Source organism: Adiantum capillus-veneris, chromosome 27 (assembly GCF_014529385.1).
Source record: "Adiantum capillus-veneris isolate H3 chromosome 27, ASM1452938v2, whole genome shotgun sequence".
Lineage (NCBI taxonomy): Eukaryota > Viridiplantae > Streptophyta > Polypodiopsida > Polypodiales > Pteridaceae > Adiantum > Adiantum capillus-veneris.
Genome location: NC_140957.1, coordinates 118,946,917 through 119,019,005, shown reverse-complemented (window position 1 = coordinate 119,019,005; position 72,089 = coordinate 118,946,917). Strand labels below are relative to the sequence as shown.

The 72,089-nt window shown below is 41.0% G+C and overlaps 3 pseudogenes; 2 read left to right on the top strand and 1 right to left on the bottom strand.

The window, feature by feature from the left end:
• Positions 1 to 43,166: 43,166 nt before the first annotated feature.
• On the bottom strand, positions 43,167 to 49,244 carry LOC147422646 (uncharacterized; annotated as a pseudogene).
• A 4,427-nt stretch (positions 49,245 to 53,671) lies between these two features.
• Positions 53,672 to 55,527, top strand: LOC147422645 (uncharacterized; annotated as a pseudogene).
• Positions 55,528 to 56,201: 674 nt separating this feature from the next.
• LOC147422644 (uncharacterized) lies at positions 56,202 to 57,026 on the top strand (annotated as a pseudogene).
• The last annotated feature ends 15,063 nt before the right edge of the window (positions 57,027 to 72,089 follow it).

Sequence of the window (72,089 nt, the reverse complement as noted above, 5' to 3'; positions counted from 1 at the left end):
CTAAGTTACAATAAATTATAGAGTTTATCTTAGGCACGCCGAAGATGATCCTCTAGGTTAGAAGCATTTTTTGCACACATTTTCACATTGGCATGATCCCCTTACCCATCACAAAGCCTATATCACACTGGTGCACTTCTTTTATGCATAAATACTTTCAAATGCACTTTACGTACCAACGAGACTAAAAGTGGCCATAATTGACTTTTAGCCTGTCAAGTGAGACCAAACTTTATCAGACACCAAGAATCAACACTCCACATCCAATCAAGTTGCCAGAAGCACAAATTTGCCCAAAATCATTCATATATAGGGAGGACCTCACTTGACATTTAGGGACACATAAATGTTTATAAAGGTAAATTGAAGCACCTTGACAAGTTTCATCAAGTTTGGCACAACATAACTCCATCATTCACTAGCACATCGTCTTGTGAATCTTGAAAATCTTCGTTGCTCTCTTCACTTAGATCTCTAATGGAAACCTCACCAACTATGCATTTGCACTCAAACATTTCCTAAGCTTTTGAATCATTGGTCTCCGACCCTGTTTGATAGGATTGGGTGTTGTTATTCTACATGCGCTATAGAGAGCCTGCATGTGTATGTTGCTAGGTGTTTTTCTCCTTTCCCACCTTTCACTGTGTCCATAAGTGTCAATAATGAATTTGGATCATTGGTCAACCCATAGGGAAGCACAAGGAACTAAAAATCTTCAAACCATGTCAAAAAACATATTTTAGGAATATTTCTATTGTTAATTTATAATAAATGATATCCTAAGCATAAATCAATCTTCATAAAGTATATGGCCCGATTGAGTTGATCAAAAATCTTATTAACCTTGGGCATAGGATAATTAATCTTTATTCTAACTTTGTTGAGACCATAATAATCTATGCACTGTCGGGGGGTTTTATGTTCGAAAGGTGAGCCGAGAAGGAGTGGGGCCTCTGGCTATGAGAGACGTGAGAGAGAGAACAACATACACAAATATCTTCAACAATCACCAAGATCATAGATAGACCTCAAGCAAATCTTTCTCAATAATCAAAGCGGGCCATTAATGGACTATAATTGGGATTACATTAGGGTTAAGGAGTTTAAGATCCTCACAATGGGTTAATTCGATTTATTATTGTGATTAATAAGAAAAAAACCTTTGATGCTGATGGTGTTGATGATGATGTATCTCTCCTGTATTTCAATTTCCAAGATATCTCTCCTCCTCTATTCAATTCTCCTCCCGAGCCTCTTCTTATTTCCCTGCTTACAGTCCTTCTTTATGCCTCCCTTCTGCCAAGAGACAACACGGCCAAGATTATGCACTATGCCACCTTCTGTCTTCCTTTATTCCCTCCTTGATGTTATTAGTGCTCTTAAGCCCCTCCTTAATGCTACCCAATGCAAAGGGTCTAAATTATGCGGCTTGAATATGGCGGTTTAGGCCTACAAAGGTGCATGTGAGTGAGAATATGCTTTAGGCATTTGATGATAATGATGATGAGAGATAAACAGAGAGCTATTGAGATCGATTATAAATCTTGGGATTATTAAGCTTTTCAAGATAGGACTGTGCAAGCTTCTTCAGGATTGCAAAAGGAGAGAAAGATTTCAAGTAATGGATGGAGCATTAGGAATGAGCTATGGAAGGATAAGTTAACTATGGTGAATTGGCTATGGGGTTTCGATTCCACAGAGTAATATGAAAAGCTTATGGATCCAAAATTTGAGAGAGAAAAAAAATGAGTTATTCCCGTTTTTACAAGCTTTATCTCAACCCCCTTGCATGCAAACTAGAACTTCTAATTTTAGTCAAAATTATCCTCCTTCCTACCACTAGGGCTAGCGCTAGTGGTCTGTGCAAGAAAGGCTCTTGATGATGTGGCAGGTTGTATGTTGGACATCACAAAAGCTGGCAAGACTAGTGCCAAAAAAGGTCACCATGAGCTGTTGAGGCAGTTACATTTCATGGGTGATGGCATTCGGGCCCTAAAACGGGTGCTATGAGCTCCTTCTTCTTCTTCCTGCACCTCTGTTTGCTGCTGCAATGTCATTTTCTTCTTTATATTTCCCCATCCACACACATTAAGCCTTAAACCCCTCCATTGGGTGGCCATTTCCATGGCCTTGGGCAGCCTATGCTTGGCCCCTTATATTACACCATATTTGGCATGCACAGTTGGCCAAGGCATTGCTTAGCACTACATCGAGACACAAATCTCATCAAGAAATCAATGTGCTTTTGTAAAGTGCACCACATTTGGTTCACATGTCATCCAAGGCATCACATTTAGTGTGTATATTGGCAAAGGCATTGTTGGCTAAACATTCGAGACTCAAGCTCGTCAAGAACTTAATGTGCTTTTGTTAAGGCACCACATTTGGTGCATACATCAATCAAGGCATTACTCACCACGACATTTGGCATGCATACCAACCAAAGCATTTTCGGTCCACCTTCCCACTGCCATGTTAGGCATTCCCCGTAATCAATGCTCTCCAAAAGATGATATTTTACAATGAAACCTCATCAAGAACTTCATGTGCATTTGTAAGAGCACGATACTTGACATACATAGTAACGAAGGCAATGCTAAGCATGCCAATAGCTGACATCAAGGTTCTACAAAGCCTTTATTGGCATACATACTCGACCACACAGTAGTGCCGAGCACAAGTCCACCATCATATCCCATTGTCAATGCACTACAAGAGATGAAATTCTAGACTAGGTTCTCCTCGAGCACTTATTGGACTATTAAGTGCACCATATTTGGCATACATAGCATTGAAATTTCTTGTTATTGAGACTCATTGCTCTATAAACATGTGAAGCTCAATTAGACTCCATCTGCATCTTTTTATCCTTTTTCCCATCATGGAAGCAGAACCGCACGACAATGCATGCACATAGAACCATCTTTCTTTCATACCAAAAATAGTGGAGATGGCCATGGAGAATAATTGGTTCTAATGAAGCCTTTATTGAGATACTGAGCTAGTAAACATTCCAAATCTTTAGCCTCACTTTGGCTAATCCTATAGGGAGGTTTGACTATAGGTATAATGTTTGGTTGTATGTCTATACTAGGTTGTATTTCCCTCTTCGGAGGTAAACCCAAAGGAAAATCTTTTGGAAAAACATCTTGATATAGAAAGAGTGGACAAGCGGTAGCACAAGATCCCATCTTCCCCATGTCAAGGGACTGAAGCCCAAAAAGTGCCATTAAATATTGCCAAATTGATGGATTTCATGGCTTCAGAAGTTAGAACCACCATCATGTCCAAACTATATGGAGATCCCAAGCTATCAATAGCTCTTTGAGCTTTCCTCAATGGAGAAATGAAAGTCGGGCTACCACAATTTGCACAGGTGGATGGTTTTAGGGAGGTGCCAATAGAGGAGGAACACTTAGATCCACAACCCAACCTAGATGAGAAATATATTGTTGAAATACCTGTTAACAAGTTAGGACAATACTTTGAAGGTGATGAATCCAATGCGACCATACCAATCACTGCCAAGGGATTAACAAGTTAGGACAATACTTTGAAGGCGATGAATGTAATACAATCATACCAATCACTGCCAAGGGATTAACTATGAAGGGAATCCTTGATGGTGGCACTCAGGTTAGCATTTGTAACTAAGAATTGCTGGGAATCTATGGGAAGACCTCACCTTGGGACTACAAACATAGTGGTAGAGATGGCCAATGGAACTATTGTTAAACCTATCGGGATGCTATAAGATCTCAAGATCAAGGTCTTTGGACACAAAATAAGTCATACCATCATTGTTATGGATTTCTCCAAGCACACTATGTCATCTGAGATGATATTAGGATGTTCTTTCATGAGGGAAGCAAAAATGGTGCATGACTGGTCTAAAAACCATGTCTACTTGCAGTTCCACAACTCTGTCATTCGAGTTGATCTTGTAACTAGTCGAGCACACCCTCTAGGAAACAGATTTATAATTGATCATAGATTTGACACCACAATTCACTCGGCCCCATTGTAGTATCGTTACATGTGTAAAAAGGACACTGATGTTGGAAAAGATGCCCCTTATATGGATGTTCTACTTGGGATGACTAAGTCTGACAATGTGGATTGGGTCCACCTAGCAGCAACCATAAACACTTGGGGAAATAGGGGGACAACCTAGGTAACACCTGAAGGGGATGAAATTCCACAAGTTGTACCTTTAAATATGATAGAAGCAATGCATATAGCTACTAATGACCTACCAGATGAAGGCTTGGCCGACATTAGAACCAGTAGCATCTCAAAAGACTATAGCCCACACGATTCGGAGTCAGGATCATCAATTGAGATTGACTTTGAGGACGAAGAATCTGAGTTAAATCTTGGTGCAAATGTGGAGACAAAACATTTAGGGCCCAATGGTACCCTATATGACAATCTATCCAGGAGAGGAGAAGGCACGCGTAGCGATTCATCTAGTGACAACTAGATGACACGGCCATAATAAAAATTAGACAAGAAAAGCAAGAGATATAAGAGGCAATAATATCGAGCCAATGTACGTGCTAGGATAAGTGAAAAGAAATCTACCACATGATAGCTTAATTATATAGGGACATGTGATGCTCATTGGAAGTTGGTAGATAATTGGGGAGAATACCTTCAAAGTGTCATGTGGTTCAGTCCACAACCCATTGACATTGCACAGTTAAAGGCTACAAAGAAGCCAAAGTTGAGCCATATCGTAAGGAGACGACAAAATCAAGAGTTAGCTTAACAACAAAACAAAGCTAAAGAGAAATCATAGTCCACAAAACAACAAGACCCCACAAATTTACATCCTGCACCTGAGCATTTCAAATCCTACACCATGGAGGAGCGTAAGGCTGTATATACAAAGGTGCAGAGAACACCTATCGATGGAAGTAATGGAGTCTATGATGGTCCAATGATAGTTAAGGAAATAGAGTTAGCAGACCCAGATGAGGAGTCCAAACCTATTTTCATTGCCCAAGATCAGACAGAGACTGAGGAATATGTACTTAAGGAGCTTCTGAAGGAGTTCAAGGATATCGATGGAAGTAATGGAGTCTATGATGGTCCAATGATAGTTAAGGAAATAGAGTTAGCAGACCCAGATGAGGAGTCCAAACCTATTTTCATTGCCCAAGATCCGACAGAGACTGAGGAATATGTACTTAAGGAGCTTCTGAAGGAGTTCAAGGATATACTTGCTTGGACATATCATGATATGAAAGGTGTTTCACCTTCTATGGTGCAACACACAATTCCCATGAATAGCATGGCTAAACTGGTCCAGCAAGAACCCTACCCAATGAATCCTAAGTATGCAAAGATTGTTCAAGAAGAGAATGAAAAGCTTGTTAAAATGCAGATTCATATACCCTATTGAGCACTCAGAATGGGTGTCTCCAATAGTTATTGTGCCAAAAAAGAATGGGAAACTCAAAGTGTGCATGGATCTCAAGAAGGTCAATGCCGCCACTAGGAGGGACCATAATTACCCCTTGCCATATTCAGAACATGTGCTTGAAAGAGTTGCAGGGAAGGAAGCTTATAGCTTTCTAGATGGGTACTCTGGATACAATCAAATCACAATTGCACTAGTGGACCAAGCTAAAACTGCTTTTATAACCGAATTTTGAGTGTTTGCATTTTGTGTTATGGCTTTTGGCTTAACCAATGCCCCTGCTACCTTCCAAAGATTGATAAACATTGCTTTTAGGGAATATTTGAGGGAGTTTTGTGAAGCTTTTTTAGATGACCTTTGTGTTTATTCCTCTTGGAAAGAACATCTATGGTGTTTACAAAAAGTGTTAGAAAAGTGCACATTGTATCGCATCTTATTAAACCCTTTCAAATTCCAATTTTGGGTTAAACATGGAGTCATTTTAGGGCATATAGTGTCCAAAAATGGGATTTCCCCATATGAGAACAAAATTAAGGCCATTTCCAATTTGCCACCACCTACAAACTATAAGGAGTTCAAAGGTTCATGGGCCATGTTGGTTATTACAGGCGGTTTATTTTAAAGTTTGCCGAGATAACTCACCCATTGTACAAGATTCTTATTGAGCTCCACTGGACCGCAGATTGTAACCATGCTTATAAGTTATTAGAAAAGGCCTTGACAAGTGCTTTCATTCTACGGGTGTCCGAGTGGAATGTAATTTTCCATGTGCATATTGATGCATCAAACTTTGCTATTGGGTGTGTTCTAGCTCAACCAAGAGAATATAAATTGGACTACCCCGTTAGATTTGCAAGTTGTCAATTAAATGATGCTGAGAGGAACTACACCACTACAGAGCGGGAAGGTTTGGCTATAATTTATGCAGTAAAGAAATTTTTATACTACCTTCTTGCCACAACAAGTTTGTTTTCTATGTGGATCACCAAGCGTTGTTGTATCTAGTGAATAAACCATGTTCCACGGGAAGAATTACACGATGGTTGTTGATTCTTCTTGATTTTTATTTTATCATTGTGGTGAGACTCGGTAAAAGACATACCATGTCGATCATTTGTCTCGCATACCCAATGGTGAAGCCCACACTAGAATCGATGATGAATTGCTCGATACTTCCTTGTTCCTGGTCAAGACCATGCTTGAATGGAGTGACAATATTGTGAACTTTTTAGTTAATGATTTTTCACCCAAAGAGCTTCGTAAGGATATAGCTCAAAAACTTTTAAAGGAATGTGAACCTCATTCTCTAATTGTAGGAACTCTCTACAAGCTAGGGAAGGATGATATTCTTAGACGTTGTGTTCATGAGGTTGAGATATTTATACATACTGCAAGAAGCCCACATGCCAGTATAGCCGGAGAACATTTTTCAGAGGAACTAACTACTAGGAAGGTGTTGCAATCAAGCTATTGGTGGCCTACCGTATTCAAGGATGCACCACTTTTTGCAAAAGGGTGTGATGAATGCCAATGTTACAAGATCACACAATGAAAGGATAAGATGCCCTTACATCCTATTAAAGTGACTCAACCATTTGAAATATGGGGTTTAGACTTTGTAGGCCCAATTAGTATGGCAGCTCGTAACACTCAATCTCGACATATTATTGTTGCCACTGACTATGTGACAAAACGGGTGGAAGCCCAAGTGACACACAAGGATGATGCAAGGTCAACTACTAATTTTCTCTTTGAGAACATTATTACAAGATTTGGTTGTCCCTTTGAGATTGTGAGTGACAATGGTACTCATTTTAAAAAATGGAGTGATAAAGGAACTCACGACAAAATTCATGATAGCCCACCATAAGTCTACACCTTATTATCCACAAGAAAATGGCCAAAAGCTGAGAGCACTAACAAGAATTTGATTTCTATCTTGACCAAAACAGTGGAAGCTCATTGCACAGATTGGGATTTGAAGCTGACATTAGCTCTATGGGCTTATCGTACTGCTTACAAAGTGGCTATTAAATGTACACCATTCAAAAGGATATATGGCCAAGAAGCAGTTATGCCATGGGAGTTTGTAATTCCTAGTCTACAGGTAGCTTCACAAGAAGGTTGGGATGCTAACCCTTTAGTTGAGCATTTATATATCCTTGAGAGATTGGATGAAGAAAGACAATTGGTTGTGCAAATTGCACTTGTGGAGAAAGATAAGAGAAAGAAATGGTTTGACCATCATTTAAAGAACAAGGATATTAAGGTTGGGGATAAATCCCTTATGTATGGAGTGTGTACAAAAAGAAAAACTTGAAATATGCGGTAAAGGACCATATAGGATATGCAAAATCACCCCACAAGGTACCATTTGTGTGGAAACTCTTGATGGAGTTGAAACCATTGGATTCCTCAATGGGAGTAAATTTAAAAGATACTATGATCCTTTAATTAAGCCAAGAGGAGCTACATGCCATCCATAAATAAAGGCAACCAAGACACAAGTAGAATTGAAAAAGATACAAGCTCAAGCTGGAGCGATAGCAACGTATTAGACGCCAACAAGAGGCCAACCTTGGAGTTACACATGAATTTCAAGTTGAAATAGAGGATGATTGGTTGGACTCTGACACACCTCTATGATACCCTATTGAGTTAAATAGTATCTATGAGAAAGTGCTATATAACGCCTTATTGGACACAAGTGCTAAATATAATCTGCTATCATATGGAGTGTGGTGTCAATTAGGAAAGCCATCTCTATATGAGAGTACCATCCAAGTCAAGGGTTTTCAACAAGAAAAAAAATACGATTTTTGAAACATGGCACACTTCTATCAGTTATGACAATGGGGTCGTAGCTCAAGACTTTTTGGTCATGCCTATTGGAACTATGGAAGGCAATAAAAACCTAGGACGCATGTGGATGATAGCAACCAAATGCACTATTGATTGGGGGACTGGGAGTGTTACAACACACAAAACAACTCTTAGCCCTGCCACTCAAGTGAAAGTCCCTGAGATATCACCTCCTGAGGAAATACAACCCAAAACATTGTATGTCTAAGAGGTTGAACCATCTGTACCTATAGCCCAACTCTCTAGAGCTTCAACTTATGTAGCTGAAACAAAGCTTGAGACACACAAGACCCATCGTAGTATAACACGGAAAACATAAAAATGGGTCCCTAAAGCTTCTTTATCGACCATTTTTGACATTCAAAAAAAGAAGTCTTGTAAGAGACACCCCACTCGCTTAAAGAAATGTAAGGAAATGTTGCATTGGATTCCTCTATTGAAAGCCCAAGGCTACTGTGAAGGGAATGATCAAATCTAGGTGCCTAAACGTAGATTGTGTTCTTACCTATCACCTATAGACCCGTGTAAGTCAAATCCTGTAATAATAAAGTTGATTGAAGATCGTGGGAAGGGAAAGATCACAAAACACTATACACCTAATCCGGAGCTAGTTTGGGTACCCAAGCAAGAATGACTTGTTTCGCTCGGCTCAATTATAGAGAAAAAAAATGAAGCTTCTTGCTCTTCATGTAGTTCTTCAACAAAAGCACAAGCTTCTTTACAACTTCCACCTACCACCAAAATTGTACCAAAAAACAAAGAAAGAATAGCACCTCCCATTGTAAATATCCATACAAACAAGAAATAATGTGCACCTCCCGTTGTAAGTTCACCACCTGCAACAACGTTGCGAGTAAAATCATGGGAGAGTACTCTACCACCCTTGCAACTAGATGAAACGCCTAGGGCGGTCAAAAACTGTTGGTCAAAGTCTTCACCCATAACAACTTGGACCAATTGGTTTCAAAAGATGACGACGTCATTTTAAAATGTATGATCTACTAAGGAAGGGGGGAGTGTTTACTAACATCCATCATTCACTTTCTCCCCTCTTAACCTTCCTCACTAACCTCTCAATCTCTCAATCATAGGGAATGTATATAAATAGCACTATACTAAAAAGAACAAAAAGTAAAAGGACAAAAGCCACCAAACAAAAATCTAGAAACCTACAAGTTCTAGTACAGGACCCAAAAATCATAATAACACATTATGCACAAGGACACAATATTTTGACATGACCCTTATAATATTTGGACACTAATGAGCATCTATCTGTGTGTACAAATATGGCTAGTACGCTAGAGTCATCCACTCCTACCTTGGGTGAGAGGTACCCTCTTTACTTTTCGCAAGTGTTTCGTATAGTCTACCCGGTGCTTGCCCATGGATGTGATTTGCTAGATACGCTAGCGCGTGAGAAGAATTTTGAGGAATTAGAATGGCTAATACGTCTCTTGACCACCACTGATCCCTATTTAGTAGAGAACGTCTCTCGAATTGCACAAGCTTACGCTTTGACCAAGGTGATTGTAGAGGCCTAGTGACATTCTTAGTGAACATGAGTGTATCTAATGATGATGAAGATTTACATGATTACATGGATGGCACGTATGTTCTCATGGATGATGACTTTAGTTTTCTTGAGGATGACAAGGATAGGGGTCTAGACTTAGGGGTACCCACCCATCTATTCAATATCATGTTCCCTTGACCCTCTAGGGGGTGCAAATGATTATGTTAGGGTTCTTTATGTTGTTTTAATTGTACTCAATAAAGTTTGGTGCCTCTTCCCATTGATGCGCCTCATAGAGTTATTCTTTATGTTTTCTAGTGTGTACAGGAATGCGTTGTAGTAGTTGGGATTTTGGACTTCATGCAATCTTTCTCTAGTTTACTCTTTGAATCGAGCGTGACCATCAACACAAATAGGTGTTTCCTGTCCATTATCAGTACCCCTTGTCTTCTTAGCATCCATATTTGTTTGCTTTAAACAACATATTTGCTTAGTATTAAACATTAGATTCAATATAATTTTATGTCATAGTCCCTTGTCTAGGCTTATGAATCAAGCAGTCTAATTAAGCTAGGTTGGCGTGAAAGCATGTTAACTTGTCATGCTTTTTCATGTCCCGGACAATGCTAACTAGCACAATTCTAACATATGCTAACTAGACGTACAATAACTTGAGCTACATCTCCAAGATCTATGACATATAATATATCAATAGAAAGCACTTGAAACAAGGAATCCAAATGTACAACCTCCGACAAATTTTGATATCATTTGTAAAAAATTTACCGGATGCCCAACTTTTCGAAGATGTGCTAACTTGAAACTGCTAACTAGCACAAAAAGCGCGACAGGTTAACTGACCAAGATAGGCATTAGAGATCTTCCCTTAATACCATGGGAAATGCCTTCCTAATTATCAATGGTTACTTTAGGTTCTTAATCCAATTTAGGCAGCATTGGGTGCAATGTACTAGTGCTTCTAGTGGGCTTGATCCCTCTTGACCTTTAGTTTAAGTACTATAAAGGGAGTTTAATATGTGATGAGCCTGGGGAGGGTAACAATGTCAATATGACCCCCCAAAGTTACAAAATTGAAATGCAGTAAAAAAAAAACAAAAGTGCCAAGAATGTAAAATCTTAATTTGGTACTTCACTCACATGTATTACCTATGGTACTAGAGCCCTAGAGGTTCCCAGTGTGGGCGCTTTTCCTTGAAAACCAAAAATCCCAAGGCATACAAAATAAGCACACACATCAAAAATTGAATTAATGTGAAAAAACTTTGGAGGGTCAAACAATGGGAATAATTCAAGCGATGCTTTCATAAGCAATTTCTTTTATCATAGCTTAACTAGAAGGTCTTCTAGGTATAGCCTCTACTCAGCATCGGACATGAAATACTTTGCTCTCGCGATTAAACAACTTAATGGACCAGAGAGAATTGAGATGCTTGTCCATGGTATTAATAGTTGACCTCTAGTGCCTCTTGACCGTTAAATTAACGATCCTAGACTTGTTTATTTCTTGACCTTTACAATTGTTTATGCATTTGATTATATTACATTTTAATGTTTACTGCTGACAAATTGTTTAATAGTTTGTTACCAATCAATCTGTGTGCCACTTTTGGTTGATTTTGTAGTGTTTGAACTTAGATGCTCTTTCACCTCAACGAACGGGCTTCATCTCACTAGCTTTTGAGGATGGAATATACATCAAGAAGGGGGGCATGCTAACCCTTACGGACACCCTATCACCTTTGATAGACGCCTTATCACTTATTTGAGTCATGGGCCGGGCTTGTTGATCCTATAGTTGTGTAAGTGATCGTCGATGAGAGGCGCACCACTTATCTTATTTCTACAGTTTTTTTGCAACGATCGGCCCACTGTGGACGTCCATGTGTGAATGGGTCAGATTCTTATAAAAGGTCCATTTTGACCTAAAATCCTCATTCTTTGAGGTGCATGCTAAAGAAGTGCTCTTTCTCTACCTCTACCTTCTTCTCCTTTGTGTACTTATGAGGATGTGTGTGTGTGCGCGTGCGTGTGCACGTGCGCTTGAGAGAGAGAGAGAGAGAGAGAGAGAGAGAGAGAGAGAGAGAGAGAGAGAGAGAGAGAGAGAGAGAGAGAGAGCATTGCGGCGGCATCAATGGTGGCGAGGCGGTTGAGTGCGGCGACAATGGCTCCTTCTTCTTCACGGCATAGGATCCTTCCCCAAAAAAAGCACTGAGCGGTGAGTGAAACACCATTGCCCCTTTCAGATTGCTAGGACAGTCTAGTTGTGTGTTTGCGTTCAATCATGGCTCGCACACAGTGTTTGGCAATTTCACAACCTTCAACACGTGTGACAAAATGCACACCTAGCTATAGCTGAAGCCATCATTTTGGGACCACCCTTTTTTTTGCCCTCAAGATGTGCTCTCTTTGCCTTGCGTGCCCACTCAGGAATTTTTTTTTCAATACCTCTTGGGGGGTTTTGCAATCTGTTACATTTCCAGGATGTGCTCTCTTTGCCCTGAGCGCCCACTCAGAAAATTTTTCTTCAATATCTCTTGGGGGGTTTTGCAACCTGTCACGTTTCCAGGAATTTTGAACACATGTTCTTTTATCATGTGAGTATTTTTGCTAAAATTATTACCAGAGGTCTTACACCTCAACTTTGATGTAGTTTTTCCACTGACCAATTCATCTACATAGTTCCACTTATATCCTTTCACCATCTTCTTAAGGCCTACAAATTCAAACAACATTACTTACTAAATACATACTTAAAATTAAACTCTCATACCATTTGCATTACTTTATTCGCCAAAAACATAAATATTCAGCCTCTTTAAATTCTAAATACCAAAAATAAACTTTTTTCAAGTGTGAGCTTTCACTTTAAACCTGAATCATGATAAATAAATCGCTTAATCTATCTCACTAACTTCCAAGTGTGAGTAAACTCTACACAAAGCAAGATATCTTTAAAAATCCTCCCTAAGTTACCTCAAAGTGTGAGTGTGAGTGTAACTCCACACATGGCAAGCAATCAAAATTCACTACTTATCTAGATCTCTTCTAGGTGTGAGAATACCTCTACACAAAGCAAGGGATTATTATTTAATCTACCTTTTGTCTATAGTGTGAGTTTTACTCTACACATGACAAATAATCATTAAATAAATCCAACCTAAGTTAGTTCCAGGTGTGAACATAGTTCAATACACAACAAGTAACTCGTAACTTTAACTATCTAACTTAATTTCCTTTTAAGTGTGAACATAGTTCAACACAAAGCAAATAATTGCTAACTTTAACTATCTTAACTACCTCCCAAGTGTGAGTTTCTTCTACCCAAGGCAAGTAATCCACTAACCACTTTACTTAATATACCTCCCGGTGTAAGAAATACTTCACATAGAGCATATAGATTTTAAACTCAAAACTCCATAGCCTTAAAAAAACTACATTAAACTAATTTTTATTCTACACTCTAACATTTTTATAAAAAGAATATATGACTAAATTTAAAATGGTTTTTTTATATTCTTTTTGATGTTGTAAAGCTCACCTATAGATGAGATCAAGGGAAAGAGAGATCAATAGAATGAGGAAAACAGTCTGTTTTCATAAATGACTATATTTTAATCAAAATACGTATTTCAATCAAAATAAATATTTAGATCAAAATTCTAAGAAATTATACGATACGATGTTTTTGCTGATGTGGCACCATATAATACGATCGAATAAAAATAGGTGTTGTATAATACACCCATTTAAAGCATATTATATGTACACCATATAACGTACAATGCAACTTAGATTGCTGGTGTAGGGTCTCTACTTTTTAAGCTTAGAGAAGGAGATAATTTTTTTGCAACACAATGCATGTGTGTGTAAGTGAGGGCTCGTGATCTAAGAGAGAGAGAGAGAGAGAGAGAGAGAGAGAGAGAGAGAGAGAGAGAGAGAGAGAGACCGACCTAGCCTCTTACTCTAGCTTAAAGCTCATTGGCTCAAGCCTGGTGCTAGCCAATGAGAGGTCTGGTTCATTTCCAGAAAGGGGTGTAGCATCAGTGACAAGTGTCCTTCTTTCCCCCTTTGAGGGAGAGCTTAATTCATTAAAAAATTGAAGCTAAATTCTTATTGGCTCTCAAGGTCAATTGGCCAATAGGAATAAAGCTTGCACATGGTCTGCTCAATTCTCATCGGACCCTTGGTAGACTTTCCAGTAGGAATAAATGAGATCCTAATTCTTATTGATTCTTTTTGTGGTCTATCCAATAAGGTTTAAACTTGTTTTTACTAAGCTTAATTCTCATTGGTCCTTCATGTTGGCCATCCAATATGATTCAGGCTTGGTTGGGGGTAACATAGCTAGGAGCTTGACATGTGTCCTTTATGCCTTATGTGTAAAGGTAACTCTTGGTGAGTGAGTGTGCGTGTGTTCTCTCTCATCTCTCAAGAAGGGATTCGCCCCATGCAAGTGGGAGATCCACTTGGCCACTTGCACCCTCTAGGTGACCTTTGTCCACATACTCAAAGATTTAAAATACCTAGCATTGGCAATAGTTTAGCCCATTGCTCCTAGCCCTAGAACTTTTAACACTTACCTTTGGAGGCTTTAATAAAGCTTAACTTAAGGTCTTTTAAAGATCCATTAAGTGTACATTGCTCTTTGGTAGACCTCTCACCATTTGGACCCTTATTGAGATAAGCTTATCTCTCCTCTTGGTCTTGTTGAGAATAGATCTAGTAGCACGTATCAATATTCTAACTCTTGTTCTCTTTTAACTTCCCATATTAAATGATCACTTTAGTATGAGAAAATAATTTGGGATAGGTAGATATTAGATTTTATGACAACCTATTGTTGGCAATTTCTCCTACGATTCGCTAGAGGTTATGTCTCTTTTACACCATTATAAACAAATGTGCAAAATGTTGTGAAAGGTCCTTGCACTAGAATCTTCTAATAAATTATCAATAACACTATTGCTTGCATTTGGTTTTAACAACATATGAATACTCATAGGAAATAAATGTTGCTATTAATGATGACAACATCAGAGGGGTGTAGAGAGATGGATATGAGTGAATTTCTTGAATATTTTCTTTCTTAACTTGATAAGCCTACATTTATAGTGTAAAAGAAGTGTGCCTCCTTGCAAATGTTCCTTGCTAATCTATACTATATATGAAGAGGAAAGTGATTCAATCCCCCCAGACACATGGTAGGAGCTCCTTGCTCTGGCTAGTGTACACACAAGTCAGGAGACACACACACACATACACACACACAAAGAGAGAGAGAGAGAGAGAGAGAGAGAGAGAGAGAGGTGCCGCCACTACCAACTAGTATAAAATAAAGTTATTGGAGGTTGGAATCATGAATGACGAAGCCATAGGAATGAGAAGTACGATCCATAGTAATGGCGGTTGAGACGAAAAGTAGTGTACTGTGCTATGGACTCTCTGCTAAGTCTTGCAATGGCAAGCTCTCTAAACATCCATCCCCTTTATGAGCATCTCCACAACGGTAATTACATGAAGCATGAGGATCTACAAGCTGGGCGATATTTTCTCTCTAGCATTAGCAATTGTAGCTTGGAAGAAGAGGTCGATGTCAGAATGCATGAAGGCCCACCACACCTGCTACGTCATTTGGACAACCTTGTTTGGCGCATCCTTTCCTAGTGCAATTGCTGAATAAGTCTGCCCGCTGAGAGTTTGGGTACGTGGAGTATAGGGGTTCCCTCAAGCTGCTCACGACGCTCACCATTTTGAGGAGCTCGTGGGTGCCATCGCTAAGTCTAGTACTACTATTGTTGCACCCCCACTTAAGCTCACGCTGCTCGTGGGTGCCATCGCTAAGTCTAGTATTACTATTGTTGCACCCCCACTTAAGCTCATGGTGCTCCCAAGACTTAGAAAACCTATGTGTGAGAAATATTGAAGGTAAATTGGCTATATTTGAAGGCTTTTACATTGAATCTATATTGTATATAAAGGGGAGGGGATTCCAACCCCCCCACCACAGGTCGCAAGCTACTTGCTCCAGCTAGTGAGCTTTGCAATCTGGAAACATACACACACACACACACACACAGAGAGAGAGAGAGAGAGAGAGAGAGAGAGAGAGAGAGAGAGAGAGAGAGAGAGAGAGAGAGAGAGAGAGCACATGCGCGTGCGCGCGCGCGCGCACACACACACACACACACACACACACAAAGTTTGTGCGAGAACCACTTATAAAAAATTTGGGCTTGATTTTAATGAGTATTCCCATTAAAATATGCACACACTATTGTTTTTAGATTCTAGAGAGAGTAGAGATTGTTGTGATGAGAGATTCATGGTGCTTGAGAGTGGTTCGCTTGATAGCCGCCGACATCTACAAATCACTTAAAGGGGATGAGAAAGAGAGAGAAGAAGAAGAAGAAGAGGGAAGAGAAGATAACGTTTTCAATGTCAAGAAACAACACCAAGGTACCTCAAAAGATCTCTTCAATGAGTGTTGAGCTCATGACCTATTACTCAAGAGGGTGTTGGGATAACCAATCTACCACACTTGTGTGAGAGTCTACCACACTCATGTTTGCACTCACGTGTGTGTGTGTGTGTGGGGGGAGAGAGAGAGAGAGAGAGAGAGAGAGAGAGAGAGAGAGAGAGAGAGAGAGAGAGAGAGAGAGAGAGTCCACTGCTCATTAAAAAAAACATTCCTAATAAAAAAAAAGGACACGTGCCTTTTTACCCACCTTCGTATTTCAAAATGTAGAGAGAGAGAGAGAGAGAGAGATATTTTATTATCATCCTTGGAGGTCAAATATGACCTATGGGACCAAAGTTACATGTGATGTAGTATGTGTATGCGTGATGAGTGATTCTTGATGCTCCGAAATTGTGGTGATGAGAGTCGCAATGGAGAACCCATAATGGAGGAATTCCAAAGACCGAGGCAAGATTTGTCGAGCGAACCAAAAATTGAGCAAAAACCAGCCAATCAAAGAGGATAGAGTATATAGCATTTGTAAACTCTTGGTTCATTTTGACAATATTTAACTTCATGTGAGTTTTCATAAATTTAGCAAACACTATAAAAGTTGCTCATTTTATTTCTCTACATCTAGAGGCATTTGCACATATGCAAGAAAAACCAAATTTTCTTATAGGTGTGTTCATTCGATCTCTCTCTCTCTCTCTCTCTCTCTCTCTCTCTCTAATAATCAGCTTTTCACTCTCACATGATATGTTTATTTTGGTCCCATAGGTTGTATTTGCCCGTTGAGAACGATAAAGAAACCTCTCTCCCTCCCCTCTCTCTCTCTCTCTCTCTCTCTCTCTCTCACTCACACACACACACACACACCAACTTTCAGCAAGATGGGAGCACCAAGGGAAGTGGTGGAAGGATCAAGGTATGGCTTGTGCAAGGCATTTGAAGACCTTGAAGGACACCCACAACTTCAAAATAGGGCATTTAACAATAGAGCATTGGCGACATTTGGCTTCAGCTAGTAGGCATGGAGGAGGAGGAGGCAGCGAAGGTGACAGTTGCAAGGGGGAGGAGGAAGAGCGCTAACACTCCGCCAGGAAAATTGTACACCATCTAGTAGCGATGGAGGAGAGCATGATATAGATGTGTCACAGGTCTTAACATTCTATAATGTGCTCATGAATATTGATATAAATGGTGAGTGAGAGTACTGTGAGATCTTTTGCTTGCTTTGCCAGGAGTGAAGGGTAGCCTTTCATAATGTATTTTGATCGCCTCTAGAAGAGGCAAAGTAGAAATATGCCTGATGCTTTGTAACTATGCCAATTTTGGCATAGTTGCAAAAGTGACATGTTAGGAGCATTCAATGATTGAAAAAAACGTTCAAAAATTTGAAAAGATACCTGCCAGAAAGATGAATCCAATCATGCATCCCATTGCATGATGATGGTGCCCCATTGTCAACACTCTGATCCCTCCCAAGCTTGGTAACTTGTAGCTGTCAATTGTCAATATCCATCCCCACTACTAGCGAACCTTGAGCTGCAAGTCATCAATATCCATCGCCACTCAAAATGAACCTCTCGCTGCAAGTCATCGCCTCTAATTATGCCCACGTGACCACGCGGAGGACTTTGAGTGCCCACTATTAGTGAGAGAGGGTTAATAATCAATAAATAATAGCTATGTCTGGTGTAACCAAAGTTACAATCTTTTGAGAAGCCAAAACCCCTCAAATCAATCCGCGGCAACGCGGATTGATTTGGGGGTTTTTAGATACACATTTTGAAGCAAGTACAATTCATTTTTATTACCTTTTTGAAGGAAACATGAAGAGATTCTTTCATGCACCTGTCTCTCTCTCTCTCTCTCTCTCTCTCTCTCTCTCTCTCTCTCTCTCTCTCTCTCTCTCTCTCAGGTGTTGCCTGTGCCGACATGCATCTGGGGCTTGAAGGAGCAAGGGATGCACAAAGTAGGGGGTTGATGCAGCAGCACAACAATGTATGACCGTTTATGGCGTAGGGCAAGGACTCATCCGAATGGCGGGCAGATCCGGTAAGGCTCTAGAGCCACACACCGCGTGATGATGGGGGAGCAAGTGGAGGCAACAGGGGCACACGAAGGCAAAAAATGAGGTGGTGGCAGGGAATAACGAAGAGGAGAAACCGTATGTTCAGGTGTGGTGGCGTTTAGCTTCCATGCTGTGTCCTTGGAAAGCCCTTGTTCGGCATAACCGCCCAGCTTATACCTTTGCTCCACTATCCGCCCATGCACGCTTTCTACTATGTCTTATGGTAGCGAGGTCTACTAGCAGAGGTAGAGATGTAAGAGAGAGGCTATAAGGTAGAGATGTCAAATTTTCCAAACTTCCCAAAATACCCCATTAAACATCTCAGGAGGCAATTTTGTTTGTAGTTGTTTATAAGAAGATTTATTGTCTATCATTCAAAGATGTTTTTTTTTTTTTGGCAAAACTCACAATTGTGAGTGAATTATATTGAGTATGGAAAGACGTAATTGTAAGATGTTAAAACTAGGTTGGGAAGTCATGCTCTTCTGGTCTGCACTCAAACAATCAGGTACTACTTCTTGCACCATATTTGGCAAGCAAGGAACCGCCGCGTGTTTGAGGGGCATATGGCTGTGGCAAGCTTTTGTGAAATCATACAAGAGAGCAGAGTGACGATTCACATGATCGGAGGCAAACAACCTCAGAGGATTGGTCTAGAACAATACATAACATCTTGTAATAGGGAAAGCCTAGGAGTGGTAGAGGCTTTTTTGCCAAGTAGATAACGTGCAATCCTGGGACCCTCGAGGCTCGGTCTGAGCTCGAGATTGTTGTATATTGCTGATGTTCTTAATCCTATCCACTCACAATTGTGAGTTTTGCTATTAAAAAAAAAAAGATGTTAAAACTAGAAGTTGAGCTAGTTATGTAGGCTTTCACGATCAATTGCATCATTATTTTTAGAGAAAAATGCCTTTTTTTTCTAAGCTAATTCATGAGAATCTACGTGTTTAGCAATCAAAAATGGATCTCAATTGTCAAAGGGCCTGAGCAATTCACCCAAAACACACGCAAGAGTATTTGGAAATTTTTGAAATTTGAGGGGTATTTTGGGAATTTCCACAAATTAGAGGGGTGGTTTGGTAATATTTCCTTTTTCAAAAAAAATTAAGAGCCTCTCTTCTCATGCAACGATCGTCTATCGACGGATTGGCTAACATGGTAATCTTGTTTCATTTTTGCTAGGAGTAGAGATTGATCCCGTTTCTTTTCTACATTGAAGCCTTGAAATTTTACACTTATTGAAGATAATTGAATTAGAACTATGGCGGCCCTTGGAAAGCACCAAAAGCTTCTCACGTTCACAACACCGCATGTTCCTATCGTGCTCCCATGGTACTTTTGGCCCCATGCACTCCTCAACACCTTCTCCTCTATAGTTGCGCTTGGCAAAGTTCCTAAACACGGATCACCACATGCTCGTACCCTCTCCCATTGTAGGAACATGCTCTCTGAGTGACAAACTATAGAGACATTGTGCAGATGTTGCTGGACACAAAGCATAGAGAGAGAGAGAGAGAGAGAGAGAGAGAGAGCAGGATCCAATATCTTCCAACACATGGAAAGAGTAGGATAGAGAAACACTTGTTTTTTCTCTTTATCTTTTCCTTCTCCTTGAAACAAAGAGATCTTGTGAGATTCCTCTTTTAAAAAAATTGGTCCTCTCGTAGCCCTACTTGAGGTCCTTCCATTAGTAAGAATCTACAAAGATGCTCACATCTCCCAAGGGAAAAAGCAAGAGGGTGGCATGTCACAGAGAGAGAGAGAGAGAGAGAGAGAGAGAGAGAGAGAGAGAGAGAGAGAGAGAGAGAGAGAGAGAGAGGTCATTTGCAATGGTGAGGGGAGAGACAAAGAAATGGATTTCTTTTCATGGTCTACGTGTGTGGAATCCCCCCATCCAAGGATATCTAGATAAACTAGAAATTTATTCAATAAGTACTGTAGCCTAGATTTTGGTGTTAAAGTGCACTATGTGCCATTATGCACCCATGTACGTAGGAGAGAGTGTGGTTTATATACATAGGTTAAGATAGCACATGAGACTTCATCAGAAATTCAAGAACCATAAACCATAACATCCATTTCAAGTAGACATATCTATTTAGTGATTCACACTAAAAGATATATCTGTCTACTGTGCATGCCTAGGGTCTTCTAGAGAAAGAGGGAAAGTGTGAGAGATAGAGAGAGAGAGAGATAGATAGATAGATTTTATTATCGTCCTTGGAGGTCAAATATGACCTATGGGACCAAAGTTACATGTGATGTAGTATGTGTATGGCTGATGAGTGACTCTCGATGCTCCAAAATTGTGGTGATAAGAGTCGCAATGGAGAGCCCACACTTTGGCTGGGAGAGGAAAGTGTGTAGGTCTAAGTTATGGCTGAAAATGTGAGAGAAGCAAGTTCGGATGTGACCAAGAGCTGAGCACTCTAGTAGTGTGTGGTACTTAAAATCTCGAACTTGCACTGAGCATAATGTGCACAGTCGATTTGACTCTTCTCCATTGCCCCAACACCCTATCTCGCATCGAAGGAAATGGGATCTAAGCCGAATGGCTGTGATAGTGCGTATCTCCAACAAGAGGATAGGCTTAAGCATGTAAGTGTGAGTACGGTTTCCTCTTTCAACGAAGAACATGGTTTTGTAGTTGGGGGCAATATGGGTGGTGTAATTTCTCCCAAGCCGTAATACATTGGCGTTGTAGAAAAGCTTCATTCACTTGGGATTCAATTGAAGCATCATGTAGCAAGTGTAATGCATCCCATCTCCCAAACCACTGCTTTATGTCTTGCATCCATCTCGTGCTGAAGATCTTGCTTTTATGCGTCTTTTGAACTTTTTTTGCTTGCTTCCCATGCAATTGTAGGAAGTCGATGTGAGGGGCTTTGACGCATCTTTATCATGCCTTCCACAACCCTTTCCATGCCCATAACCTCAATTGGAAGACATCCCGACTCAAGAAGTAGGAGGATATATGGTGTTTGTGTCTTCACTTGGAGAAATTTTGTAAGAAAACACTTTTGGACATTCTCAAACTCTTTCCAAGTAGATTTTGAGATGCTCCCGCCCCACACTTCAACTTCATAAAGAAGATCTGGTGTCACCAATGCATCAAAAAGATACTTCTTGAGAACCCAACACTTGATGTTTCCCGCATTACACATGTTGTCAAATGCATAAAATTCTCTCTTTCCCGCTTCCAAACGACGCATAACACATTAATTCCACTTGTGATTGGACAGAACCTCAAGGCCAAGGTACTTGAAGCTCTTAACATTGTTGTGCACAATGCATGGCTTCTTGTTATGGTTGGTTTTCACAAGCATAACCTTTGTCTTGGATTTGTTCACCCACTATGCAAGCAAAAGTTCTCAAGGACAACCATAAGCTTTTGTGCATCTTCTAAAGTGTGTGCTAGAAGCACTACATCATCCGCATACAACAAAAGCATGATTACCGCATTGCAAATAGTGACCTCTTCAACGCCTTCTTCTTGCATAAAGTCAAGTACCATTTGTTCCAATTGATTGTTGCATAGACCAAAGAGAGTTGGTGACAACGGACATCCTTGTTTAACCCCAATAGTGCTTACAATTTTTTTTGAAATTTCTCTTCCCATGCGCAATTGACAAATCACCTTCTCATAGATTCGAGAAACCGCAAGCATAAACTCACTTGGCACTTGGAGTTCTTCCATCCTTCTCCAAAAATTGTTACGTGGAACATATCAAAGGCTTTCTTAAAGTCCACAAAACAACAATACAGTCGCTTGCCTTTCAAACGACTTTCCTCCATGAGAACACAAAGAGTGATAAGATGATCAATGGTGCTATGGCATCGACAAAAACCCGCTCGTCCCTTTGCACGCTTGTCATTATCTTCAACCCAATCACTCAATTTCATCTCCATTATGCACCCAAACAACTTTTCCATAAGAGACCCAATCATTATAGGCCGGTAGTTGTTTACATTCTTTACATCCCCTCCTTTGTGCAAAGGCTTAACACTAGTTTGGTACCAAAAGAGGACACTTTAAGTGTCCTTTTTTAACAAATTTAAATTAAATGCTACTTGCAATAGACGATTTATTTAAGAAAACCCTCTTGATATGCTTAAATATGTTAGCTAGATGGTCTCTTAAAAATATAACCTTGCATTTTAGAATCTATCATGATCAAGAACTATATTCATCAAGTTGACCCTCATAAGACTGCGATTGACACTTGGCCTTTATAAGCTCAAGATAAAATGAGCGACCTTGTAGAAAATTTAAGGTGACTCTTCCACAATTTTGCTATAAATTATTGAAAGTTTCATGTGCAAAAAAATTGACTTTGGAGTATATAAAATAATGGAAAGTTCCATGTGTTTGATATGGTCATTTCAAGCATATTGTTGTATACAAAGAAAAATATGTTTTTAATGTATTTGTGAGTTTTAGAAAGTGATACATTGCTTGCCCTTTCCATTGAGCACTCAAGGTGGCAAGTAGAATAGCTTTCGTATGCAACAATTATTGGATCATTTTAAATATTCAAAATTGCATAAGAGAAAACTTTCATATTTTCATTCTTGAGACATAAGCATTCAAAACTTCAAATAATATCAAACTTTCCATGTAGATCAACTAAATGTATCAAAGTACATGGTACAGACACAATTGGGGTGCCTAAAACCTTTGTTTCAATGTTATTATGGAGAACTCAAGATTTTCAAGAGTTTTTGCACGATAGAAAATTCAAGATAGAGTTCAAGCAACAAGATTTAATTGAGTTAGGGAGCCCAAAAAATATGTAGTTTCTTGGTTTAAACATATAAAGTCATTTGTAGTTGTCAAATTGCACTAGTATAATACCAATTTCATGAGTTGGAAGACCAAAATTACGCTATTATTCAACACGTGTTCAGGTATGAAATTATGTCTATAGCTTGCATGTGACTTGGAAACTTATCTTTGAAGTGCATTCCATCGTTTTGTAACACTAAGTTCTAACACTTGGATTTTATAAACATAATAAAGGCCATCTCTACAAAAGGATATAATAGTTTTATGATTTTTTTGGCAAAACAACTTGAAATTTTACTAAAATTTATGTCTTAGAACTTACCAGAATTCTCTTCATACAGATTGTATTTTGATATGGAGAAAAAATCCAGTGTTTTCTTTCCCTCACAACCAGTCTATGGTAGAAGCAAGGTGTAAAGAACTTCTTTCTAGCTTGACAAATAAATTTTCAACACTTGGTAGAAAAACAGGACACTTAAGTGTCCAATTACAGAACTAGTGTTAACCCAATTAGTACTCCAATCATAAGGCATACCATGTTGAAATGCAAGGTTGAACATATCACACATCCACTCATGGATAAAATCTCCCGTCCATTTGATAATCTCTGGCTTGATACCTTGAAGATCTCCCGCTTTGCGAGTGGCCAACTTTTCAAGCCCACCACATACATCCTCAATAGTAAAAAAAGAGAGCATACATGGGAGTGAACCATAAAATGACATTTTTTCAGCATTTGCTTGCTCATATAATTGCCTACAATGTGTGTACATATCCACAAGACTCAAGTTACCAAAATTCTCAACCGCTTGCCTCCAAAATCTTCCACATGCATGTGCCTTTTCTTGGACTTGAAATTCTTGTTGCTTTACTTCCCATCTTCTTCTCTTCTTTTGAATCAATGCCTTTTATGTATGCAAATGACTTTGATAGTTGTCTTTGTCCATAGTTGCATCAAGCTTTATTAAGGACTTTCGAGCATCTTGACATTCTTTATCAAACCACCTTTTGCGTGATCTATCTTTTTTGATACCATGGAGATGCTTTATAGCAAAGCATTCTTCGACACAAGAACAAACAACTTTCTTGAAAGCTTCCCATTTAGTTTCCAATGGTGCATCATATTGAAGCTTCTTCATCCATAATTTTTGCTCAACCATTTCAATGTACATTGGTGCCCGTTTGAAATCCATACATAGTGATAACTTCTCTTTCCTTTGGCTGAGATTATCATACTTAGTTGCTTCTCCACATGAAAGGTCAATACATAAGGTGCGATGGTCGGATTCCGGGGTCCATTGACCAAACATAAAACTCTTTATGCGATACATAATGGCTTCAGAGAGTAGCATATAGTCAATCACACTATCCCCATTATGTCTCCTACATGTAAATCCATTGGTTCCACTCCACAAAGATACACCATTGGCAACGAGCATACCCGTGCTATTACACATGTGTAAAAGTAACTTTCCATAGTGATCCGGCTCTTTCTCATCCATTGAAGTACGATCATACAAGTGAACTTCCTCCAACTCCCTTGAAATGTATGGCATATCAAATTGTTGAGTATCATGTTGCAATGTTTTTGTGCGAGCATTCATATCCCCAAATACAATAACATCACCTTCACCTTTGAAATAAGCAATGTCCTCTTCCAAATCAGAAAATGATTGATCTCTATCCATGCAAGCATAAAAGGGAAAATCATGATGAGGAATGTAGCAACCGGCTACAAAAATGGGTGCTCTTTTTGGTGTCATAATTTTCAGCCATACATAACGTTTGTACTTGTCATCTTTCAAAATTGATACAAAATCTTCCAATCCTTTCTTAACCATACATGCTACCCCTCCTTGTCCTCTTCGTTGCTTAAGATTCTTTGACCACATCAATGAATGTACATTGTAAGTCTCCAAGCTGTTAATCCTTTGTGTATCATGCTCCCAAGTTTCAACAAGAAGTACAACATCGGCTTTGCTTGTTAGTTCATCAATGCCAGCCCCCGCATTCCATGGGTATCCATTACAATTCCAAAAGCATATTTTCAATTGTAACTCGGTCTCATAGGTCACGCATCCCTATTTGCTCGAGGGACTTGCCTCCTCCTTGGGCACGTTTTCTTCATGAGAGATCTCCTTGTTTTTCTTATTCTTTTCCTCATATGCCTTGCAAAGCATTTTTCTTGCTTAATAGTGCGATCTTCACATACAAAACATTTTGTATCCCTCAAATAGATCCAACTATTATCAAGGATAATCTTTCGCTTGGTCTCATTTGGCATGGTGCATACAATTGGTCGTTCTCCCGAGCGAGGAGCTCCTTGCTTCCCCACTCTATGTGCTCCATAGACCATAACTCCGGACATGCCAAAGTGGGTTTTGAAGAAATCTTCAATAACAATGGCAAGAGAAGGAGGTGTCTCTAGCTTCTCTTCGGGAATTCCATGAATAACAATGTTCTTGGAACGTCGCTCCGGTTCCTTCAACTCCTCCACATACATATTCTCAACATTCTTTGTTTGAGCCATATCTTGCATGAGTGAGGAATTAGAAACCACATTGCTACCACATACATCAGCCCAAGGCTTGTTTGTGCATACATTTTTCATGTCGCATACATCCCGGCTCATGGTGTCAAATTTATCCTCTTTCAATACATGGTCATGCTCTACTTTGCTCATCCGCTCCTTCAAAGCATTCAAGTCCACAAGAGAGCGTTTACATTCCTTGACTTCCTCTTCAAGTTGCATCAAACGTGTTGTCTGCATCTCAAGTGTCCTCTTGAGATTCTCATTCTCAACCACAACTAACCTTAGTGTGCCATTTGCAAGTGCTCGTAAGTCTTTGCCTTGTTTGTTTACGGTCTCTTGCAATGATACCAAGTATGCCATGGTCATGCTTTCCTACGTCGTTGGTTGGGTGGTTGTGTTGCTATCTCCACACTTAGGAGATCTTGGATCATTTTCACAATGGTTGTGGACCTTGTTGAAGAAGAAGAACCCTTGCGAGTGCCGGAAGACATTGTATGTAAAATAAGAGATGAGAGTCAATTTTCTTGAACCTATTTACTTTCGAAATGCTGTTACAAAAACACCTTTCATAACTCAATTTTTTTTTGTCTTTACATCAATGCGTAGAGGGCTTTGTGCTCTTCGATTGAGGCTATAGATCACCCAAATCAGAGTTCGGATGAAGAAGTTATGATCAAAAGAGTGAACTGCTATCTACTAGGTCAAGAAACGGCTGCGTTTTTTGTTAGAGAGAGAGAGAGAGAGAGAGAGAGAGAGAGAGAGAGAGAGAGAGAGAGAGAGAGAGAGAGAGAGAGAGAGAGAGAGAGAGAGAGAGAGAGAGAGAGAGAGAGATTGGATTATCGTCCACGGAGGTCATATATGACCTATGGGACCAAGAACACAACATTACAACGATTCATTCTCAGTGTGTGCTGATACATATCAGTTAAGGACTGAGGGTCCATCAAGAGGGTAGGGTAGGAGAAAACAAACAAAAACCTAAGGGTCGGCTGGGGGGAGAGCTGGTTTGGGATTTCAGAATTCCTGGATGATCGCTTTGCCACCTCGATAGATTGCCCATTTTCCTTGCTTACGCGCTTCATGCACCTTCTTAAGCTCACTCGCTTTACTCTTGAGTTGATTCATGGTCAATTCTTCTGCAATCCAAAGCTTGGTTTCTTTGAGAAGGCGGGACTGACGTAGAAACTTCACCTGCTCCTCTTTGTTCTTGAAGGTAAGAACACAATGGTCGGGACGCACATGACGATGTGTATCATTGATCCAAGCGACATTCTCTGACTTGATGTTGATTGGCTCAATAATGTTGTTAAGTTTGATGATTGCCTCTTCAAGGGTGTCCTCAATAGTGCACCACTGCAAGGGGAGCCCACCGATGCGTACCTTGAGAGCATTATCTTCTTGAGATTTTTGTTCGGAGATTTCCTTTGTTACACACGTCTTTACTTGGGCAATGGTTGTTGAGTGAACTTGGCTAACCTTTGCCTCAACCTCCTTTACCTTGTCGGTGGTGAGGTCAGCCATAGACTTGAATTGTTCTTCTAATTTGCACAGGCGAGATTTGAGTTCAAAGTTTTCCTCCAAGACTCGATCAAGAGTTGCTTGCAACTGCGTGATGCGATCAAGTTTGCTAGGGGCTGCCAGCACTGTTGCAAAACTCGGTCTTGTTTTGGCGGGGGTCTTTGGAGTAGCCATCCCTGTGCTTGAGGGGATAAAAGCGAACCAACCACTGACTCGCAAATTCTAGAGGGAAAACCCTTTGAGAATGCTCAAGGCTTCAACCTTTGAAAAAGTTATGAACTTCAGAACTGTGAGAAGGCTTGAACTGTGTCGTGACCTGCAGATTTAACTGTGTCGAGTATCTTCTGGAGGGCACCACGACCTACTGTACTTCGCAGGGCTGAAGCCGAAAACCAAAAACCAATGCCGGAAAAACCTCTCTAATGCCCAAGGCTACAACAACCTTTGAAAAGGTTTCTTTTTTTTTTGAGTGTATCGGGACCTGCAGACGCCTCCCCTATCGAAAAAAAACAGAGTAGAGTGGAAGCTCGTGTTGCGGGTGTGCTCGCCCCTGCAAAGGTGCACAATGCTTGGAATCTCTCCCTGCCGAAGGGCACCGCGGCCTGCTGTACTTCGCAGGGCTGAGTCCGGAACCCAGACTGAGGCCGTCCTCGCAGGGCTGGGGCAGAGCTTCGCACAGAGCTGCGTGGGCTGTTAAGGGGGGCTAGGCTAAAGCTTAACGCCTCCCCCAGGGCAGCCCTTCGCCCAGGGGGGGCTGAGGTAGACGATGTTGGTCTGCTCTAGTCTGCGCTAGGGTTACAGGAGAGAGAGAGAGAGAGAGAGAGAGAGAGAGAGAGAGAGAGAGAGAGAGAGAGAGAGAGAGAGAGAGAGAGAGAGAGAGAGAGAGAGAGAGAGAGAGAGAGAGAGAGAGAGAGATGGAGAGGGTAGAGGTTATGAAAATCTTCATTGTGAATATATATAAATATAAATATAAATAAATAAATAAATAAATAAATAAATAAATAAATAAATAAATAAATAAATAAATAAATAAATAAATAAATAAATAAATAAATAAATAAATAAATAAATAAATATATATATATATATATATATAGAGAGAGAGAGAGAGAGAGAGAGAGAGAGAGAGAGAAATATAGTTGCATCATTGCAAATTGTCTGAATGGCACTTGGGAGAGTCTTACAGAAAATCAAAGAGATGCCATCGAGCCATACAGCCACATCCTAAAAAATACTTATATATATAGGCTAAAGTAGCACATGAGTTCCCATTAGAAACTCAAGAACCCTAGACCACAACAACTATTTCAAGTAAATATATCTATTTAGTCATTCATTCTAAAAGATACAGCTGTCAAATTTGCAGGCCAAATCTTAGTTACTCTATGGGTTGTGCTAGAGAAAAGGAGAAAGTGATAGCACATCCTTCCATCAGCAAAGCCAGAGAGAGCACCCTTACTTGGATCCACAGTAAGAAAACAATCAATGGATTAATTTCCAAAGAGCATTACAGGTAATTGGGGTGACTAGCTGTCATCCATGTCACCCTTACTTATACTAAAAGAGGAGAATGTTGTAAAAGGTGGAAGAATCTATCAAGGATGAGTCTATTAGTACTTTTGAGATAGGTTAATCTTGCCAGTTTCCTTGATAACTACATTCAACCTAGCTAAACCATGCATCTAACATGGTATCCATGCATAGACCATGCATGCCTATTTCCTGAGATTAGTCACTACTCCATACATTACTGAAGAAATCAAGCATAATCTAATTGTTCTGATACCTCAGATGTTGCAGTTGCCTTGTTCAATGCCATGGTCGAGTGGTTTCAAAGTTCTATTTTCAATGTTGGTAAAATTTTTTACCCTCTCACTTAGAGGAGAAGGAGGTGTAAAGCTAATGATTTACTCTTAGTTGATATCTTACTCAGCAATGCTCTAACACAAAGAAAGCCCCTGCTATGCTCACATATTAAGCAGTTGTTGTTTAGGAAATACTGAAATGGGAACTAAGTGAGTTCAAAGTAATCAGCTCACCTTTAAGTATTGCTTCTCTTGCTCAGATTATCTTACTCTTCATCAAAGGTGTCATAGATTAGGTATGTGCACCATGCTACGACGGTGGACTGCCTCACAAAGTTCAAGGCATCTATCAACAATTTCAATTATAGTAAAGATGTTATAAATGCACTATCAGGCCTATCTTTCAATAGCCTAGGTCACCATCTCTACAAAAGGATTCTATCTTTAAGTTGGCCCAGGGTATACTCCCTTGGGTTTATTGTATCCCAAGTCCCCAAGTCAAAAAGATGTTAAGGCTTAGTTCAGTCCATGTTTAGGGTATAGCCTTAGCCTAACCTAGTTATGTGTCCTTATTAGGCTATGGATTAGTTAGGTCTCATCCAGGCAGTTTCTGCCAGGTAGTGGTAGTTAGCCCACTAACTTATTCAAATATTCAAGTTAGCCCAACTAGCAGAACTAACTTGACTAGCAATTAGTTCTAACTTCAATTTTAGGGCCATGTGCTCATACCATAGTGTATTTCTTTAGGAGAAACCAGATTTTAGCATTTATTGGCATGGGCTGTCTATCTCAGTGAATATGTATATATATATATATATATATATATATATATATATATATATATATATATATATAGAGAGAGAGAGAGAGAGAGAGAGAGAGAGAGAGAGAGAGAGAGAGAGAGAGAGAGAGAGAGAGAGAGAGAGAACTAGATAGGATAGAAGTTATGGGAGACTTCATTGTGATGGTGTAGAGAGAGAAAGAGAGAGAGGGGGGAGTATGGTTGAATCATTGGCAATTGTCTGAATGGCATCTGGGAAGGTCTCAAAGGCATTCAAATATGCCACTACGCTATACATCCACATCCTGTGATGGTGTAGAGAGAGAAAGAGAGAGAGGGGGGGAGTATGGTTGAATCATTGGCAATTGTCTGAATGGCATCTGGGAAGGTCTCAAAGGCATTCAAATATGCCACTACGCTATACATCCACATCCTGAAGTTAAGAAAGTTACGAGAGAGAGAGAGAGAGAGAGAGAGAGAGAGAGAGAGAGAGAGAGAGAGAGAGAGAGAGAGAGAGAGAGAGAGAGAGAGAGAGAGAGAGAGAGGTTCGTACTTCTATTTAGATAGTATCTAAGAACTTTAAGGATAAGAAAACGTTTTCTTTAGTTTGGAGAGGAAAGAAGAGAACTTCCATGTCATAGGAAAACTCAAAAAACAATCCACAACAAGTCTTGAACTAAGACATGTATGTATGAGAGAGTATATTTTTTATTATCAAATATGACTTATGGGAACAAATGAGACAAACTAGGTTGAGCTCATCAATGTTGTATGGGGCATTGATCTTATATATTAATTAGCTAAAATTGTGCATGTATGTAATAAATAACTTGAGAGATTGTTGTTATAGGAGACAAGGGACCAATGTGCTATGTAGATGTACTATGAGACACTCTATTATGCTACACCCTAGTTTCTTACAATTCTCTAGGGGAGGAATTTTTCCTTACACCCTTGTTGTCTACCATTCTCAAGGGGAGGGATTTTTGGCCTACAGCCTACTGTCACCACTTTCTAGAGGAGGCACTCTTTTGTATACCTATCTATATGGGACACTTAGACTCCACTAGAAGGTCTCTTTCACATTTGATGTGCTCAAGAACAAAAGGAGAGGATTGGTAGGTTTTGTGCTAAGTCCACACCATGGAGCACTCATGTTACTTCATTGGCACTGGATCTAGATCCAAGGTATCTGCCTACTAAACTTGTCTACCACTTTTAGTTGATTCTTGCATTGAATCCACATGGTACACACACACACACACACACACACACACACACACACACACACACACACACACACACACACACACACACACACACACACACACACACACACACACACACACACACACACACACACACACACACACACACACACACACACACCCATGGAGAAGGATGCACGATCTAGAGAATATTTAAGCCGATCTTGATTGATACCATCATCTATGATGTCATCCAAAGGTCCCTCAAAAGCCTATATAAAGGCTCACTATGTACCTCCACTCTCCTTCAATAATCAATCCAATTTTTGCTTGTTATCTTTGTGTATTGAGTCTCCTAGTTGTGATTAATGTGGATGCACATGATTCTTTCACCGTCATCATGAATGCAAGCCTAATCTATCCCCCTAAAGCTATCAACTTAACAACTACATGCATACATACATTCTATGACACAATAGCAACTAGCTGAATGCCCACCAAAGGATCCAAATGAGAGTTGCCTCCTCCCCTTCTTCGACAAATTGTTTGAAGGTGACATTAAATGCCATTCAATAGATAGCAATTTATACCAATTTTAAGTGCTATTCTCGCGTAGGTGGCCATGGGTACATCTACGAGTGCAACTTCAAAGATGTTATGGAACTAGAGAGAGAGAGAGAGAGAGAGAGAGAGAGAGAGAGAGAGAGAGAGAGAGAGAGAGAGAGAGAGAGAGAGAGGAAGAAGAAGAAGAAGAAGAAGAAGAAGAGATTTGAACATTGTAGGAACAATCCCAAGAGACCTCAAATTTCTATCCGATGAGAGTTGAAGTCACAGATGCTATGGAACTATACATACATACATACATACATATATATATATATATATATATATATGTATGCATATAAATATTTATATACATACATATACATACACACACACACACACACACACACACAAAATTACATGAGATCTTTCACTTGACTCATCTATGAAATTTGACAAAAAAAGCCTGGCAGTTTAGTATGTTGGGATCCCTTCATCTACATCTCAATTAAACCTCCCATTACATGATCACACAAATAGCTATCGCAGTAAAAACAGGTGTTCGAACGCTCATCTAAAGGTAAGATACGAGTCGCCAAGACTAACCCATACTCTCGGGTGCGTGGAGTACTGTTCAAATATCCTCCTAGTGGATGACCATAACTACGATACAAGAAAATCTTATATGGTGGTAGGAATTGGGATAGCAGGGATAACCGCTCAGAAAAACCTGGCTTCAGTGAATGTTCTATGTAATAATATTGGGGCCCTAGGCCCAGAGCCTCAGTTACCATCGCCAATCTGATATTGTTCCTAAAATGTTCGCGACCCCAAAGAGTCACACGAGTCACTCAGGCCTGATAGGTCCACCATTTAGTTTGGGATACAGAGGTTCCCAATTGGGGAAATAGATGAAGTTCATAACAGAGCAAAGTTGCTCTCCGGGTAGATTCACCTGACTGATGAAGGTGAGCGGTAGCTATTGCAAAAACCAATTCTTGATTGTATGCCATAATAAGATAGTTACTCCTGAAGAGCAAATAAAGTGAAATTTTAACTGTGGTAGTGTTACTCCATACTAATACTATTGACTTGGTTATGTAAAAATGCCTTCTGTCTTTTATAGACCCACCTTATGACTTTGAGACAAAATTGGACATGATATATAAAACTGTCGGCTCTAAGTAATATAACTCACACCGTTAATATCGAGGCTTGGATCCCGTACCCTAGTGGATAGCTATATGACATAAGCTTAGTGACGTGTTCAGTTGTATGGCTAACGGGTTGTATATAATCAACTGGTGCTAGGTACATTAAGCAGGTAATGGATTTTGGACCGAGTTTTCGATCGTGTGAGCGGTTTTCTTATTGGTTGATAGGTTGTAAAATTGGACAAGGAGACTTGACCTGGTTTTTTTATTTAAACTAGCTCTGAGGTATATACATTTTTGTGTAGCGTTTATAAACTTCACTTCATTTAATATTCGTGCATACTGCTGCACGTTACCGCCTGGGTGCAAGGGTTTGAGATCTGCAGGCTCATGTAGCAGTGAAGGTGTGCGACCGGGTCTGAGCAACCGGATCATTAGCTGGGGACAATCCCTAAGAGTCTGACTATATACGCGACCTCGGGTGTTGGTAAACCTGTCCGAATCTGTGGCGTACCCTCGTCTGATAGGCTTCAACAAGTATAAAGACCTCTGAAGGTGAGTACTCATACTCACTAGCATTGAGCTGTGTTATCACCCGTGTGTGCATTCTATACTGTGTGATTAAAAAGGCTATTCACTACTGAGTGCTCAACATGCAGAAAAAGAATGGGAAGGAAATTATCGATGAGTCTTCGTCTCCTAATCTACGGGTTAACAAAAAATCCTTCTAACTCTCAAGACTGTCAAAAGATAATGAGATGCTTCGATGTAAGTGGTTTGAAATGCTGTGAAAAACCAGTAATTAGACGTTTTTAATAAGAAAACCTGTTCCGGAAAGTGATCTTTCTGGTTTATTTGGTGGAATGGAAGTGGTAATATTGGTTTGCTTCAGGACTATTGGAAGATGTGATTCTCTTTGACTAAAGGTAGAGGTTTCCGTAAAATAAAAAGGGTTATGGTAGCAATATCCAAGTTATATTATCTGGTTGTTTTGAATGTAATAAATATGGCCCTAGAGGCTAAGAAAAGCCATGTCTCTAGGAGATCTATCTGTATGCTATTGTGAGTATTGGAAGGCATTATGTCTAAAAAGATAGTGTGGGTCTGTCTTGTTCATGATGCTAATTGTTAGGATGAAGTTACTTTTGTAGGTAATTCTGCAGGGATTTGAATCGAACCAATAATTCACAAATAATCATATATATAGCTCAAAACTGGGAGCAGAAATTGTTGGATTAATTGGTAAGTCGTAAATCTAGTAGGTCGGACTACTCTGGTACACTGGCTGACCACAAACTGATTCGATCCTTAGTACAGATACCTAATTTTTTAATAGTCTAAATAGACCTTGACTGAACTGAAAACGTTTTTCTCTTGTATTGCCAAATTGGTTGACGTTCTGAAGGCGGTAAATGACATCACATACCCGAGTATGGTTGCTAATAGCTTTGTTTCTCAATTTGTTTTACCATATTACATCACAAAGGGGAAGTTTTGTGAATAGTGTGTTTTCACTAATTCAGCTTATTGAGCGATTGATTTAGTCTTGCTGTGGCTGGTATGACGAGTAATTAGACTTTTTTTTTTAATAAACCTGTTCCAGTAAATAACTGATCTTTCTGGTTTATTTGATGGAATGGGAGTGGTATTATGTGTTTGCTTCTGGACTGTTGGAAGCTGTGATCTTCTTTGACTTAAGGTATAGGTTTCCATTAAATAAAACGGATTATGGTAACAATATCCAGGCTATATTGTCTGGGTATTTTGGCTGTGATAAATTTGGCCCTAGCGGCTAAGAAAAGCCAGGTCTCTAGTAGATCTATCTGTATGGTTGTATTGAGTATTGGAAGGTATTATGACTAATAGGATAGGGTAGGTCTGTTTGGTTGATGATGCTAATCTTTAGGAAGAAGGTACTTATGAAGGTGATTCTGCAGGGATTTGAATCAAACCGTTAATTCACAAATAATAAGTTAGCTCAAAAACTATGAGCAGGAATTGTTGGATTCCTTGGTAAGTCATAACACTAGTAGGTCGGATTACTCTGGTTACACTGGCTGACCACTGACTGATGCGGTCCTTAGTACAGATACTTAAATTTTTAATAGTCTAAAGAGACTTTGACTGAACTGAAAACTTTTTTTCTGTTGTATTGCCAAATTGGTTGGTGATCTGAAGGTGCTAAATGGCATCACATACCCTATTAAGGTGGCTAATAGCTTTGTTTCTCGCTTGGTTTTACCATTTTACATCACAAGGTGGGAAGTTTAGTGAAAGGAGGGTTTTCACTGATTCAGCTTATTGACTGATTTCTTCTTGCTGTAGCTGGTATGACCTTAGGTTATGCAAAGAAGATAATCTTGACATGTTTTTTCTCGCTGCATATTCTCTCTCATATGTATATGATTTTTATTTTTTTTTGGGTACTTATGCTGACCTCAGACTGTCTCGTTCCTTAGTACACGTACCTAATCTTTTGAATAGTCTAAAGAGACTTTGACCGAACTGAAAGCTGGTTTCTGATATGTTGCCAAATCAGCTGATGCTCTGAAGGCGGTAAATGGCATCACATACCCTATTATGGTGGCAATTAGCTTTCTTTCTTGTTTCTTTCTCGCTTGTTTTTTCCATATTACATCACAAGATGGGAAGTTTAATGAATGGTTTGTTTACTAATTACTGACTCAGCTTATCGACTGAGTTTTGCTGGCTGTGGCTGGTTTGACCTTGGGTAATACAAATAAGATAAACTTTACATCCATTTACTCGCTTCGTATTCTCTCTCGTAGGTATTTGAACTTTACTTTGCCTACTATCGTGCAATATATACAACGGAAAGTTTGTAGGCGGGTTACGTTTACTTCTATTCTTTCTCGGAAGAAGTATGGGCTTGCTCTATTGACGAGGTTGTCTAGAATATTATGGTATGATATCTGGTTTATAACCAGCTTGGACAAAAATATGTCAGTCATGGCATAATGACAGAGGCAGGTTTTTTTTGGGCTTTGGTTTGAAAATTAGGTAACCAGTTGTTGGGATATCTCAGTTTTTTTAAAGGGAAATATATATATCTTTTGGAATAAGAACTGGTCCGAAAGTTTTTTTTTCTATACTTCGAATTACGAAGGAGGAGTTGTCCTTAACAGAAATCTGTCCCATGATGGCATATAGAATGTAGTTCTCACGTATCTGATTAAGGTTGTAGCTCTTTTTTCAGCTTTGATTATCTTCCTAAAAAACCTACTTAAAACTAAAAAAAAGTAAATAATTTTTTTTCAGCTGCTCTATAGGGATTTCACTTATTGGATTGGCAATGATCCAAGATTCTCTTTTTCATTAAAACATGATACAAGTTAAGAACTGTGTGTTTTTTTAAAAGTGACATGGATAACAACTGGGATGCCCAGCATCACCTGCGTACAATCATGTGCTAACAAAGTGTTTTCTTGTGGCTATGGGTGCAGGTGAGGGCTACCTTCTTTGATTAAAACATTCTGTTCTCAACTTATGGCGGATCTCTTACCATGATGCAAAATTTCCCAGACTGTGGGATTGCGGGTTCCCGCAGTGTATTCTGTTATCTTCATTACCTTGTACAAAGTTTATTTTGAACGACAAATAAATTATTGTACAAATAAAAATACAAATACATTGTATTATTCTAGAATTGTTGGTCTGTGAACAGGTAGTGTTTGTTTGCGTATATTTATAGATTTAGAACTGCTACACACACACATACATACATACATACATACATACATACATACATATATATATATATATATATATATATATATATATATATATATATAGATAGAGAGAGAGAGAGAGAGAGAGAGAGAGAGAGGTGGCACAAAACTATCTATACTCATGGAAATGGTGGAATGAGGACCTGGTGTGTGTGTGTGTGTGTGTGTGTGTGTAGTATTGAGATGCGTATGAGACTAGTGTGCGTGTATGTGAGTCCAAGTGTGAGCATGACTATCATAAAATCTAATATCTAACCAACCCAAATGATTTTCTCATATTAAACTGATCATTTAATGTGGGAGAATAAACTGGAACAAGGGTTAAGATATAGAAATGTGCTTATAGATGTCTCTCAACACGGGGCCAATGGTAAAGGGGCCCAAATGAGAGATGGTCTATCAAAAGAGCAAGGCTAATGAATGGAGCATAAGACCTTAGGGTTAGCTTCATTGAAGACCTCCAATTGTTAGTGTAAAAGTCCTTTCACCTTAGGTAAGCTATGGCTAAGCTTGTGGTGGGAACCCGGCCCAAGCTTGAGGTGCTTGAGGTGGGAACCCGGCCCAAGCTTAAGATACTTGAGGTGCTTGATGATTGAGATGCTTGAGGTGCTTGACATGCTTGAGATGCTAGGGTTGTACTTGAGGTGAGAACCCATCCCAAGCTTAAAGTGTTTAAGGGCCAAGCTTGTAGTGGGAACTGGGCTTAAGCTCGAGGGGCTTGAGGTGTCAAAAGTCAAATATCCAATTCCTACAAGGAGGGGGTGAGCCCTACATGAGGGGGGATGAGAGAGAACACCCACACACTCACACAAGGCATACTTGATACAAAGAAATCATAAGGGACACTTGTCAAGTTTCTCCTCATGTTGTTGTCATGGTATTCCTGAAGCCTATTGGTTGGCCACCCAAGGGGTCCAATGATAATTTAGGAGATTTAATTAATTGCCTTTGCATTTATCAAGTCCTCTCTTTCAAAGGTGAAGGTGGACACTTTTGTCCCAAGGCTACCCTTTTTTCTTGTAATGCCTCCTGATTATGATTGGCTAGGCCTGGAGGGGTCCAATAAGCTTCAAGCATGAGCTACAAGGGGGGGGGTCGACCAAATCAAGCTAGGGGGTTTCTTAGGAGGTATACTCTTCCACACACACTCTCATTATGCATTGTGCAAAGTGCAAGAGCTCCCTCTCCTTCTCCAACCAAGAAGAGGTTGATAGCCTACACCAACACTCTTGGCTATGAAGTGAAAATAAGACTAAGAGCCATGCTTCAATGCTTAAGCTTGCCATCTTCTCCATCTTCATTACTATTTTATTATGTATGCTAACAAGAAGAGTTATAATAAGTGAGGAACTAATTCTTTCTCCTATGAAATGTTTCTTCTTTCTCTTTCTTCTTTCTCTTTCCTACCCTCATTCCCTGCTAGCTCTCTCCACCTTCGAAGGTGTTTGAGGTCTTGGGACTGAGGCTTGGGATAGTTAAAGCTTTCTTCAAAGTTTATGTTATGCTTGTGATGCATGAATCTTTCCATCTTCATTGCATCACCTAGCTCATAAGGAACACAAAGATCATATTGTAACAAGTCTCTCTTGATGGGAGAAATCATAATACAAATGCCTATTGGAGGGGGGACCGGCTCCAAATCCGGTCCTCAAATGTTGTCATGTTCTCTAAATTCTCTCTCTTGCAAAAGTATTGTTCATGCCAAGTTAACTATTGCTATGATTATGTTGCTATATTCATTTATGTTCACCCGCTATGCTCACAAAGTAATTTCTTAAAAGTATTCTCACTAATTTCCACTACTCTCAAGTTAATAGGCCAATTCCATTACATTGGTATCAGAGCAATTGGTTTCTCTTTTCTTGCTTAAGAAGAGAGGTCCTTAAGTAGCCTATAAATGGTTGATGCTGTTAATTATATTAGGGTAAGTGGAATTGGGATCTATTATCGGTTTTGTTGAGCCCACAATGTGGGATATGGTGCACACCTCAGGAGATTTGGACTTAATAATGGAGTCTTTTTAGACTTGCCTACAACTTTACCATTATTGAGCCATAAGAAGTCCAAAAGGAGCTAGCCCTCAGCAACTCTGCTATGTTAGACTTACTCCACTACTCTCTATAATTAACCACTTCGAGCCGTGGGTGTAGATACTTAAGAGCCGATTTTCAAAGGCTAAGAGGAGTGGCAACTAAGGTTTTGAATCGCCAAAGCATACATTAAGTACATACATAAACTTTTGTTAACATGGCTAACAATATCCAAGAGAGTAGAATGAACATTCATAGCTTTGATTTTGCACATGAAGGTGCTAATGATGATGCCCCCATGTTTGTGAATTATCTCGTAGCTAGGTTGCAACAAGCTATGGGCAACCCTGTTTTGCAAGTTGAAGTTACTCAACAACTTTGCACTTATGGGATTTCCCTTCCTCTCCAAGAGGGGAGAGAGCTTAGGAGGCCTCTTGAAGAGACCCCCAAAAGAAGACTCTCTCTCATACGAGAGGAGGAATCCAAAGAGTAAGAAAGCAATGAAAGTTTAAGTTCCTCTGAAGATGTGGCTCTACAAAGATGGCGGTCTAGACGATCGCCCACTCCTCCCAAGAGGAAAAGATCAACACACAGTCCTTTTCCTCGTCACTCCGAAAGGGAAGCAAGGAAAAAATTTAAGAAAAGGGCAAGATAGAGGTCACCCTCTTCTCCTTCTTCTTCACCTTCCTCCTCTTCCGACGAAATCTATAGCTATTCTCCTAGAGAATACAAGAGGGGAGGACATCGCAAATCATATCCTGCATAGCGAAGTTCATAAAAGCTAAAGAAGTTCAAGGAGGAGGAAAGAGTATCTCTTTTCTCACCTATGATGGCACCTTTGGTGCTACCAACAAAGTGTTGGCATTCATCCAACAATTTGATGTGGCTTTTGAAGACCAGAGCTTCACAGAGTCCTCCAAGTTGCGCCATGTAGCTAGGCACTTTCATAAATCAGCTCGTCAATGGTGGGCTAGCCTTCGTGGCAACAGTGAAGCCCCAAAGACATGGAAAAATCTACGAGTTTCCATCATGAAGCAATTCCTTGCAAGCGATGCAAAGTACAAAGTGCTTACCGAATGGTGGAGCTTGAATCTTCTCTGTCATGAGTCTATCCACAAGTATGTAGACAAGTTTTGGGATTTACATCTCAAGACTACTGTCTTTCAAAATATAGACTTTGCCGAGCAAAGGAAAAAATTTTGTGCGAGATTACCCGAAGAGATGGCCAAATATATCAACTCTCAACGGCCTAGTTCTATCAGCGAAGTAATCCATCACATCATGGTAGCTTCACGCATCAATTTCCATCAAGGGGCTAGAAGGAATGTCAAGCCCATGGAAAACAAAGACAAAAATGATGCAAAGGGGAAAACCAATGCTCAAAATTTTTCCCAAGGTACTTCCAACAATAACAAAAACAATCGGTCCAAGGAGAAGGGAGTTTACAAAGGCAAAAACAAACTCTCTCCTGAAGAGCTTGAAGATTTTCACAAGGACCATAAGTGTTTCAAGTGTGGGACATGGCTATCGTTCTTGCCCCAAAAAGAGTGCTCATAGTGAGAATCCTAGGGCTTCCACCATCGAAGCTCCAAAAGAGGATGCTCATTGCAAAGGATAATCACTTTCCTATGCCTGGGGAAGGTAAGAAAGCATGGTGCATTCATCTTGTTTGACCCTGGCTCTACTCACAACTTCATATCTATGGAGTTGGCCACCAAGTTGGGCATTCAAGCTTTCGAGATGGGAGATATGGTAATGGCTGACACAGCCTTCAAGGGACAACAAGCCTGCGTTACTCCCTTGATTGGGAAGTTGAGGCTTCATGTCCAAAGCTATGTCGACAAAGAAGACTTTTTCATCTCTCTTCTCCAACATGAGGATGCTATCCTAGGGGCGCCATGGTTTGATCGCATGGTTGCCAATATGACGTTCCCTGAAAGGAGAATCTACTTCACCTACAGGGGAAAGAACATGTATATAGATGCTAGTGAGCATGTTTTCACCATTCCACTTGTAAATTCTCCCGCTTTTGATAAATCAATGAAGAGCTCAGTTTTTACGTACATGATTTTTGTCAAAGAGTCTCTAAAAGATCCTCATGTTTCATCAAATGTAAATGGTAGGAATCAAGAAGAGTTAGATTTGTCTAATTTTCTAAAAGCATTCCAAGATGTGTTCATCGATGATATCCCTCCAAAACGAGGGGATGATGACCATTGCATTGAGCTCCTTCCAGGAAGCTGACCACCTAACAAGCCTCCTTATAGAGTCTCACAAGCTCAACAAGAAGAGATCATGAGGCAAATACAAGAATTGGTGGACAAAGGGATGATGAGGCCTAGTTCCTCTCCCGAGTTAGGTCTTTGTGCGAGCTTTGGAGCGAGCTTTTTTTTTTTTTGGCCGCCTTCCCTAGCTCTCCTTCCTCCTATTGTCGCCCATGTGCCTCCTCCCCTCCACTTGCTTCTCCTCCTCAACCTCCTCCTCCAACATCCTCCTCCCCTCCACCTTCTTCCTCCATCTCCTTCTCTAGCCGCCATCCTCTTCCTCCTTACTCATCCCTCTCTATCTCTTTTCTCTCTCTGTCTCTTCCCCCCCCCCCCCCCCCCCCCCCCCCTCTCTCCTCTCTCTCTCTCTCTCCTCTCTCTCTCTCTCTCTCTCTCTCTCTCTTTCCTCTCTCTCTCTCTCTCTCTCTCTCTCTCTCTCTCTCTCTCTCTCTCTCTCTCTCCCTCCCCTCTCTCTCTTTCTCTCTCTCTCTCTCTCTCTCTCTCTCTCTCTCTCTCTCTCTCTCTCTCTCTCTCTCCTCTCCCTTACCGTCTCTCTTCTCCTCTACCCCACCAATCCCTACCCCTCCCCCCACATTGCGATGTGGTTTTTTATCTAATTGAACCAAAAAGAAAGCAATTACTCTAACTTGGGTGCATGTTCACGCTATCGCATACTAAAATCATTTAGGCTACAATATTCACATTCTCTCTCTCTCTCTCTCTCTCTCTCAGTCTGCCTCATGTGTCCTCTCTCTCTCTCTCTCTCTCTCTCTCTCTCTCTCCTCAATCTGCCGCAATGTGTCCCCCCCCCCCCCTCTCTCTCTCTCTCTCTCTCTCTCTCTCTCTACATGCTCTTACTTCTTGAGTCCGGATCGCTTCCCATTGAGGTCTTGGGCATGCAAAGGGTTGTGGAGTACATGCGTAAGACACAACGTAGCCCTTTGCATCGACTTCCTAGAATCGCATATGAAGCAAGTCAAAAGGTTCAAAAGACATGCAAGAGAAAAATACTAAGTTCGGGGTGGATGCTTGACATCAAGAAATGGTTTGGAAAATGGGATGCATGTCACTTGGTCAAGGATGCGTCGATCGACTCCCAAGTTAATGACGCCTTCTTACAATGCCAATGTATCACAGCTTGGGAGAATCCGGAGGTTCTCGCTTCAGCCATTACACCACACACGTTGCCCCAAACTACAAATCTCTCTTCTTCTCCGAACGTGGTAACCGAACCCATCCCTACATCCTTGAGCCCATCCCGTGGAGTGCGATCTGCACCATTGCCTCCATTCATCTTAGCTCCCATTCTCTACGCTGTGAGACAGAACATTGGGGCACTGGCGAGGAGTGTCATCGACTTTGCACCTTATGCCCTCGTCAAGTGCGAGAGAGTGAGTACCACACACTACTTGAGTGCTCAGATTTTGACCACATTAGGTCCTCTTTCCCCATATATTCAGCCATGAGCTCTCCCTACATACCTTCCTCTCCCAACCACGATGTGGGCTCTCTATTGTGACGCTCATTTTAGTCATTTTTGAGCATCGAGAGTCACTTATGACCTCCACTCACACCACGTGACATGTTCATTTGGTCCCATAGGTCATATTTGACCTCCGAGGATGATAATAAAACTATCTATCTATCTATCTATCTCTCTCTCTCTCCTCCTCCTCAGACCTTCTCTCTTCTCCTTTTCCACACTATTCCGCATACCGCCCCCCACATTGCAATATGTTTCTCTAACCCCTACACCCCCCCCTCTCTCTCTCTCTCTCCATCTCTCCATCTGCTACTTCCCTCTCTATTCTCCTCTACCCCACCAATCCCTACCCCTCCCCCCACATTGCTAGTGTGGTTTTTTATCCAATTTAACAAAAAAGAAAACAATTACTCTGACCTGGGTGCATGTTCACGCTATCGCATGCTAAAATCATTTAGGCTATTATATTTGCACTCTCTCTCTCTCTCTCTCTCTCTCTCTCTCTCTCTCTCTCTCTCTCTCTCTCTCTCTCTCTCTCTCAATCTACCTCATGTGGTCTCTCTCTCCCTCTCTCCCACTAAACCGTGCTTGCGCTCTCTCTCTCTCTCTCACACTCTTTCTCTCTCTCTCTCTCTCTCTCTCTCTCTCTCTCTCTCTCTCTCTCTTCTGTACATATCTAAAACCAAATAGATTGAAACAAACATAGAGAGTGGATAGTAATAAATGACCCAAATTACTGTATTTATTTGATGACGTTAACAGCTAAACATTGCTGTGTACACAATTATCTTGGTCCCTCATCACATGTACATATCTAAATCCAAATAGATTAAAACAAAGACACAAAGAGGAGACTAAAAAATGACCCAAATATTTTTATTTATTTGATGACGTTGAGTTACAATATAGCAGCTAAACATTGTTGTGTACACAATGTTCTTAGTTCCCTCATCACATTTTAGGATGTGCCATGACTGCATCTCCTCCAAGACCATGTGTCGCCTCCATTGTGTGCTCAACTTCCCCACCATGCACTGTAGAAACTACAATCAAATTTTGTTTAGGGACAATGCTCTTAGCAAAAACTACATTAATACTAAAAGTTTACTAAGAAGTCGAAGAAGACAGTATTTGAAACCAATTACCTTTTAAATGAATCCTATGACACACATTGCGTACCCTGTTTGAAAGGCGTGTTCTTGATATAATCCGTTGCTAACTCAGGATATGCATGAAGACCTTCTAGATATGGGAGTAAATTCATGAGGAGCACATTGTCGTTGCTCTCTCCATCATAACTCCTTACTGTGACAAGCGTATGTGGTGGGTTTTCAATTGCCTTCTCAGGATTGTCATCTACTAGAATGGTGTCCAGAGGGTCCTTGATGTATGAGGCTACCAATTCATATCTAAAGTTCTTCACAAACACCAAATTGAATTTTGGATGCTTGCCTTCGTAGTGCCTCTCTTCACAGTGTCCTTGATGCAGACAAAACTTGAAAAATGTCTCACCATACCCAGCCTCTTTATATTTACTCTTAATTAAATCGATAATGGGGGTCAGATTTTGCTCTTGCATGGAGCTCCAAACCCCTACATGGAATAGCTTAAACACCACCCTCAACAATAGCAATATCCCTGGTCGCAATGACAAACCCATTTGCCCTACATTTAGAATATTTGCAGCGTGGGAAGGAGCACTTTCCCACTGCCACCGTTAACATCGAACACTATGAGTTTCCTTTTCGCATGGCAAGAAGGAAGTGTGCCTGTGCCTTCACAACGATCAATTACCAAATGGATCTTACTTAGCATCATATTAGGAGGGATACATAATTCAGTCTTTCACACTACTCGAGGAAGAAAGACACTTACCATTACATAGATGTTGCAATTCTTCCATTGACTCTTGTCGATCTAGCAATAGTACATGTCGACCCATTTGTAGCCTCGAACGTGCCAGAAGACCGCAACCAGCATACATTTGTAATACTACATTACCCTCCTCTGTATAGAAAGAGAGTAGCTTCTCGTGTAAAGTTGGACTTCTCTCCATGCCCACTGAAGAGATATCATCATTCTAAATGCATGTCTGGAAATTTAGATAAGAAAATACAATGGAGGTGAACTTGTTGAAAACTCACTGTATACCTCGCCAAGGACAGCCATCCGTTTTGAGTTGCCAATGACTGGCGTTGTAGTAATCAAAGATAACGTCTGAATCAGGATTTCAATTCAATTTGTAGGCACCAATTTTGCGGAATACAACAATTTCCAAGCATCGCGTCTGTGGGACTTAAGACTCATAATGAGGACACACTCTATCACACACTAATTTTCCAAAGCAAGCAAGTAGTTTTACCTACCGTAACACCACCATGGAGGCTGAATGGAGTAGCACACAGGACAATAGTTGTATGGTCAAGATAGTACCCATTTCAATTTTCTAGGCTTGATAATGCCCATCCATGTTCTCGAAGACATATCAATTCCCTTCTCATCAAGATACTCCCTGGCAATACCAAAAATCTTTTGGATTTGATTGATTTTGAAATGGTTCCATTTGGGGATATTGGGTAATGTTATCTTGACGAAGCTTGTGTTGGTTGGTAGATGAAAAAATATTGCATCGCAACCTGCATTTGTTGTCCTGCCTCGCACCCGAAAGCTTTGTCTAGCTACTATAGCAATTTTGTGAGTAGGGCACCTACATCTCCCTTGCCCGTATCGTCAGTTGCTCCCATAGGATCAACAGCTAAAACTGCAGAATCTGATTTTAAAGAATGAACATCGAGTTAGTAAGGTGAGACAATAATACCAGAAGTACCTCAGGTTGTGAGCATACCAGAGCTATGTGCCATTGAATTCTGTGCTTCATTGTGAGGTGAAGTGTTGCATTGCACCATGACATCTGGATATAACAAATAGGTAAGTGAATGTATTTTAAATACTTTAAGATATCTTCTCTTTGTTGCTACACACTTGCTCACCTCCAACAAGAAGAGCAGGCTCTCCGCGGTGACCAGTCTCTGCTACAGTAGACAATCCTGTTGAAACTTTGGTTATTGTGCCATTCGCATCATTTGTATCCACCCACTACAATAAATACATTGCTTACTGCACAACACATACCACAATCAATCATTCCATACTTACGAGGTAGACCGATAATTTTTGTCATTTCCTTAAAGCCTATGGCATCCTGCAATCCTTCACTTTCAGTGGTCGCCTGGCGGTGTAAATGAGCAGGCCCTATATTAATTCCAATCTCTGTGCACTGTCGTTGTGCCTGCTCATGTGCCTCGTCATGCGAAGGAAGAACATGAGGCTCTGAAGTGGTATGAGATGCTGGTGGCGCTTGTTCAGGCTCTAGGAAATGAATATGAGCTTCTGATGGCAATGGTTCTTATTGTTGTTGGGGAGGTATTGATGAGTATTTGGATGGTTCAAATTCTTGATGTGTTGTGGAACTATTATGAGCTTGAATGATCCCATGTATACCCGCAGATTCCATGGGTACATGGGTTTGAAGATGAGGTGACTTGATTAATGTGCCTTGGTTCTCTAGGCTTCTTGGTGGCTTCCATGGCGACAAGGGTCTCGGTGTTAATAGGTTCTCTCCCATTGATTGTGTGTCTCCCTCTTGACCTGCTTTAGGACTTGATGTACTAACCTTGTTTAGAGGCATCGGAGTATCTCTGTCCATTTCTTGACCTTTATCCTTCTTCGCACTACTCCCCTGTGGAGAGCATATAAATTACACGAATACTATTAGTTCAACCTTTCCATTCAAGCAACAACAAGGGTGTGCGAAAACTTGCCTGGGTAGATTGTGGGGCTCTTGTAGGTTTAGCAGTTGGAGAAGGTGGCACATCACTTTCGTCTTCATCACCCTCAAACTCCGAAGGACATTCACCGTCGCTGCGCCTTGGTTCACGATCCTCCTCCTCCTCCTCTTCGTTATCTGTCTCCTCAGTCACAACATCTTTTCCTTTTAGGGAACGTAGGTTCTTACCCTGGCAAAATTAATTTCACGGGTTGCAGTTAAATCCTCACATGACTTGAAAATAGTTTAACTATGTTTTTGTATGCTTTTACCTCTTCTTGCTATCTTTTAACTCTGCCGGTCTCTGCCTCCTTGAGCTGCTCCAGCTCGTTGGGGGGGAATGTGTCCTTCGCAAAGTCAATGAAAAGAGGACACTCAACATAAATCTTTTTGGGCCACAATGCTGCGCATCGTATACATGCATGCACTGTGCTTCACATTGAGCCACTCTTTTGTAACTGGAACTTTATCTGTCCAACCCATGTTCTGCACCCATCTGGTATATGTTTGCCAAAATATACTTATTGTTACCCACTCAAACTTTTTGGGATTTAGGAATCAATTAGGACAAGATTACATACCTGTAAAATGCTCGTTTGGTGGCCATGTTAGTACCCTCCTTCTGTTTGTGCTTGTTAGCTTTGAGTCCACCTTTCAATCTCGCGCACTCCACTTCATACAATGTGCCACTGTACCTCGATTTCCACTCCCTTATAATTGTCACTAGGGTGTTTTTTTCAGGGAGGCGGCACGATTTCTTCAGCAAAGCATACTGTCTCGTAGCCTCGTTCACAAGTCGATTCCACCATGTCTCTCAACGTAAACAAGTGCGAAATACGAAGTGGTCGTCTACATTATTACATAACTACGTTATTTAATACTATACTCTTTTTTTTTTTGAAACATTTATCGCAAAATGACCTTACTTAGCGCTGATTTTAGGCTTGGATATAATGTGGTTGGGTCATCGCTAACCAAGGCCCTTAGCACATTGCTACGATGATCGACTGGTAGATCGGCACATGCAAGACTGTATATTCGATCATCTGTCAACCACTTTGGTCTCCTACTCTAGTCTATGTCCATAAGCAATCTAGAAATAAATGTTAAAATTTTTTAAGTAACACGTGAATGTAAACTTAACTTCGTTTGAAAGAAATCCCTATTAGTCTTACCTCCACCACTCTTCTCCTAAGTTAGGATCCACAATTGCGGATGCCCGTTGCGTATTTTTTTGGGTTTTCTTGTTAGCCTTATAGAATGTGTTATGGTAATGGAACTCCTCCGTTGAGAGCTCATTTTGCTTATTACTCACAGATTGCAAAGCCTTTGTATACTTTGCCTGAATCGTGACATTAGTTCATTCTTTGTTTGATCCACTACATTGTCATGGTGAGAATAACCTAAAGGACAATGAAAATTACCGGATATAGAAGTTGGGATAGCACGATAAGAGGAACCTTGTACTAGCGTCTTCGCAATCCCCCACACTTATTCATTTCAACATCTAATTCTCATTGCAACCATCCTGGAACATCTTCCTCCAAACCCTTAAGCAATGTATCCATGTTGGCTGTGCCCATTGCTCTTACCATACATAGCATATCTATGAAGGAAGTTTTTACGTAGCCTTTGTCATTAATGCTGTGGCAACAAAACTTACACCATTAAAAGACTAGGAAGTGATAATCATGCTATAGCTAAGCTTATCGAATTGACTAGGAAGCAATACTCATGCTATGGCTAAGCTAATCGATTTGACTAGGATGCGTTAATTATGTTATAGCTAAGCTTACCGATTCAAGCGTGCCACCACAGTGAGAACTTCTCCCTCGTTCTCTTTAGTGACCTTAACCATGCAGGCTTCCACACAGCAATGGTATTTAGGCTCCTCTTTGTGAACTGCAGAGCAAAATTATCTTGCATAGTTTCACAAAATTTATCTCATCTTGATATTGAGTCAGGAAACAAAAGTGTATAAAGTAATCTACCTATATCAATTTGTGCATTCCATGGCCGAAGACGGTGATTCCCATCCCATGTGTACAACATTTTTCCTTTCACGCCCCCACCCCCGGAGTTATGCAATTGTTTCTCAAAATCCTTATTATAAGTTGCATCCAGATTGGATCCCAGGTTTTCCGAATAGCATGACTAACTTCTACTGCATCTAGATCTGGAGTCCTTATTAAAAGCATGAACCTAGCACGATGTGGAACATATCCATTTCCAAAGAACTCCAACACTAGATTGTGCACACGATCTTGCACTGGCCGTACCACTGGATGTGGTAACAATGGCACAATGGCACTAGTGGCAGTGATACTTTGCGATTATCCTATATAACCGTACTTGAATAGCTTTCAATCTTGTAGTTTGTGTCAGGAATGTTAGATGAGCATACCATTTTAGAAATTACCAACCTGAAGGCGGTGCAAAGTGTCGTCAAGAAAATCCCATTTCAGGGTGGATTTCTCGGTAATAGTAAAAAGATCGTGATCTTCATCCCCCGCATCCTCTCTTTCATCATCTTCTTCACTTGAGTAGTTCGTAATAGGGAACTGGTCCTTTGATGGTGCTGGTACCTCGGATTGTGTAGTGCCCTCTGCATTGGCTTTCACTGGCTTCTGCACTACTTTCGCTTTGGTGACATCTTTCTTTGTGCTAGCACCTTCCTTTTTCAGAGGAATTCTACGCTTGTTCTTTGGGGGCTCCCAGCTAGGGTCCTCTTCTTTCTGTGCTTGTGTGACCCGCTTGCTTTCAATGACTTCACTTCCTTGATCTGCACTTCTTTTCTTAACACCCGTCGACTACTTGGCCATAGGCAAATAATTATTAGCCTAGGTTACTGGCAGACAACGATTAATTTCATGAGTAAATAGTGCAATAAACTCCAGTGGCTTACCTCTGCAACAAGATTCTTTGGAGGAGGCTTTGAAACGCTTGGTTTGGGCATAGCACCCGATGCTATGCTAGTGGCTCTTGGAGCGACAGGTACTGAACCTTTGCCTCCAGAGGATACATTTCGTTGTCCTTTTGCCTGGACACAAAATGTTTGATGTTGCTTGCAAAAGAGAGCATGTAAGACTGAATAAAATTAAGAGGTCTCAATACCAATTCTCTTATCGGCCACGCCACAACTGTACCCACTGCTGCACCTAAGGTGCACACATCATCGTCAATGGTGGAACATGTGGCAACATGAGACCGGAAGCTGATGCCGATTGGACGGCTACTCCCAATATGCCTCTAGGAAACTCTCTTCCATGTAGCTTTTCGTGGGGTAGAGACTGTATCATAATTCCTTTCCCAACTTCCTTGCCCTTGCTTAAGAGCACCACGTGCTCATTCTTGCTAAAAGACAATTTTTTTGTAGCCATGTGTTTTCCGCAAGATATTGAAATGAAATCAATAAATATCAATACTATTACACACTACTTCCCCCAGGTTGTGATGTTCTTCTTGATATTCACATAAGTTTCATTTTCACAGATGAAATCCTTGCGGGGGGGGAGAGAGAGAGAGAGAGAGAGAGAGAGAGAGAGAGAGAGAGAGAGAGAGAGAGAGAGAGAGAGAGAGAGATCATGGATAGCTACATTCTAAACATCAATTGTCATCAATGCACAAATGCTATGAAGATGGTAAGCTGTATATTAACTATACTAGATTGCATGTGAATATGAATCTCAACAAAATAGAATGCTTCGGCATTTGTTCAAAGGATTGACCTGTACAGCCGAATGTGGTTGAATGTCCTCTAGATTTTGTTTTCTCCAATACAGCAACACCTTCAACAAAGTAACGTGGGTTTTGTTTAGTCTTACATCAACATAGAGAGAGAGAGAGAGAGAGAGAGAGAGAGAGAGAGAGAGAGAGAGAGAGAGAGAGAGAGAGAGAGAGAGAGAGAGAGAGAGAGAGAGATAGTTCTATTATCATCCTTGGAGGTCAAATATGACTTATGGGACCAAATGAACATGTCACGTGGTGTGAGTGGAGGTCATAAGTGACTCTCGATGCTCAAAAATAGCTGAAATGAGTGTCACAATAGAGAGTCCACATCGTGGTTGGGAGAGGAAGGTATGTAGAGAGAACTCATGGCTGAATATATGGAGAAAAGAGGACCTAATGTGGTCAAAATCTGAGTACTCAAGTAGTGTGTGGTACTCTCTCTCTCTCACACTTGACGAGGGCATGAGGTGCAAAGTTGATGACACTCCTCGCCAGTGTCCCAACGTCCTGTCTTGCAGCATAGAGAATGGGAGCTAAGACAAATGGAGGCAATGGTGCGGATCGCACTCAACGGGATGGGCTCAAGGATGTAGAGAGAGAGAGAGAGAGAGAGAGAGAGAGAGAGAGAGAGAGAGAGAGAGAGAGAGAGAGAGAGAGAGAGAGAGAGAGAGAGAGAGAGAGATGGAGAGAGGGAGAGAGAAAAGGAGAGGGAGAGGGAGGATGGCCAACAGAGAGGACAGGGATGGAGATAGAGGACTAGGAGGAGAGGTGAGGGAAAACAAGAGGAAGAAAGAAAATTGGTGGGAGGGATACAGGAGGAGGGAAGAGGAGAGAGGCGGAGAGGATGAGGGATAGAGAGATGATAGCTAAGAGGTGAGGAGATGGTGAGAAGGAAGGGGGTAGAGAGGTAGGAGGATGGGATGAGGTGGTAGAGAGGGAGGAGGAAAAAAAAGGGAGGACCATACCTGTCTAGAGCAACAACATAAAATGGTCCTCTCAATCTTTACTCATCTTTTTGTACTGTAGAGAGGGGAGAGAGAGACACACAAATAAAACACACACACAGACACACAATAAAGGCGAACATGCTTTGCTGCAAATTCAAACAGCATCAAGCGTCGATCTAGATCAGCACACTCTGGTCATGAGGGGTATACATAAGGAGACATTTCACAAGGGGTATACATCTTTAATCTGTGTTCTTAAACGATTTGGAGCATGAAAGTATCGACATGAAGCTCTTTGACATTTTCCACAAAGATAATCTTGGCAAACCTGCAAAAATTGGTCACCAAAAGTATGTCAAAAATACGAAAAAAACTGCTGACACACTTAAGAGCATTATCACATGGAATCTGTCTTACAACAGCATAATCACCATCACCAGTTCCGGGAATATGGTGAGCATATCGGCATTCCTCAGCTCGCCTAGCTAGCACACCTTCCACGAGTAAAATCTCTGCATACCTATGCCCATACATGCATAATTCCATAAATTATGTCAGACTGCCAATTTTCAACCCACCACAAAAGAAATCAGCATCATCAAAGGTATCAGATGGGCTTTTTAAACTAGCTTAGAGCACTACATATAGAGCTATGATACACCTCTTAATATCAAGACCCATATCGTTCAACCTTCTGCAGGTATTGGAATCGTGGGGTGGAATCATATCTTTTAATATAGGTCTCTGCTGAGTCTGGTCGTACGCCATCTCTCCAAGTGCGAGAGAGAGAGAGAGAGAGAGAGAGAGAGAGAGAGAGAGAGAGAGAGAGAGAGAGAGAGAGAGAGAGAGAGAGAGAGAGAGAGAGAGAGAGAGAGAGAGAGAGAGAGAGAGAGAGAGAGAGAGAGAGAGAGAGAGAGAGAGAGAGAGAGAGAGAGAGAGAGAGAGGGCATCATGGCTGCCACAATGGCAGAGTGGAAGCTGACTCTGAGAGTCCAGCCTCCCGACTTGGTGCCTGAGGCTGCTGGCCCTTGTCACTCCAGGCTTGTCAATCGAGGGGACACCATTTTGGGGCAAGTTTATGTGTTGCTGCAGCTGGTATTGGAATCGCGAGGGGTGGTGCAGCTTCCTTGACTGCTTGCCGGTTAGAGAGAGAGAGAGAGAGAGAGAGAGAGAGAGAGAGAGAGAGAGAGAGAGAGAGAGAGAGAGAGAGAGAGAGAGAGAGAGAGAGAGAGAGAGAGAGAGAGAGAGAGAGAGAGAGAGAGAGAGAGAGAGAGAGAGAGAGAGAGCTTACTTGGGCGTATGAGTAGACGAGCTGGTGTGGAGTCGATGCCTGCGTAGGCGCGTCGAGAGCTGTGTAGGCACAGAAGGCATATAAAAACGTCAGGAGCAATAGCGATATCGCTATTGCTCCCTTTATTTTTTACTTAAAAAAGGCAGTAATAGCGGTATCGCTATTGCTCCTTTTTTTTGGTTCAACACTTGGTTTCAAGCAACTTCAAAAGTTGACCATCCTGGCTACTCAAAGGTTCTACTTTAAAGTGCACCATCGTGGCCTTAGCATGTGAGCACTCTCAACTTGCATGATCCCAAGTACAACTCGCATTCTAGCGCTCATCTGCCCTACCTCCCCAATAACAGTTTCACTGCATTTGATACCCCTCTAATTTGTGAAAATTCCAAGAATACCCTTGTATCTATTTTGGTTGGATTGTTCAAGATTTTTTACTCTTTATTCCCTTTTGACAATTGAGATCGGTTTTTGAGAGCTTAGCCTATAGTTAAATTACCTCACAAAAAGGAAATCATGTCTAAAATTAATGAAGCAATTCATCTTCAAAGCCTACATAATCAACTCAAATTCTAGTTTTATCATCTTGTATTGATAGACATTCGGCCTTCTTATGAAAACCTACAATTTTTACCATCTTTGACCATCTTTTAGGGAACGTAGGTTCTTACCCATTATAGCTCTACTCAGCAAGCTCCATGTTTTGCAATAGTACCACCACAACCTTGGAGCAACATCAATGTGCAACATCAATGAGCGTGCAATCCTTCCAGAGTTTTGACATGTTTAATGGAAGCTACAACCCATCAAGATTGCAAGATGAGGGAAGGTTGCATCAACAAGATACCGTACATTCAGTATGTGTATGTGTATGTGTGTGTGTGAGGGAGAGAGAGATTAACAAAAAAGAAAAGTGTGTGTGTGTGTGTGTGTGTGAGAGAGAGAGAGAGAGAGAGAGAGAGAGAGAGAGAGAGAGAGAGAGAGAGAGAGAGAGAGAAGAAGAAGAACAGAGTTTTAACGTGGTATGATTATACTCCTCTCTTTTTTTTTGTAACCGTTTCAACCTCCACCCTCCCTACTCTCAACATTTCACTTGTATCAAGGATTTATAAAGAGATGGCTCAATACAGCTTACCATTTTTTTCCATCTTTTAGTTATCTCTCCTCCTCCACCTCTCTACTTACCCTCACTCACCATCTCTACTCCTCTACCTCTCTACTTACCCTCACTCACCATCTCTACTCCTCTACCTCTCTACTTAGCATCACTCACCATCCCTCATGTCTACTCCAACCTCTCCCTCCCTTAACTATCTATACAAACCTCTATCCACTCTACCTCAATTCTCTCCTCCAGCCTCTCTCTCTCTCTCTCTTGACTATCTATAAAATCCTCTATCTACTCTACCCCATTTCTCTATCATCTTTCCCTCCAGCTGTACCTCCCTTCACTACATCCACATACCTTTGTCCACTCTACCTACATCCTATGCTCAGGGCACCTTCACTACTATCTCTCACTCTCTCCTCTATCTCCCCTTCTCATCCTCTCCTCCTGTTCCTCACTTTGCCAACACATTCCTCCTACCTCCATCTCTCTCTCTCTCTCTCTCTCTCTCTCTCTCTCTCTCTCTCTCTCTCTCTCTCTCTCTCTCTCTCTCTCTCAATGGAAAGCTCTCATTTCATCGTTCACGTGGGTGGTGTGGGGGTTGGCAAACCACACCACCTATCATCGGAAGGATCTTTGTTGGTTCTATCTGGAGCTGACATAAATGCACCAGCTGGTTATAATGTGTTTGCCTAGCAAAATCTGTTGAAGGTGAACCGTTAACATTTCCTTTGCAGAATGTAGGTAAAGGTAATAGCTCTCCTCTTTATGTTTTGGATGCTAAAGTTTCCACAGAGTATGTTGCATTCTATAATTTCTCGGTGAAAGCTACTACATCACTACAATCTGCCGACATACTATTGCTTTCTTCTGATGAAGAGAAAGAAGACGTTCACTTTGACCCCACCAACAAAACACCCAAAAATGGGGTGATCGACCTAGACTCCCACTACAAGAGGGATGTAAGAAGGACCGGGCTCCTATCGGTGATTCCTTTAGCATAGTGGAGCTAGCGTTACATCCCACTATGAGATCTCCAAAGCTAAAGACCTTGATCGCATCATCGGAATGGGAGTGGGTGGAAGAAATTCCATCAAGCTACAATGGAAACATGGTGTTTGAATTTCCACCTCAGCCTAATATCGAGAGGTCAGCTATGGATGGAATGGAGCAATCAGTGGATGGTCATGTGTGGACAAAACCAACAACCACAAACATCAAATTTCCAGCAACTATAAAGAAAAGCTATTGCGGACGTGATTTTGAATGTGTGTTTGCAGAGTGCTCACAAGTGTTATCTACAGGAATACCCAACCGGTCGTCTTGGATAGGTATTCCTTATTCTTTTCTTTCATGTACAAGGGAAGAGTGTCAAAATCACAATTGTAGGCATGGAATAACAGGTAAACTAATTGAGAGACCAATGCTAAATGGTGACTTGCAAAAGTATGGAACCTTGAAGTGCTTCTATTGTCAACATGTGCTTGCTATTCGAAAAACCTGCGACTGCCAAGTTTACTACATAATGCCAACCGATAAACGCTATTCTCAAGCCATGGTGCACCAAGGCTTCCATGACCATTATGTCAAACTAGGGTCATCCAAAAGTACCATTGCAAGGGTGAAGTCTTTGGTGGCTGAGGCCGTTGATTCACTTGGCATCCAAGCTGGCCGAGAAAAATCCAAATGGAGGGGGTTAAGCTTATTTCCCAATCTATCCTTCAACCTTCTTCAGGTGAATGCACATTGCTTGGACAAGTAGAGTTGTCAGTTCTACTTCAAGAAATATTTCCTCTTGTTAAAAGCCAAAGGTATGGGAAATGCATTTTAATATAATTTATAAACTTAAAGTCTTATATATTTCTAAGCTTTCATGATGTTCTCCGCAGAATTAAGAATTGGGTGCATAAAATTCGTGGGGAGTCAAGTGCTTGTGGAGAGGAGTCATTGATAATTGACTTAAAGAGACGCTTGACATTTGTGTTTATCCACGAAATGCTTTTTCCAGGTCAATCTAATAGAGAGGAGGATAGATGTTTTGTATTCAAGATGTCGACAACAGAACCTGGCTCAGGCATAGATATTGTCAATAGAATGCAAAGAAATGGAAATGGAGATCTAAAAAGAGCGTGGGTTTGCTTTGATCACGTTCGACGGGTAGAAGGATGGACAACCATGGCAGCACATGTTTACGATCCAAGGCAAGTTTTAATTTAATTCTTTTAATTTTATGTTCAATACATCCTACAACCTATTCTAGAACAAACTCTAGAATACTCAATACATATTGACACATACTTAAATGTTAATGTGGCTTTGTGTTGATGCTCAGTGTCCAAGAATTAATGACAATTGCCATATGTGAGCTAAAAGAAGAGGACACTACAACACAGATGATTTTTGGCAATAAATGATCAACGTACTAGAGCGCAATGGGGTGTCCCCACCAAATTTTGCTGGCTTTATCGCAGATGAAGCCCAAGAAAACTGGAATGGAGGTCCGGATATGGTGATGAAAGGTAGGGAGAGATCATGACTTTTCCATTGGGAACAAAGTCTAGGATCCACACCACAAAATATGTTCTCAATGCATTTCAAGACGAGCACAAGCGACTGTGTTGAATATGGCGGTGCGCGCAAAGCAATGAAGATGCAGAGGCCCAATATCGGTTCATTCGATCTTGGTGGGAAACAGGAAAGGTGGCAGATGGGAATCTAGGCCCAATGGAGTGCTGGTTGAGTTGGTGGCATGTGAGGTACCCTCATTGGAGGAAGGAAATTGTTGGTGTAAGTTTTCAAATTTATTCTAGAATAGGTTGTAGGATGTCCATAGACCCTTCATGATATCAATGAAATATATTCATTTATTTTTTTGTAGGCTTTAGATGACTATTGCATCAAGGTCGTCCCTCGAACAAATCTCTCAGAGTCACGTCACGGTTCATGGCTAGCAGGTGAAGGTCACAAGCCTAAAATTTCTTTGTACGATGCAACAGTTTCGTATATTGGGAACACTCTTCTTCAACAATCCAAAAGAATGGCATATACAGAGGGTAAGTATATAGGAAGCGGACCAAGCATAAGCAAGATGAAAGACAGGGCAGCTTCACGACAATTTCACACACCTACTCCATCATAGAGTAGCCGTGTTGTGAACGATGCAATTGGAGGAACTGATCTTCCAAAGGTACCAGAGTTTTTTGGAGACCGGGTTACAATGACAAGGCGACGCAAGACATTGGGCAATGTTATAGGCGAGGAGGCAAATAGTTCACACAGGCCAAAGTATGTCACTCAAAATGTGGCTCGACAAAGAAAGGCTCGAAAGTTGTCATTTGGAGATGCACCACAGGTAATCCAAGATCACTCTATGGACGAGGAGAATGTCGGGGTGACACTTAGGGCCATCGAGGTTGACATAAATGACACCATGTGGGCAATCCGCAGGTGCAAACCGGGGTCTAAGTTCACTTGCCAAGGAAAAATCAAAGGAGGAAAGTGCAAGAAAAAGGTGAATTTATGCAAAGAGGGAACATCGGCACCAAGTTTTTGGGGGAAACGCAACTGGGAGGGGCATAACAATGAGACATGGGTATGGTTTTGTAGTGATGATGTCAAACATGTGTGGGATGTATGTCCATATATTGTGATGCGGCCTCCAAGACCTACACTTGAGTGGCCAGTGGCACAGGGCACGAACTTAACAGCGCTGGAAGTAAAGTCTTTGCAGCTAGCAGGGTTTCATATCGCAACAGAAACTATGGAAGTGCAAGGGCAAAGACGTGCGGGCAGGTATAGGACAGGTGTTTCTGAAGAGGCATCGAAAAGGATCGACAGTGCTTTAGGACTAGAAATGGTCATCGAACAAGTGGAAATGTTAAAGATCGGTAAGCATGACGTCTCATTGCAATAACACCAAACTCGAAGTTACGTGGTGAGAAATATCGAGTCACAGTAGCTAGGAATCCTAGTTGTACTTGCAGAGACTTCCAAAGGAGGTCAGGGGAAGGAATGACCTATGTGGCTTGCAAACACTTGTATTATATCTACTTGAGATGGACATAAACAACAACATGTTCATTCATCAGTCTAGCCTGGCTGATAACGAGCTCAAGACTTTACTGAGTGCAAAAAGACTGTTGTAATAATCTAGCATTTGTTGGGCTATCACATTTACCTTGAGTTGTGAAAACGATGACATTTGTTTAGAGTTTTCAATAAAGTGAATTATATCATTGTTGTCTTTTGATATGCAATTAGTGAATGTGTGATGAGAGAGAGAGAGATAGATACATAGATAGATAGATAGATTTTATTATCGTCCTCGGAGGTCAAATATGACCTATGGGACCAAAGTTACATGTGATGTAGTATGTGTATGGCTGATGAGTGACTCTCGATGCTCCAAAATTGTAGTGATGAGAGTCGCAATGGAGAGCCCACACTTTGACTTGGAGAGGAAAGTGTGTAGGTCTAAGTTATGGCTGAAAATGTGAGAGAAGCAAGTTCGGATGTGATCAAAAGCTGAGCACTCTAGTAGTGTGTGGTACTCAGACTCTTGAACTTGTAGTGAGCATAATGTGCACAAAAGATTTGACTCTTCTCCATTGCCCCAACGCCCTATCTCGCATCAAAGGAAATGGGAGCTAAGCCGAATTGCTGCGATAGTGCATATCGCGGACAAGGGAATAGGCTCAAGCATGTAAGTGTGAGTACGGTTTCCTCTCTCAGCGAAGAACATGGTTTTGTAGTTGGGGGCAATATAGGTGGTGTAATGTATGAAGCGTGACCCACCGGATTTCTCCCAAGCCGTAATACATTGGCGTTGTAGAAAAGCTTCATTCACTTGACAGTCAATTGAAGCATCATGTAGCAAGTGTAATGCATCCCATCTCCCAAACCACTTCTTTATGTCTTGCATCCATCCCGTGCTCAAGATCTTGCTTTTATGCGTCTTTTGAACTTTTTTGCTTGCTTCCCATGCAATTGTAGGAAGTCGATGTGAGGGGTTTTGACGCATCTTTATCATGTACTCCACAACCCTTTCCATGCCCATAACCTCAATTGGAAGAGATCCCGACTCAAGAAGTAGGAGCATATATGGTGTTTGTGTCTTAACTTGGAGAAAGTTTGTAAGAAAACGCTTTTGGACATTCTCAAACTCTTTCCAAGTAGACTTTGAGATGCTCCCGCCCCACACTTCAACTCCATAAAGAAGAACCGGTGTCACCAATGCATCAAAAAGATACTTCTTGAGAACCCAACACTTGATGTTTCTCGAATTTCACATGTTCTCAAATGCATAATATGCTCTCTTTCCCGCTTCCAAACGACGCATAGCACATTCATGCCACTTGTGATTGGATGGAACCTCAAGGCCAAGGTACTTAAAGCTCTAAACAACTTCAAGTGTCTCGTTGTTGTACACTATGCATGGCTTCTCCTTATGGTTGGTTTTCACAAGCATAACCTTTGTTTTGGATTCATTTACAATTAGCCCACTATGCAAGTAAAAGTTCTCAAGGACAACCATAAGCTTTTGTGCATCTTCTAAAGTGTGTGCTAGAAGCACTACATCATCCGCATACAACAAAAGCATGATTACCGCATTGCAAATAGTGACCTCTTCAATGCCTTCTTCTTGCATAAAGTCAAGTACCATTTGTTCCAATTGATTGATGCATAGACCAAAGAGAGTTGGTGACAATGGACATCCTTGTTTAACCCCAATAGTGCTTACAAAAATTTCTGAAATTTCTCTTCCCATGCGCAATTGACAAATCACCTTCTCATAGATTCGAGAAACCGCAAGCATAAACTCACTTGGCACTTGGAGTTCTTCCATCCTTCTCCACAAATTGTTACGTGGAATCATATCAAAGGCTTTCTTAAAGTCCACAAAACAACAATACAATCGCTTGCCTTTCAACCCACTTTCCTCCATGAGAACACGAAGAGTGACAAGATGATCAATGGTGCTATGGCATCGACGAAAACCCGCTAGTCCCTTTGCAGGCTTGTCATTCTCTTCAGCCCAATCACTCAATTTCATCTCCATTATGCACCCAAACAACTTTGCCATAAGAGACCCAATCATTATAGTCCGGTAGTTGCTTACATTCTTTACATCCCCTCCTTTATGCAAAGGCTTAACCCAATTAGTACTCCAATCATAAGGCATACCATGTTGAAGTGCAAGGTTGAACATATCACACATCCACTCATGGGTAAAATCTCCCGTCCATTTGATCATCTCCGGCTTGATACCTTGAAGATCTCCCGGTTTGCGAGTGGACAACTTTTCAAGCCCACCGCATACATCCTCAATAGTAAAAAAAGACGGCATACATGAAGGTGAACCATAAAATGGCATTTTTTCAGTATTGCTTGCTCATATAATTGCCTACAATGTGTGTACATATCCACTAGACTCAAGCTACCAAAATTCTCAACCCGCTTGCCTCTCAAGTTTCTCCAAAATCTTCCACATGCATGTGCCTTTTCTTGGACTTGAAATTCTTGTTGCTTTACTTCCCATCTTCTTCTCTTCTTTTGAATCAATGCCTTTTATGTATGCAAATGACTTTGATAGTTGTCTTTGTCCATAGTTGCATCAAGCTTTATTAAGGACTTTCGAGCATCTTGACATTCTTTATCAAACCACCTTTTGCGTGATCTATCTTTGTTGATACCATGGAGATGCTTTATGGCAAAGCATTCTTCCGCACAAGAACAAATGGCTTTCTTGAAAGCTTCCGATTTAGTTTCCAATGGTGCATCACATTGAAGCTTTGTCATCCATAATTTTTGCTCAACCATTTCAATGTGCATTGGTGCCCGTTTGAAATCCATACATAGTGATAACTTCTCTTTCCTTTGGCTGAGATTATCATGCTTAGTTGCTTCTCCACATGAAAGGTCAATACATAAGGTGCGATGGTCGGATTCCGGGGTCCATTGACCAAACATAAAACTCTTTATGCGATACATAATGGCTTCAGAGAGTAGCATATAGTCAATCACACTATCCCCATTATGTCTCCTACATGTAAATCCATTGGTTCCACTCCACAAAGATACACCATTGGCAACGAGCATACCCGTGCTATTACACGTGTAAAAGTAACTTTCCATAGTGATCCGGCTCTTTCTCATCCATTGAAGTACGATCATACAAGTGAACTTCCTCCAACTCCCTTGAAATGTATGTCATATCAAATTGTTGAGTATCATGTTGCAATGTTTTTGTGCGAGCATTCATATCCCCAAATACAATAACATCACCTTCACCTTTGAAATAAACAATGTCCTCTTCCAAATCAGAAAATGGTTGATCTCTATCCATGCAAGCATAAAAGGGAAAATCATGATGAGGAATGTAGCAACCGGCTACAAAAATGGGTGCTCTTTTTGGTGTCATAATTTTCAGCCATACATAACGTTTGTACTTGTCATCTTTCAAAATTGATACAAAATCTTCCAATCCTTTCTTAACCATACATGCTAACCCTCCTTGTCCTCTTCGTTGATTGAGATTCTTTGACCACATCAATGAATGTACATTGTAATCCTCCAAACCGTTAATCCTTTGTGTATCATGCTCCCAAGTTTCAACAAGAAGTACAACATCGGCTTTGCTTGTTAGTTCATCAATGCCAACCCCCACATTCCATGGGTATCCATTACAATTCCAAAAGCATATTTTCAATTGTAACTCGGTCTCATAGGTCACGCATCCCTATTTGCTTGAGAGACTTGCCTCCTCGTTGGGCACATTTTCTTCATGAGAGATCTCCTTGTTTTTATTATTCTTTTCCTCATATGCCTTGCGACGCATATTTTGTTGCTTAATAGTGCGATCTTGGGATACAAAACATTTTGTATCCCTCAAATAGATCCAATTATTATCAAGGATAATCTTTCGCTTGGTCTCATCCGGCATGGTGCATACAATTGGTCGTTCTCCCGAGCGAGGAGCTCCTTGCTTCCCCACTGTATGTGCTCCATAGACCATAACTCCGGACATGCCAAAGTGGGTTTTGAAGAAATCTTCAAATTATAACAATGGGAAGAGAAGGAGGTGTCTCTAACTTCTCTTCGGGAATTCCACGAATAACAACGTTCTTGGAACGTCGCTCCCGTTCCTTCAACTCCTCCACATCCACATTCTCAACATTCTTTGTTTGAACCAAAGCTTGCATGAGTGAGGAATTAGAAACCACATTGCTACCACATACATCAACTCAAGACTTGTTTGTGCATACATTTTTCATGTCGCATACATCCCGGCTCATAGTGTCAAATTTCTCCTCTTTCAATACATGGTCATGCTCTACTTTGCTCATCCGCTCCTTCAAAGCATTCAAGTCCACAAGAGAGTGTTTACATTCCTTGACTTCCTCTTCAAGTTGCATCAAACGTGTTGTTTGCATCTCAAGTGTCCTCTTGAGATTCTCATTCTCAACCACAAGTACCCTTAGTGTGCCATTCTCCATTGCAAGTGCTCGTAAGTCTTCGCCTTGTTTGTTTACGGTCTCTTGCAATGATACCAAGTACGCCATGATCATGGTTTCCGATGTCGTTGGTTGGGTGGTTGTGTTGTTATCTCCACACTTAGGAGATTTTGGATCATTTTCCACAATGGTTGTGGACCTTGTTGAAGAAGAAGGACCCTTGCGAGTACCGGAAGACATTGTATGTAAAATAGGAGATGAAAATCAATTTTGTTGAACCTGTTCACTTCGGAAATGCTGCTACAGAAACGCCTTCCATAACTCTGAAATTTTTTGTCTTTACAACAATGCGTAGAGGACTTCGTTCTCTTCGATTGAAGCTATAGATCACCCAAATCGGAGTTCAGATGAAGAAGTTATGATAAAAAGAGTGGACTGCTGTCTACTAGGTCAAAAAATGGCTGCGTTTTTTGAGAGAGAGAGAGAGAGAGAGAGAGAGAGAGGTTAGAGATAGACAAGTGAGAGAAAGAGAGACAAAATAAAGAAAATAAAGAGAGACAGATTGATAGAGAGAGAGAGAGAGAGAGAGAGAGAGAGAGAGAGAGAGATAGAGAGAGAGAAAGAGAGAGAGAGAGAGAGAGAGAGAGAGAGAGAGAGAAGAGAGAGAGAGAGAATTCTATCATTCTTGTCTTTTGATATGCAATTAATAAATGTGTGATGAGAGAGAGAGAGAGAGAGAGAGAGAGAGAGAGAGAGAGAGAGAGAGAGGAAAGAGAGAGAGAGTGAATTCTATCATTATTGTCTTTTGATATGCAATTAGTAAATGTGTGATGAGAGAGAGAGAGAGAGAGAGAGAGAGAGAGAGAGAGATAGACAAGTGAGAGAGAAAGAGAGACAAAATCAGCAAAATAAAGAGAGAAACGGGATGAGAGAGAGAGAGAGAGAGAGAGAGAGAGAGAGAGAGAGAGAGAGAGAGAGAGAGAGATAGATAGTTCTATTATCGTCCTCGGAGGTCAAATATGACCTATGGGACCAAATGAACATGTCACGTGGTGTGAGTGGAGGTCATAAGTGACTCTCGATGCTCAAAAATGGCTGAAATGAGTGTCGCAATAGAGAGTCCATATCGTGGTTGGGAGAGGAAGGTATGTAGGGAGAGCTCATGGCTGAATATATGGGGAAAAGAGGACCTAATGTGGTCAAAAGCTGAGCACTCAAGTAGTGTGTGGTACTCACTGTCTCGCACTTGACGAGGGCATAAGATGCAAAGTCGATGACACTCCTCGCCAGTGCCCCAACGTCCTGTCTCGCAGCGTAGAGAATGGGAGCTAAGACAAATGGAGGCAATGGTGCGGATCGCACTCAACGGGATGGGCTCAAGGATGTAGGGATCGGTTACCTCGTTCAGAGAAGAAGAGAGATTTGTAGTTTGGGGCAACGTGTGTGGTGTAATGGCTGAAGTGAGAACCTCTGGATTTCTCCCAAGCCGTGATACATTGGCGTTGTAAGAAGGCATCATTAACTTGGGAGTGGATCGACGCATCCTTGACCAAGTGACATGCATCCCATCTTCCAAACCATTTCTTGATGTCAAGCATCCACCCCGAACTTAGTATTTTGCTCTTGCATGTCTTTTGAACCTTTTGACTTGCTTCATATGTGATTCTAGGAAGTCGATGCAAAGGGCTACGTTGTGTCTTACGCATGTACTCCACAACCCTTTGCATGCCCAAGACCTCAATGGGAAGCGATCCGGACTCAAGAAGTAAGAGCATGTAGGGTGTTTGTGTCTTGACTTGGAGAAAGTTGGTGAGAAAACGCTTTTGGACATTCTCAAAATCTTTCCAAGTACACTTCCCGATGCTTCCACCCCACACCTCCACTCCATAAAGAAGCAATGGTGTCACCAATGTGTCAAAAAGGTACTTTTTGAGAGCCCAACACTTGATCTCTCCAGCATTGCACATGTTCTCAAATGCATAATAAGCCCTCTTTCCGGCTTCCAAGTGGCGCATTGCACAATCCTTCCATTTATGATTGGATGGAACCTCAAGGCCAAGGTACTTGAAGTGATCTACCACTTCAAGTTGCTCATTGTTGTATACAATGCATGGATTTTCTTCATTGAGGGTCTTTACAAGTATAACCTTGGTTTTGGATCCATTCACGATCAACGCGCTATGTAGGCAAAAGCGTTCCAAGACACTCATAAGCTTTTGTGCATCTTCTAAGGTATGTGCCAAGAGCACTACATCATCGGCATAAAGCAAAAGCATGATCACCGCATTTTCGATCTTAACCTCTTCTATGCCTTCTTGCTGCATAAAATCAAGAACCATGCATTCCAATTCATCAATGAGTAGCCCAAAGAGGGTTGAGGAAAGTGGGCATCCTTGTTTGACAACAATGGTGCTTGCAAAAAATTGTGAAATTCTACCTCCCATACGTAATCGACATATCACTTTTTGATAGATGCGAAAGACTGCATGCATAAATTCTCTCGGCACTTGAAGGCTTTGCATACGTCTCCAAAGATTTCCTCGCGATACCATGTCAAAAGCTTCCTTGAAATCCACAAAGCAACAATACAACTTTTTTTCCATAAGAACTCGAAGAGTGACAAGGTGATCAGTAGTGCTATGATGCTTTCGAAAATCTGCTTGGCCAAGCGCATGTTTTCCATTCTTTTCAGCCCATTCACTTATGTTCATCTCCATGATACATCCAAATAACTTTGCCATCGAAGAACCAACCATTGTAGTGCGGTAGTTGTTCACATTGTTTACATCTCCTCCTTTGGGCAAAGGTTTGATCCAATTTGCACTCCAATCATGAGGCATGCCATACTGAAGTGCAAGGTTAAACATATCGCATATCCAATATCGTGTTTTCTTGCTTGTCCATTTAATCATTTCAGCCTTGACACCTTGAAGGTCACCTGCCTTGCGAGTAGCAAGTTTCTCAAGCGCGCGGCATACATCTTCAATGGTAAAGAAGGGAGACATAAACGGAAGGGAGCTACAACACTCCATCTTATCAACATTGGGTTGCTAATAGAGGTTCTTGCAATGCATATACATATCCTCAAGAGTCAAGTCACCAAAGCTCTCAACGCGCTTGCCTTTTAGATTTTGCCAAAACTTGCCACATGCATGTGCTTTCTCTTGTGCTAAAAGAAGTTGTTTTTTGACTTCCCACCTTCTCCTCTTCTTTTGAACAAGTGCTTTGTATGTGTGTGAACATTCCAAGTAAACTTCCTTGTCTTTGATTGCATCCAATCTTAGCAAGTGTTTTCGGGCTTGACTACATTCCATGTCAAACCATTTCTTCTTGGTGCTACCCTTCTTAGACCTTTTGCAAGACACGTGTTTCACCAAAAAGCATTCCTTCGCACAAGAGCAAATTAATTACTTCTTTGAAAACTTTCCACTTGCATTCTAATGTTGAGCTCTCTTGATGCTCTATCATGCTTAACATTTGGTCCACCATATCAGCATGTATAAGTGCTTGTTTGAAGTGTAGACGTAGGTACAAATGATTCACATCATGATTGGAGGCTACATGCTCAGGCCGTTTACCACACTTGAGGTCAATACATAACATCCTATGATCCGATTCCGGATTCCATTCACCAAGTGTAAAGCTTTGTATGCATTCTAGAGTGGCTTCCGAGAACAACATATAGTCAATCACGCTATCACCATTGTGCTCTCTACATGTAAAGTCATTGGTGCCTTGCCATAGAGATACACCATTTGCAATGAGCATTCCGGTACTATTGCACATATGTAGAAGTGACTTTCCATAGTGATCCAGTTCTTTTGCATCATTAGAACTTCGATTATACATATATGAGTCATCCATTCTTCTTGAGACATGCGGCATGTCGACTTGTTGTGTGTCGTGCTGTAACATATTTGTGCGAGCATTCATGTCTCCAAAAACAATGACTTCACCTTGATCCTTGTAATGAGCAATGTCTTCCTCTAGTTCAACAAAGGGCTGGTCTCTATCCATATTCAAGCGAGCATAAAAGTTGGAGTCATAGTGAGGAATGTAGCAACCAGCCACAAACATGACTTGACCATTTGGTGGGCTGATTTTCAGCCATAAGTAGCATTTATACTTATCTTCTTTCACAATGGAAACATCTTTCAAACCCTTTTTGGTCATACATGCTACGCCTCCTTGGCCTCTTCGTTGCTTTGCATTTTTGGCCTACATCAATGAATGTACATTGTATTTTTCAAATCCAAGAATTCGTTGCGCATCATGCTCCCATGTTTCAACAAGAAGTATCACATCGGAGTCATTGGTAAGCTCATCAATGCCAATTCCCGCATTCCATGGATACCCGTTACAATTCCAAAAGCTTATTCGCAAGCATGAGTCGGTCTCATAGATCATGTGTCCCTATTTGTTGGGTGGACTTGCATCCTCCTCAAGTGGATTTTCTTCTTGAGATGATACCTTAACCTTCTTGCTTCTTTCCTCATATGCTTTGCGACGTACATTTTGTTGCATAAGAGTGCGATCCTCATATACATTACAACCCGTTTCTTTGGGGTAGATCCAACCATTGTCAAGGATGATCTTTCTCTTTACCTCATCAGCCATGGTACATACAATAGGTCTTTCTCCCGAGCGAGGGACTCCTTGTTTTCCAACTCGATATGCACCATAAGCCATGATTCCTGACATGCCAAAGTGTGTAGCAAAAAACTCTTCAATAGCAACCGCAAGAGATTGGGGTGTTTCCATGCTTTCCTCCTTGATTCCACGAATGACAATGTTCTTTGAGCGTTTTTGTCGTTCTTGCAATTCTTGAGTGTCCACATTCTCTACATTCTTTGCTTAGACAACGGCTTGCGTGATAGGAGATGTAGAAACCACATTATCCTTACATATATCAGCCCATGATTTGGATGCATTTCTCATCTCACATACATCATGTCGTATTGTATGTATTGTTTCCTCTTTCAATACATGATCACTCTCAACTTTGCTCAAGCGCTCTTTCAATACATTCATGTCAACAAGAGAGCGTTTACATTCCTGAACTTCATTCTCAAGATGCATCAAGCATGTTGTTTGCATTTCAAAAACCTTCTTGAGGTGCTCATTCTCCACAACGAGAACTCTTAAAGTGCCATTCTCCATTGCAAGTGCGCGCAACTCTTCACCTTGCTTGTTGACGGTTTCTTGTAACGAGATCAAGTAAGCCACAATCATTACTTCCGTTGTTGTAGACGATGTGTTTGGATTAGCATCCAAATTCCTTGGAGATTTTGCATCATTCTCCATGGCGAGTGTGGCTTTTCCACCCTTGCGAGTTTTGTCTGACATTGCCTTCAAGTCGGCAACAAAAACGAAATGTTTTGACAATTTTTTCAATTCTGAGATGCTGTTACAGCAAAGCCTTCCATTACATAGAAATTTTTTTGTCTTTACATCAATGCGTAGAGGGCTTCATGCTCTTCGATTGAGGCTATAGATCACCTAAGTCGGAGTTCGGATGAGCAAGTTATGGTCAAAAGAGTGAACTGCTGTCTACTAGGTTAAAAAACGACTGAGAGAGAGAGAGAGAGAGAGAGAGAGAGAGAGAGAGAGAGAGAGAGAGAGAGAGAGAGAGAGAGAGAGAGTGCTGGGGGGAGGGGGAAGAGAGAGACATGTGTGTGTGTGTGTGTGTGTGTGAGAGAGAGAGAGAGAGAGAGAGAGAGAGAGAGAGAGAGGAGGTCCTTGAGAGAGAGAGAGGGAGAGAAAGAGAGAGTGTGCTGGGGGGAGGGGGGAGAGAGAGACGTGTGTGTGTGTGTGTGTGTGTGAGAGAGAGAGAGAGAGAGAGAGAGAGAGAGAGAGAGAGAGAGAGAGAGAGGAGGTTCTTGAGTAGCCCACTAGAAGGAAAAGTGGGAGGAGAACCGGCGGCAATGGGCGGTGTTGGTAGGAGGAGTGGTAGATGGTGGTAGTGAGCTAACACCACCAACCACTGGTGGTGGACTAGGGTGTTGGTAGAGTAAAGCTCGCTCCATAACCACCCCCTCCTCTCCCTTTTTTTCTCCAGTCCTTTTAGTGCAAAAGAAAGATGGTACATATCGTGTATGTGTGGACTATCAAGCATTAAACCATATCACTATCAAAAATAGATTTCTCGTGCCTCGGGTAGAAGGTTTATTTGATAAGCTACAAGGATCTACCTACTTCAGTAGGATTGACCTTAAGAGTGGCAATCATCAAATAAGGATAGTGGATGAAGATATCCTAATGACCGCAATTTCCACAACGTTTGGTCTTTCTGAATCTCTAGTCATGCCTTTTTGCTTGACTAATGCACCAACTACATTCAATCGTCTAATGGAGAAACTTTTTAGACCTTTCATTGGAGTGTCCAAGTCTTTCAAGGAACATAAGCAACATCTCCAAGTGATTTTTCAAGCATTGAGGGAGAATAAGCTTTTTCTCAACCAAAAGAAAAGTGAATTTTTCCTTCAAGAGATTCAATACCTCAGTCATATTATCTCTCAAATGGTATCCGTTTGGATCCATCAAAGTTAGAGGTAATAAAAGCATGGCCTAATCCAAGGATTCTACATGAGATAAGAAGCTTTATTGGTATGTGTGCATAGTATAGACGCTTCATAGCAAAATTATCTCAAGTAGCAAGACCACTACATGACTTAACTAAAAAAAACGTTAAGTATGTATGGACTGCTTATAGAGAAAAATGCTTTTGACAAGCTCAAGGAGAAGCTTACCTCTCAACCATTCCTCATGCTTCCCGATCTCTCAAAACCATTTGAGGTCCAATGTGATGCTTGTGGTGATTGCCTTGGAGCAATTTTACTTCAAGAAGAGCATGCCATAGCATATGAGAGCCGAAGTCTCAATACTGATGAACGAGTCTTGGGCATTTATGGGAAAGAGCTTTTAGCTATTCTACATGCCCTAGACACATGGAAGCACTACTTATCAGGGACTCTATTCATTCTACAAACCGATCACCAAACTCTCAAGTATTTGATGATGCAAACCAAGCTCTCCGACAAACAAATGACGTGGGAAAATTTTCTTTCGCAATTTAATTTCCATATTGCTTGTTGGTAAGCACAATCGAGTGGCCCATGCACTTTCACGACGACCAAAAGTTAATGATGTGTCTATAGCTACTCACAATGATGTATCCTCTATGATAGATGAGTATGCTACTAACCCTGATTTTAGAAACATAAAGTCAGCCCTTGCATTGGGGAAGAAAGAGGAACCATTCACCTTGCAGGATGGTTATCTTCTCCACGGCAATAGGCTATGTGTTACCCATTCCCTTCGTGAGAAAGTTATGTATGAATTCCATGCTCCTCCCTATGCGGGGCATAGATGTATTCAACCTACTCTCCGAGGAGTAGAGACATACTTCTATTGGCCTACCATGAAAGTGGACATACAAGAGTATGTTTCAAAATGTGTAGTATGCCGAAAGACCAAATATGATAGAGGGAAGCAACTTGGATTACTCCAGCCATTGCCTATCCCAAATTCAGCATGGGATAGTATACCCATGGATTTCATCTTTGGATTACCCAAGTCTATCCATGGGAATACAGGAATATGGACAATAGTCGATAGGTTTAGCAAGCAAGAACACTTTATTCCTGTCAAAAAAAGACTATTAACGCACACCAAATGGCAACTCTCTTCATATCTCAGATTTTCAAACACCATGGATTACCAACATCCATCGTGTCAGATAGAGATCCTAGAATAACCAATAATTTTTGGAAAGGTCTCTTTGGAAATCTAGGAACAAGATTGAATTTCTCTACGGCCTATCACCCACAAACGGATGGCCAAAGTGAGATAGCCAATCTTACGATACTCGATCTACTCAAGACTTATGTTACCGAAGTAGATCAACACTCACGGTGGGAAAAGTGCTTACCCCTTGTAGAGTATGCCTACAATACTACTGTACATACTTCTACAAGAAAATCACCTTTTGAGATCATTGAGGGAAGACCTAAAAGTCCCTTGCTACTCAAAGTACATGGGAAGATATTCGCTACCGATGAGTATAGCCATGACCTACAAGAATCTTTTCAAAAGATTAAGGAGGCTATATCCATCTCTCAACAAAGGCAAAAAGCTGCTGCTGCTGACAAGCACAAAAGGGCCTTAACGTTCAAAGAAAATGATTGGGTCTTACTTAAGTTTCCTAAGGCTCGATCAAGGCAAACGACGGGCAAAAATTCTACTGGCCATCAAAAGTATTATGCTAAGTTAGCAAAAAGATACTATGGTCCTTTCTAAATCTTGAAGCCCATCAATGAGATGGCTTATCAACTCAAGTTTCCCAATCATTGGCTCATACACAATGCCTTTCATGTAAGCCTACTCAAGCCCTACAAAGGAGAGCCACCAAGTGAACCAATTATTGAAGACCCTCCCAAAGTTGAAGACCAAGAAGAGGTGCTACAACCCAAAGCTATTCTTTAGCATGAAGACAAGGTACTATGACATGGTATGATTATCTGATGGTATCTTATTAAGTTCAAAAATTATCCTTGTGAAGATGCTAGATGGATGCAAGGAATATAGATTAGGATACTATGAACCTTATCAATGCTTACAATGCTACATTAGAGTAAGTAAATGTACAAATTTCTTTTAAACTACCCATGTTTTTGTCTTATAAGACTAGTTTTTTTTTATTTACTGTGCACGCTTAGAATCGTGTTTGTGATGGCGACGTCTCTCAAACACCAAGTAGAATTTGTCACTCTACTCTGGGAGAATGAAATGGTCTAAATAGCAAACATGCTTGCGGCAGCTATGTCTCTCAAGCACCAAATGGATTAGTCATCCATCTTGGAAAGATGTTGTAGGGTAAAAAGGGATCATCTACCCGCTAAGTAAGATTGACTAATGACTAAGGCTTTATCTCTTCTACCTCATAGTCGAGGACGACTATGATTTCAAGAGAGATGTAATGTCATAAAATCTAATATCTAACCAACCCAAATGATTTTCTCATATTAAACTCATCATTTAATGTGGGAGAATAAATGGAAACAAGGGTTAAGATATAGACATGTGCTTATAGATCTATCTCAACACAGGGCCAATGGTAAAGGGCCCAAATGAGAGATGGTCTACCAAAGAATAAGGCTAACCAATGGAGAATAAGACCTTAGGGTTAGCTTCATTGAAGAATTCCAATCGTTAATGTAAAAGTTCTTTGACCTTAGGTAAGCTAGGGCTGAGCTTGTAGTGGGAACCCGGCCCAACCTTAAGATGCTTGAGGTTCTTGAGGTGCTTGATGATTGAGGTGATTGAGATGCTTGAGGTACTTGATGATTGAAATGATTGAGGTGCTTGACATTCTTGAGATGCTAGGGTTGTAGTTGAGGTGAGAACCCAACCCAAGCTTAGGTGTTTAAGGGCCAAGCTTGTATTGGGAACTGGGCCTAAGCTTGAGGGATTTGAGCTAACAAAAGTCAAAGATCCAACCCCTTCAAGGAGGGGGCGATCCCTACATGAGGGGGGATGAGAGAGAACACCCACCAACTCACACAAGGCATACTTGGTACAAAGAAAGCATAAGGGACACTTGTCAAGTTCCTCCTCATGTTGCCCTTACTGTATGTCTGAAGCCTATTGGTTGGCCACCCAAGGGGTCCAACGATAATTTAGGAGATTTAATTAAATGTCTTTGCATTTATCAAGTCCTCTCTCTCAAAGGGGAAAGGGGGACACTTGTCCCAAGGCTACCCTTGTTGCTTGTAATGCTCTTGCTTATGATTGGCTAGGCCTGGAGGGGTCCAATAAGCTTCAAGCATGAGATACATGGGGGGGTTGACCAAAGAAAGCTAGGGGGTTTCTTAGGAGGTATACTCTCCCACACACACTCTCATTATGCATTGTGCAAAGTGCAAGAGCTCCCTCTCCTTCTCCAAGCAAGAAGAGGTTGAGAGCCTACACCAACACTCTTGGCTATGGAGTGGAAATCCAACCAAGATCCGTCCTTCAATGCTTAAGCTTGCCATCTTCTCCATCTTCATTACTATATGCTATTATGTATGCTAACATGAAGAATTATGATAAGTTAGGAGCTAATTCTTTCTTCTATGAAATGTTCCTTCTTCCTCTTCCCTACCCTCATTCCCTGCTAGCTCTCTTCACCTTTGAAGGTGTTTGAGGTCTTGGGACTGAGGCTTGTAATAGTTAAAGCCTACTTCAAAGTTTATGTTATGCTTGTGATGCATGAAGATTTCCATCTTCATTGCATCACCTAGGTCATAAGGAGCACAAAGATTGTATTGTAACAAGTCTCTCTTGATGGGAGAAATCATAATACAAATTCCTATTGGAGGGGGGACCCGGCTCCACATAAATCCAGTCCTCAAATGTTGTCATGTTCTCTAGATTATCTCTCTTGCAAGAGATAAATCATAATACAAATAACTATTGGAGGGGGGACCGGCTCCACATAAATCCGGTCCTCAACTGTTGTAAGGTTCTCTAAAATATCTCTC